Below are 72,089 nucleotides of genomic sequence, written 5' to 3' on the forward strand. Positions count from 1 at the left end.
GAGACATAAATGTTGCAGGCTTTGTGCGTGCGTGTGTGTGTGTGTGTGTCATTCTAAAGCCCCAAATCCCAGCTTTGAGTATTATTACCCTGTACGTTGGATCTTTATTCTACAGTAAAACAGAAAATATTATTCCTCAGTTTTAAAAAAAAACTCTTCTCTCTCTCTCGACTCATTCTTTGTACTCTGGTTTTGATTTCACTGAAGTTCCACGTCCAGCCCACCCCACCCCACCCGACCCCACCGCACCACGCAAAAGTTCCTTTCCGTTGCTCTCTTGAGAACGCTTTCAAGTGCGCAACAGTTTTTGGGTGAAATGTATAAGAAGTTACAAAGATTTACAGAGAGAACCTACGGCAAGGAAATGGGCCACTCGGGCCAACCAGTTTGTGCCGGCATTTACACCCCACACGAGTCTCCACCCATTCCTTTACTCCCTCTGTTGTACCCTACTATTCCGCTCTCCCTCATGTGAAGGTCTATCTGATTCCATCACAGTGGAGCTCTCTCGCTGCTTCCACCAGCTGTAGTATTGCTGAATAACCTTTATCCTGAAGCTTGCCACTCAGTGTTCGCAAAGGCAAACTGCGGTTTTAGGGGGAGTTGTCTGACAATGCCTGGGCCAGAAACTGGGGGAGTTGTCCCCTAAAACCGTGGCTCCAGCCATAGCTATGCCTAACGTCTCTGGGAATTATGGCAAGTGTGTGTGTGCGTGTGTGTGCGCATTGAGGAAAGAGTGTGAAATCCAGAGAACCAGACAAACGGAAACTATACATATGTGGAACTCCCAGTAGTTTTGGTTTGTGGAGACTCTTACGCAGGGTGATTGGTTTTTCTGCATGTGTCAGACACCCGGCTGAGCAAAAAAAAAAACCTTGAAAAACCTTGAAAAAACCTTGAAGCTCTTGAAAATATTAACATTACGCCATTGGCATTGCCACATTCCGCTCCCTGGTTCGACCCCTTCATTTCCGATCAATCACCGTTCGGAAGGCGCTTTTGGGACGTTTATTTTTTGAAGACAGAAGAGCCCGCCGTTCGAACACGAGTCACTGCTGCGATCATTGTGTAACTAACTCGGGGCTGGCTCTCGATTTGTTCACTGAAAAGTGCCCGGGGCCGGAGAGGCAGGAGATGGAAGGAGCATTGCCAAGCAGGAAATGGTAGAGAACATTTGGAAAGAAAAGCGGTCACTCTACGCATTGCCGGATGAGTAAGGGCGAAGGCAAACCTCCTCAGTCATCTGACGGTAGGTGATTTATTGCATATTGTCATGGCAATTGCTGTTTCTAAATATTGACCTCATAATTTATTTGAATGCAGCGCGAATGCCAAAACCACATTACTGAGCATTCCAAAACACTTATGCAATATTCAATGCCCATAAAGTTTTACAAGCAAAAGTAGTTCATTGCTCGCCTTACACTGTAGTTCTTTAAATAGACCTCCTTAGACAGAGCAGAGCCCAAAATCATCTGCTCGCAGACATGACGTGTGTGTTCACCTTTTCAATCCGTGCGTTCGAGGCAGTCCTGGCTCAGTTGGTAGCGCTCTCGTCTGTTGGTCAGAGAGATGTGGGTTTGAGCCCGGCTCTGAGGCTCACAGTCCAGGTTGACATTCCAATGCAGGTGTGTGTTCCTGTGTGGTGTGTGTGGGTGGGGGGGGGGGGGGGTAGAAACGCTGCATTGTCAGGTGCTGTACTGCAGGTGAGGCATCAAACCAAGGCCCCGCCTGCCTGTTCGGGTGCAGGTTAAAGATTTCCTGCCACATTAACTGCACTGGAAAAGAGAAGGGAGTTTTCCCTGCTATCCCTGGCCAACAATCTTCCAGATTAATTGGTCTTTCACTTCGTGGCTGTTTGTGGGGCCTTGCTGTGAGCAAATTGGCTGCCGCACAGCTACTGAAAGTGTCAGTCTGGACTGTGAGCCTGACGTGTGGCTTGAACCCACAGCCTTTTGACCCAGAGGCAAGAGTGCTACTAACCAAGCCAAGGCTGACATAATGCAACGTAAGCAAGTCAGAAAGGGAGGATATTTTTTGTCCGTTTTCCCCAGTATCAGTGGCCAAGGCTGAGGCGACTTCAGCTCCATGTAAAGAGGGACCATTTCGAGCGATAATGATAATGATAATATTAATCCTTGCATTTGATACAGCGCCTTATCATGTCTTCGAGATGTCTCAAAGCGCTTCACAGAATATACTGTAAAGTGAATTGACCGTATATTTTGTGGGCGAAATTCGGCAACTAAATGGCCACAGCCGTATCCGACAAATAGTTGTGGATTAAGTGCCCAAGTTATTATTACTCTTAAAAAAATTGAGGGATTATTACCAGCAGAAAAGCGATCCGTCAATCAACTAACACCCAGGCAGGTTCCTACTTACTGCTAGGTAAACAGAGGAGTATGGAAACTTGCCTAATATTCTGTCCTGCCTGGGAATCAAACCCAGGTAATTTCACTTGCAAGGTGAATGATCTAACCACAATGCTACAGGACTCCAGCGATATACGTCTCAGAAGAGCAAAGCTCTCTATCAATTTCAGACATGATTTTTTTTTAATAGGGAAGTCAGCTTTTCCTTAAACAAATAGGTTAAGGTGCATTTTTGGGAGGTTAAGGCATGTGTAGCTACAGCTGATGCCTCATGCACGCAGTGCTAGGTGACTCTATCTGTACATTCTTCATTCCTCACAGCTCTTGGGAGAACATAAACACTCAAGCAAGCAAATCGAAATCCAGGCATTAAAATAATGCTGTCACCATGAGAGAGAGGATTCCTTTTCCTGACCTTATCTGTTAGACTTGGCAGGTGTTTTTCCTTACCTGTGAGTTGGAGCATTTCACTTTGCTTACTGCTAGGACGGAATATTCTTCTGCTCGTGACAACAGTATTTGATAATGTCACACAAATCAGTGACCTTTGAGAATGGCAACACAGTTAAGCCATCAGCCTTGGGAAGAAAAACGACGATTTGTCACTAAGAGCACTCAACATTGCAGAGTTACACTGTCTCATTTCCCTGCATCCTTTACAATCCTGTGTGTCTAAAGCTGTACTAAATAAACACCATTATCTCCTAATTCAAGGCATTTGAATTAAGAGATAATGTGATGTCCTGCAGAATATTGGTTAGCGCACTCACAAGCTTCACAAGCAAGAGGACCCGGGTTCCATTCCCGGGCAAGGGCAAAATCCTACGCAAATTTCCTTACTCCACACGCCTCTGTTTAACTAGCAGTAAATAGGAACCCGGTTGTTAGTTGATTGGCAGATTGCTTTCTGGGAGTAATAATCCCTTCAAAATAAATAAAATAGTATTTTGGTCACTCAATCCGCGACTGTTTGTGGGACACCGCTGTGCCCAATTAGCTGCCGCATTTCGCCCACATAATGTACATCAATTCACTTGATGGTATTTTCTGTGAAGCGCTTTGAGACATCTCAATACCGTGATAAGTCGCTATATCAAATGCAAGGATTATTATTATTATTATTATTATAAGTTCTCCCCATGCAGTGTTATATCATAGAATGTTTACAGCGCTGGAAGCCCACATGCTGGTACTTGCACCCACACTGGAGCTCTCTCCTCTAATCCCCAATGCCCGGCTCTTTCCCCCTTTTGTATCTGAGCCGGTGCTCGCTCTCCAACCTCTTCTCTAATATCTTGTTTATTCCCCCCGTACGATCTGAAACAACCCGTGATTCCTCGTTCTGATCATTGGTTTGCGAGCTGTGGCGGCCAGGGAGACAGCAGCGAATCATTTGATATTCTGTGACCCTGTCTTGCCAGTCTCCCAGTCTCCATCTTGCCCTCTTCGAAGCGTTGTCCTGGTTTCTCTGTCGAGCTGGGGAGGACCACACAGGGTGCTGCCCGGGTAATGTGTGCGTCTACTGGCTGTGTGCAGCCAAGCCTTGCGAATCCGACCCAGCTTGTGGAGGGAGGATTGAATTGCCAAGTTCCCATCAGGGGCTTCAGATCTGATATTTCCACTGAGCAAGCAGGTCTCTCTCTCTCTCTCTCTCTTTCTCTCATTCCCTCGTTCTCTCTTTACCCTTTTTTTTAAAACCGAAAAAAAAACCACTTGCTGATTGACGGATGCTCAGTCCATCCCAGCAGATCCCACACTGTTAATCTCCCTAGGGTCATGTCCTCTCTCTCTCTGATAATGACCTGGAAGGCTCACGTTCTCTCACTGTCGTTGGCCAGTCTCTGGCTGTGGTAGGTAAAGAAGCGAAAAAAAAGGTTCTCCCCCCCCCACCCCCCCACCTCACAGCCTCTCCAATATCAGATCTTTTCAACATTCCTCAACTGCGGGGATAAGCAGTGGCCCTATGTCCAAGCGAAGACCTGAATGCAGCAGGCAGCAGCTCACTCACAATAGCAGAGAGGATTCTGATTTGTACTGTTCCAAAGGCCTGTGAGTGCACCTGGCTGGCCCGGCTTCCTGACGGTGCTGTGAAGCTTATTGTTCTGCATGTCAGCAGGCCGGTGCTGTTAATGGGATGTACATCATCATTCTGATTATCTGAGATGAATGCGAAGGGGGCTTAATTCAGATCCGAATCCCTCGGCTGAAACCTTAGCACTTAGACCGACCATCGGGCTTTGTGCACGCTCCCCTAATGGACTCCTCTTCCCTCCTCCCCTCTTCTCTCCCCCTTCCCCCCCTCCCCCCCCCCACCTGTGTATGTTTCATGCTGTGTCTATTCTGCGTCCGATTCTGAGTAACGGGGGGGGGGGGAAAGGGAATTGGCCTTTATTTCACAGCCCCCACCCCCAGCAGCCAATGTACGCAACATGACATTGGTTTAACTAAGATGTCATATTTAAATGTAATATTAAAAAAAATCCTTGCATTTGATTTCATGTATTTCCCGTCAGGAGGGTGTCTCACAGCTGTGTACTGTAAAGTTTGGTGACTAAGGTAACTGGACAGGTTAAAAGTTTTTAAGGGCAATGAAAAGACACGAAGATGGCCAAAGATGGCTGGATTTATCAGGAAGAGCGGTGCAGGATAGCTGGACAATGGACTTATTTAATGATTGTACAACAACAACCATTTATATAGTGCCTTCCACGCCTTCTGGAGGCTTAACAACTCAATATTGTAATGAGAGGACGGTAAAGTGGTCAGTAATGAGATCAATAGGGCCAAAGGGCTTTCTTCATCTGAACCTCTCTCGTGATTTTCTGATGAAGGATGGCTGACTAAATGGGTGAGGCACTGGACGGCAAAAGGGAATTGGAACCAAACGTTGGCACGAATGCACACCTTCTGGAGACGAGGGGAGAAACGTGGAACAGATTCAGCACTGGTTAATAGAGCCAAAAGTTTTCCCTAGACAATAAATATGGCCTATCCCACGGATAAAAGCTTCAGAATTGGCTTGTGGCTTTGTATTTTTTTTATTAATGGGTTCTTATTGCTCAGTCAAACTACGTATCCCATTAGCTTCTCTCTCAACCTGTTGTGCATCCCCTGGTATATGGAAATAATCTGGCTGCAAAAAAAGCCTGCTCCATCTGCTTATTAGGAGCCCTGGTTAAAAAAATGATTTAGATTCCACTGGAGTGTTGAGTTGCTGTGTGTTACTGATTTGCTCAATGGGACACAGAACTGTACAGCACTTACCCGAAGGCTAAAAGAATACCCCATTTGTTCAATTTACTATTGGTTGAGTTTGGTCTTTCAACACTTGAAATCCAAGCGCTTTTGCGTGTTGCTTTTTCATGTTCCATATAAACACAAGCCACTGAAATGTACAGGAAAAATGTGGCATAATTTATAGGCAATAAAAAAAGGGACCAGAAATCTGGACCGAATTAGAACCCTGGAGGAGGAAAAGAAAACAGTACAATTAGAGCGACCTCGGCTTGTATTTTCTCTTTATTTAATGGAAGTTACATCTCTGATTTGTACATTCATGGGTTGCTGCCGCCAACGCACCAGCTGAACCTTGCCACCTGATGCCAAGGAGAGAATGAGCGTTTGGTGCATTTTGCGAGGATATGGTCAAAGTGCAGGGGCGTGGGACTGATTGGGTCGCTCTTCTAAAGGGCCAGCACAGGCTAGATGGGCCTCCTTCTGTGCTGTAATGTTTTATGATTCAATGATTTTGATTGGGGTATCTAACAAGTGCTCCGCCATTCTTCACCTACCTTGCCCCTCTCCTCTGATTCCATTCCTCCATTTGAAATGTTTTTCTGACCAGTCTTCCTTATTCCAATTAATCCAATTCATGTCATGGGCATTGGATATAATGCATTCAGCTGGACATGTTTGAATGCACCCAATCCAAGTTGGAGTCATCTAGAGTCTTTGAATTTGTCCAGTTCATGTCGGAAATGTATGAAGTAATGCAAATTGATCTCAGAAGCCATCAGGTTCACCCAGGGACCTCAAGGGAAAGCAGAGACAGCTTCACATTGCAGAGACAGAGAGCAAACAAGTACAAGAGAAAACAAGCCTGAGCGAAAATAACAGAGGATGAGATGTAGAAAGAGTGCAGGGGTTGATTTGTTCTACTTCTTAACAGGTTTCTTAATTGAGAAATCATTAAAATAGACCTAATTTCCTCTGAGTAACCCGTAGAAAATGCCATTGCGGTGAGGTATATTGAAGGCTAGGATTGTTTTGAAGGGACTGCACAGTGCGTTAGCCGTGGTTTGAGGAGGGGATGTGATAACGGAAAGGAAGGATTACTGAGGAAGTGACATTCTCAGCAGTTTTTGATCTAGTGCTCTGATGGTCCACGCCAGCTGGACTGGTGCCAGAAATAGTGCGATCCTTCTGTGACTGTCCGCTCCCAATACAGTCAGTTCTTCTGGACTATTCTAATAGTTTGCTTTCAAAATAAAACTAAATACCAATTGCACATTCCCCAACCCTGGAGGAATCGTATGTGGCATCGGGCAGAGGCATGCAAATTTTGCCTCGCCTTAGCTTTTAGAGCGTATGGGCGCAAAAGTCGATTGTCGGAAATTCTTCAATCCACAGTCTTGGTTCGGATGCCAGTTCTTAAAAAAAAAACATCTTCCATATGAGGAGATATCCCAGTTATAATGTAAAATAAATTCTGGACATGTATCTTTCACCCTGAGTTTTAGGGTGTTAGGGAACCACTTTAAGCAATAGTTCCCAGGGCTTTCCTTCCACTTGAAGAAATTAGAAGGCCTAATTTGTCTCGTTTCTTAACAGGGTTTCTTGATAAGAAGACCAAGATGAACGAATGTCATCTACCTCCTGAGCGGGATGACGAGAATTCTTCAGAAACCAGTTAAGAAATAGCGCAAAGATCACTGCCTTCCCCTAACCACCTACCCCCTCCTCCAAGGGTCTCAGTTTGATGCTCGCCTCCTCTATTTTTGATTCAAACAGACCAGGTAGGGAACTAAAACAAGCCCTGTGCATGTGTGCGAATAAGGCAGAAGCAGATGACTGTTTATATATGAGAAAGCCTGGTTGCAATGCATGTAATTGAACGAGGGCAGGGTGAGGGTTTAACAGTGAGTTGCAGGCCTTCAGAAGAAAGGGTGCTGGTTCCTAGATGACTTGACGCAGATTTTAACAGGACTTTGCAGCAGGCCCTTTGTGACAGATTTGATTTATTACTTTGGATTTAATTGAAAATGCTGTAAATGAGAAAGCTTTGAGTCGGGATAGTCAAGAGAACACAATAATCTCAGTCACGTTTCGAATCAAAGAGGACAAAGGACCCTGGGGAATGAGCTATTCCTACTGAACTGCAAAATAAATGTCGGAACCAAACTTGCGAGCCGAATAAAGACACTTGTATCAGCGTTTCTGAGTGTTTTGGTGCTCAGAGTCCATCCTAGTCCTGACCTGCTGGTCAGCCCATTGTCTCTTACAATCTAGTATGGAAATTGTGGAAAATTCTTGCATCCGGTAATTAATTTGGAATCCAATTCTTCTCAAGAACTGTGGAGAATTGGCTTCCAAATTAAGGCTGATTTTTCACAATTACACACAGCCTTAATTTTCAAGGCAAAAAGGCCCCAAAGGTAAAGACAAGCTGGTGTTTTGAGCCTGAGGAAAGCCTAGTGAAATTTGTTGCTAATAACGTATAAGTTAAATTGTAATTCGACACTCCCATACAGGTAGACGGAACCTCAGTTTAATGTCTTATCAGAAAGACACCACTTCCAACAATGCAGTACCCTCCCCAGCACTAAACTGAGCGTCAGTCTTGGCTGTGAACTCAAAGTCCTGACATGAGACTTGGAACCAGCAATCTTCTATCTCAGAGGCAAGAGTGCTACCGATTGCCAGGCTGATACCTAGCTGCAGTCAGTCTCTCGTTATGTCGAGCGGCAGCCACTGTGTAATGACAGGAAAGGCATAACATTCATTTTGCGATCGTTTTTCACACAGCGTACATTAAGCAATTGGATTTTTTTTGTTTGCTTCCATAGCACAGACTACAGACTACAGTCAATGCACTCCAACCCCAACAGTCCAAACTATCTGGTGAGTATCCTCTGAGCTATAACAGGGAGCTTATTCTAAATTTCTTTTGACGGACCATTCAATTTGGAACTATCATATTTAACAGAACAAAAGATGTGGTTATAACCCAGAACTGTCTGGGGATGCACCTTATACACAAACCCAGCATCACAACTGGAAACAGCTGTATTTGATCTAGAACATATGTAAACCCACCCCTGGGCTAATAAAGCATTTAATTACCTATTGTCCTTCCCGGATAACCTCAATCGCTCCAACCTTTATCGGGTCCCTTGACAAGTTAATGTACAGAACTGAGAAGAAATTACATTAGAGAGCCTGAAATTCTACCTCTTCTTAGGCCGTTTTACCTGAAAGTTTAAGGCATCGTAAAATCTCGGCAATACCTTCAATTCAGTCATAATTTGGAAGCCGATTTCTTTCTAACAAGTGCAGGATTTTCGACATCAAGACAAACAGTTTCACAAGCTAAGACTATGTGAAATTTTGGTCCTTTAAAGATTTGGTCCCTACTGACTAGTTTTATATGAGATCAAATTTACGTCCAAGTCTGCAATGACTGGCTTCTTTCCTAGTCTATATTAAGAATATCACGCTGTTTGAGTTCTGATCTGTTTGAATAACTCTGTGCTGCCAAAGTTTTTGGCTCCCATTAATTATTTCTATATTGTCCAGAAGCCAATGGATGGAAGTATGGCTGAAGTTGCTGATGGCAAAACACAGCAAAGTTTGCCGTTTGTATTTTTTAATTCAATTTCAGAATAAGGGGGCAAAATGGGCCATATAATAATTTCATGAACTATTCCAGCCATAATTAGGGGCTGGAGAGGATTTCGCCGTACTGCAATTTTGACCTATCATTAAAGGTAATTCATGGATAAACCTGGTGCATTTTTTGAACATCCTTTTGTATTCCATTGCACAATCCACCATTCAGTTTGGGACTGAGTCATCTGAATCTGCGAACTTCTGCGTTCAATCTTTGACCTGTGCTGATGTGGTTGATCACAGGATAGCTGCCAAGGTGTCACAATTGGCCTCAGTGTCACTTGGTTAAGAGAGAGAGAGAAATCAATCAGGCATCTACTGTGAAGTCTAAAGGAAAATATGTGGATATTTGTGAGGGAGGAGAACCTGTTCTTGGCTCTGATGTCTCCACAAATAGCTAACTGACGATCATTGATGACATTGCTGTCAGCATTAAATAAATAACTTGCATTTGTTATAGATTCTTTCACGTCAGGAGGACGTCTCGAAGTGCTTCACAAGATTTGCTGCAAAATGTAGTAGTGATTGTACATTTTATAGGTGAGCAAGGCAGCCAATTTGCACCCAGTGATGTCCCACAAACAGCCGTGAATGACCATTGGAGTGTCAGCGCATTCTGTGAGTTCAAAGTCCCGATGTGTAGCTGGAAAACACAAACCTTCTGACTCGAAGGTGCGAGTGCTACCGACTGAGCAAGGCTGACACACATAAAGCTCTTTTAATGAACTGCAGAGAAAACGGCTTCAAAGTTAAGCCTGAAATCAACAGTTTGCCAAAATAACACTTTGAAATTCTAAGAGAAATAGAGTAAAACTTGATCCGGATGGGATGTCTACTCCGAAGATTGGGCGGATTGTATGTCTCCGATATTCCTTATCAATCTCACCATACAAAACAGGGTTCATCTTCATTATTATTGCAACGCCACTTCTCTTCCCTAATACATATTTTCTCCCAGCAGCTGTTTCCCATTTCCAAACACATTGCTGGGATTTCACATTGCACCATAATACATGCACAAGAAAAATAATTCCCTTAATCAGGAAGTCGCATGCTTGGGGTGGGAAGGAGCCTTGTCTTTATTAACATTTAAGCAAGGCTGCCGAGTCTTGGCATGAACACGAGGAAATCCCAGAACCACAAAAACGTGTTCCCTTTGAAGCTGTGATGAAATATAAAAGTCACTGCTTAGTCAGATTGAAGGGTAAAATAAATCACACTGTCACAATGCACTCTACACAGATGTAGAGCATAAAGCCACACCAGTCAATGACAAAGTCCATTCCCTTGTGCATACAAGCAAACTATAACTCAAAGATAATAAACGTATCCAAACTCTTACAGAGGCTCTGGTGATAACATTGCTCCCCACCCCCCCGTTTATGTGTTGGAAGAAGGAAAATTAGCACCGATCTGTTGTTGTCTACGTCAAAGTTGGTATGAATTGTCAATTGTCTTTTCAATAACTGGAATGCACTGCCTAAAAAGGTGGTGGAAGCAGATTCGATAGTAGTTTTCTAGAGGGAATTGGATAGATATGTGAAAAGGAAAAAAAATTGTAGGGCTATGGGGTAAGAGCAGGGGAGGGGGATTAGTTGCATCGCTCTTCCAAAGGTCCGACACAGGCACGATGGGCTGAATGACCTCCTGAGCTGTAAGATTCTATGATTCTATCTATATATGTATATAATTCACACACACATACCCCACCCCCACCCACAGTGCAACCCACTCACACACGCGCACATCTTCACCCTGATTGCTTATTTTGAAAATTCGCCATTCAAATCACAATTAAATCCTTCCAAAATGGACTTTCAGAAGGCCTTTGATAAGGTTCCACACAAGAGGTTATTCATATCTTCAAGACTCAGGTGGATAGATATTTATTAGGTCAGGGTATCAAGGGGTATGGGGCAAGCATGGAGTTGAGGTACAGATCAGCCATGATTTACGGAATGGCAAAACAGACCCGAGGGGCTGAATGGCCTACTCCTGTTTCTGTGTTTCTTAGCAATCACAGCATATGATCAATCCTCATGCAGAACCTTGATTCCCCTAAAGCATAGTCTGTGCAGGTGATTCCCCACACTATAGTCACCGTTTAGCCCACAAAACCCAGTCAATCCACTTTACTGTATATTCTGTGAAGCACTTTGAGATGTCATGATAAGGCGCTATATCAAATGCAAGGATTATTATTAATCTATTCCGAACCTCTCGCTCATTCCCTGCACCCTTTAATAGTCCTCTTCCCGAGCGTCTAGCTAATTCCATTTAAAAGGGAACGAGGGATTCCACCTCTTCTGTGGTTTGTGGCAGATAATTGCACATTGTTAAGACAAGACAGACTGCAACCTGTTTAGTTGCACAGAGTCTCAGTGTCACAATTAATGCATTTGATACCTTCACTGATTCCCCCCCACCTCCTGCATTCTGATGCACGATTTTAACTATCAGTTGCAAATGGTTTTAATCCATACTTTTAGTGGCTACAGATGTTGCCTTTTCAACAAGGTTGAGCACCGGAATAAGGTAAACGCCAGCAAAATATATTATATATTGTACCTTCCCAGACCCATCCCATTCCAATCATTCAGCAAAACATCTGCTTTCTTGCCACAGAACTTTTCATAGAATCCTGCAGCACAGGAGGAGGCCATTCGGCTGTTTGAAAAAGCTATCCAATTAGTCTCATTCCCCCGCTCTTTCCACTTTTAAGTGAGGTTCTCTAATCACCAGTACTCTGAGAGTTGGTACCACAAAGTGTTGGTTATCTTGTGTGTAGACATAGGCTTACTGTGTCTCACCTGTCCTCTCCGCACCAACATTAGTGACCGAGCCTTCAGATTTGACTCTCCTAATTTCCGGATCTCCCTGCCTCTACTCCTCCATCTTTCCCCCACCATTTGTCTTTACGTCCGACATTAAAACCTATCTCTTTGTCTTGGCTTTCCGCTCTCCCTTGTATGGCGTTCAACCCTGTCTTTGTAAAGCACTCCCAAGGCGTAATCCTACATGAAAGGGTGCAAGACAAATCCAAGTTCTTGTTGTAGATTTATGTCGTTCAAGAAAGAAAAATCAAATGAAGAAATTGAAACATGTATTGTACACTTTACCTGCCACTGCACTTATTAATTGTGACTCTCTTGGGGATTAATTGAAACATGTTCTGCGTCTTTCATCTGCTGCTATGCCTTTGAGTGCTCACTCCCCTGGGAATATCATTTCTGATAGAATAGTGAAGTCCCATGGGTTGAAATTAGTTAGAGGCCCATTCACAATAATGTTTTCAGTGTCCAAAACATCCACATCTGCACAACGGCCCCTTGGAATAAATTCACTATTTTGGCACAATAAACAATGATATGGTGTGACTGAATTCAGGTGTAGACTGGTCGAATCTTGTAGATTAGCTGGTGGCCAATCTGGAAAAGAAACATGCACAAATGGAGTACATTCTCTGATACAGTTTTAATGTGTTCACATTCCCCCTCCTTGATTCCATAGGTCTTCGAAATGGACGTGGTGAATTGAAAAATGAACTTGGGTGCAAAGTGTTCAGACAGGTTTCAAGTCCTGACGGTCAACTCAATCCAGACAGTTTTAAGGGTAATGAAATGAGAAGAACACAATTTAAAAATAGCCTTGAAGGGGAGCGGGGGGGTAAACAAAGTCCCCCTGTAACAAAAACAGAAGTTGATTCCTGTAACTATCCCTGTAACTATCGTTCTTAGCTGTGAGAAGCCAGCAATTGGTTGTTTGACTCACCATTAAACCTTGGAGATCCGGACATGTCACGCAGCTTGTAAGCCAAAGTTCCTGGCTGAACAAATATTTGTCGAATTTGCTTTTCAAAAGCTGTTAAAGCTACTAACCATCAACCACAGTGTTTTCTAAAGCATCCCACAACTTCTACCTGCGTGCAATATTCAAACCAATATTCAAAACCTCTTTAACTTTTCTGGTGATCGTCTTCATGGAGTCCTGTAGTGAATTGGATAGAGCGCTTGCCTCGCAAGCGAGAGGACCTCGGGTTCGATTTCCGGGCGGAGAGAAACCTTAAGCAAGTTTTCTTACTCCGCACGCCTGTTTGCTTAGCAGTAAGTAGGAACCCGGTTGTTAGTCGATTAGCGGATCGCTTTCCAGGGATAATAATCCCTCAGAAAAATTGATCACTCAAATCCACGACTGTTTGTGGGACAGACGCTGCTGTGTGCAATTGGCCGCCGTGTTTGACCCACAAAATACAGTCAATCCGCTTCCACAATATATTCCGTGAAGCGCTTTTGTGAGCCAGCTCAGCGCCCCGATGAGGCGCCATATCAAAATGGAAGGAGTATTATTATATTATATTAAGTACATTACATTATTATTATTACTGCAATGCCCTCGTCCGGTTACAAGTTCTCCTTCCTCCCCTTCTCAACAAACAAAAGACCCTCCGTCAACGCCCCCCCGCGCGACATCTTCCCGCTGGGTGGGTACCATCCCCATCAACTCGAATCCCATCAACCTCAATCCCAACAGGTAGGGAGGGACCCTTCCCCATCCCATCGCTATACAACGTTCCTACACACACGTGTGGGTGGTGTGTGTGTGTAGGTGTGTGTGGGTGTGTGTGTGGGGGGGGGGGGGGGGTGTCATTTGCGTATCTGACTGTGTCACCCTGCGTAACAATGGAGAGGGGATGAGTACTAGGGTACGGTTGGGGGTCAAGACCTCTGACACAAGGTCCCCCCCCCCACCCCCCAACCCCCTTATGCGCGCATAGAGGGAGAGGGCATCCCTGGCGCTGTGATCTCGCCGCCAGAGAAGCTTTCGGGATCTTCTCACCTATAGACCTTCTTAAGGACCACCACCACCCGCCCCCCACCCACCCACCCACCCACCCCCCGGGGGCCTCGACGCTAATTATCACTGACGGATGGAGACGTTGGAAAACCCCGCGGTGATCATCGACAACGGCTCCGGTCTCTGCAAAGCGGGGATAGCCGGGGACAACGCCCCGCGATCGGTCATCACGTCCATCGTGGGTCGCCCCAAGGCCAAGGCTACCATGCTGGGGGCCGGGCAGAAGGAGTATTACATCGGGGAGCAAGCTCAGGCCAAGAGGGGCATCCTGACCCTCAAGTACCCCATCAAGCACGGGATCGTGGCTTCCTGGGACGACATGGAGAAGATCTGGAGACACGTCTACGAATGCGAACTGCGCCTGAAGTCCACCGAGAGGCCGGTGTTGCTCACCGAAGCCCCCCTGAACCCCCTGCAGAACCGCGAAACCATGACCGAGATCATGTTCGAGACCTTCAAGGTGCCGGCGATGTACGTGGCGGTGCAAGCCGTCCTGGCTCTGTACTCGTCTGGGCGCACCACCGGTTTGGTTCTGGACAGCGGCGACGGGGTGACCCACACCGTCCCCATCTACGAGGGGTATTGCCTGCCCCACGCCGTCCTCCGCCTGGACCTGGCCGGCAGAGACATCACCCTCTACTTGGTTCGGATCCTGATGGAGAACGGCCATTCCTTCCTGACCACGGCCGAGAGAGAGATCGTGAAGGACATCAAGGAGAAACTCTGCTACGTGGCGATCGATCCCTACCTGGAGATGAGGAGAAGGCTGGAAGATGTCCAGAAGGAGTACAAGCTGCCCGATGGCAATGTCATCAAGATCCACAGTCAGCTCTTCAGAGCGCCTGAGATACTTTTCACTCCTGCCAGCTTGGGATACGAAGGTCCTGGGGTCCATAGGTTGGCCTTTAAAAGTATCTTGAGATGTGATATAGATGTACGTAAGTACCTGTACTCCAATATGTTGCTTTCCGGTGGTTCCACTCTCTTCCAGGGCTTGGATGAACGACTCCTTAAGGAGATACAGTCTTTGGCTCCAGCAGCCATACCTGTCAAAGTTATTTCCCCCCCAGAGAGGAAGTACTCAGTCTGGATTGGTGCTTCCATCCTGACCTGCTTGACTTCCTTCAAAGAAATGTGGATCACCTCTAATGATTATAATGAGGTTGGCTCGACCGTTGTTCACAAAAAGTGCTTCTAAGAACATCCGTGAAGATTACCAGTTATTGCTTTAAGCAGATGTTATTAGCTTCAAAGTGTGATGTCTCTTACTGAAGCATTCAAAAAAATAAAGCAACTCAAATTAACATTTATTGTGAGTAACTTTGGTAGCAGTATCCAGTACACAGCACTTATAAAGAATTTTGCCGCCCCCCCCCACCCCACCCACCCTAATTCATAGAATAATACACTATAGAAGGAGGCCATTTGGCCCACTGTGCTTGTGCCAACTCTTGCGTTAAAAAAAATTCAATCTGAATTTCAAAGCCGATTTTCCACAGATCTTAAAAAAGCGAAAAGCTTCTGAATAAAAAGCGGATTTGAGAATTTGTTGTTATTCTGCACAATCTTACATTTTAACACAAAATGGTCTTACACACTGAGCCAAGATATAATTTCAGACCTCTGCTGTTCCTATAACTGAGGAAATTATAATAACATGATGCACGTGATTATTCCCATCAGAATCTCTCACAATTACTTGCTCTTCAATCACAAAATGGCTGGTCTCGACAACAACCTCTTGCATTTATGTAGCACCCTTCACGTGGGGTGGCATTCCAGAGTGCAAGGGACCTCTGAGGAAAGGCTTGAGCTTGATTGTGGATCTGTCCACGCAATAATATGAAGACAGGAAGAATTTATTCAGCTGTACAGTATTTACGGAGCATTTAACACCATCTAGACTTTGTCACATGTTTAAATACTGCCTTGATTTTGAAATCCTTTTTCTGTAAGTTTCTTTTCAGAAGATCCACCTAAGCAATGACGTCAGAGTTAAGACTGAATTTAACAATCTGCCAAATTTGGAGCCCTCTAAAATAATACGTAAAGCGAGACTCAACTGGAATTTCTCCCCAGTAGTGGTTTTGCCCACAAGAAGTTGATTCAGGGAAACAAACTTACAGAACAAAAATGGGAAAAGGTAAAAGCACAACATTTTCGGAGGTATTATTAGCCATTTATCACGAACTGAAATTGTTTTTTTTAAATGCAACGCAGTTAAATTATTCCTAGATTATTGCAAGAAACCCATTAAACTCTGAATTCAGGGGGTTGAAATAAAATGTGGATCATTTTTCATGATGCACGTGCCAAAAAACAACCTTGTAAAGAAAGGAAGAGGATAAAATGATCAATAAATTAGCAACTGGGTCTAATATTTCCCCACATTTGAGAGCATTCTCCTTTTAACTGTGAACTTGAAGTTGGACGGAACTGCTCTGAGACAGCACAACGGAAGATCTCCTCTCTTTTCATGGTGCTTAACGGATCAAAATAGCCCCTTTTTCTCATTTATTGTACAGTATTTCATATTATTTCCAGTTGTGCCTCCGGAATGCTTGACTGTTTTAACACCGCTCTTTCTCCTGCACAGTTTCGTAGTCACAAAAATGAACCCGCAGTAGAATTAGCCTCCAAGGGATAAGGTCTAGTTACACCCATGGCCACAGATAACTGCTCTGCTGTTGAACGATGTGGAAGAAAGGTTTGGATAATTCTGTTGAAGATGAGGTTTGGGATGAGATTTGGCTGCTTGCACACGCGATCTCCATTTGTAACAACCTCAGGGATTTCCATCGCTAACACCCTAGGAGAGATACAGCGTAAACATTACATTGATTCCATTACACATCGATTGCCATGAATACATTTCCTCAAATCCTACCAGCCTGTGCTATTAATCTCACTGTGTATTAAGCTTCTGCTGCAGGTTAACTCATTTATGATCAAACATATGCAAGTCATGCAGAATATTAGAAAGATTTGTTTTTTGATGGCAAGTCTACGATTTATATGCAGGCTTGCATTCCTCATTCCTCATCCTATGGAAGAAAGATGATGAACTCCCTCCATTTAAGCTAATATCTTTACACTGTCTTCAACTAGAATCAAACCCAGCTTCAATGCTGTATACTGAAGTGTTTTGAGGCATCTCAAAGACATAATAAGGTGCTATATCAAATGCAAGGATTATTATCATTATTATTTCTATATACAGCAGTCACCTTGCAAACGAAAGGACATGGGTTCGATTCCTAGGCAACACGAAACCTTGGGCAAGTTTCCTTACTCCACACACTTCTGTTTACTCAGCAGTAAGTAGGAACTTGGTGGTGGTCGATTGGTGGATCGCTTTCCGTGGGTAATAATCCCTTCAAAAAAAAATTATAATAATTTGGTCATTCAATCCATAACTGTTTGTGGGACACTGTTGTGCGCAATTGGCTGCCGTGTTTCATCCACAAAATATACAATCAATTCACTTACAGTATATTCTGTGAAGGGCTTTGAGATGTCTCAACAATGTGATAAGGTGCTATATCAAATGTAAGGATTATTATTATTATTATTATATTATCGCCAAGTAACTGGTTTATTCTAGGAGATCAGGTTATATCAACATCCACAAAGGAGCCTATTGAGTTAAATGCAGAATAAAGCATCCTCTACTCAGCCCAAGCCTTATCCACACTTTTACTCCTGATTCACTGCTCCTCTTTCATTTGTGCCCAAGAGGGTGTCCCACACCCACTCCCTCCTCAGGCCTTTGCCAATGTTACTTTGAATCCTCCGATCTGAAAGACGGCATCTCCAATATACCCCCTCCCTACCCTAGGACTGTACCAGACCAGACTGTCAGCTTAGACTGTGACCTGACCTGGGGTTTGAACCCATAACCTTCTGATCCAGACGGTCTGGGACAGATTGAGTGTCAACAAGAGAGAACTGCCATATCACCCAATTTGTCAGCCCCATTAATGAGGATATGACTTGAACGGGGCTTTTCAAGGGTGCAACAAAGAGGTTAGGAAGCAGAACTGTGAATGAAAGAGAATTGTGCAAAGAGAGAGACGGCCACAAAGACAAGTGAGAGAGGATGAAAGGGCGAAATCAATAGCTGGAGCTCTTCACAAGCCAAAGCATTCATAGGGCTAATGACAGGATCATTCATACCTAGGCTAGTTACGAGAAAGATTAGACGTGTCTGAAGATTAAATGTAGGTTCGTCCGGGCTTTAAGTTGAGGTGCTTTAACCTGAAAAATGTATCACATTTTGAATAGGCTCTATTATAACATGAGACAGGTTTAATGATATAAACGTGATTCAGGGTTTGGAGAATTGCAATGATAGGATGATATAAACTAGTGTAAGTTGTGTTCACTGTGTTTGATTCACACAGCAAAACATCTGCAGGCCTGAAGGGTGGCTGGCTGATCGGAGATATGACTGGGCCATTGTTTAAGCCCAGAGGCACCATGATTTACCCCTGAGGGCTGTTCCTGTGGGGTTAGAGATATGGTAAATAAAAGGCTGTAAAGAATGCAAAATATTATGTTATGAATGTTTAAATAATAATACTTGCATTTGATATAGCACCTTATCACATTGTTGAGATGACTCAAAGTGCTTCACCGAATATATTGTAAAGTGGATTGACTGTATTTTGTGGACGAAACCTTGAAAAGCAAAGTGTTTCTGTGTGTAATAGCGCTCTAGAATTTCTCAGAATTTCGGATAGTTCTGCTCGAAGTGACCAGTGTAAACATCATTATAGCTGCATCTTAAGATAGCTCTAATCTTACTAGGGATCAAACCTGCAAAACATGCACTTTCACCCTGGTCTGATCTTATCTGGGCTGGTAACATCCTCTCATTTGCTTGCTCAATCAGATTAGCCTGGTCATTAACTCCCTGAGTGTTTGCCTCTTGTTTCTCATACAGATAAGCCACCCTGCTCACATTATCACCTTCATTCAGGGAAGTTTACACTCAACCCGTCATCTCCTCCTCCAGTTCATTTTTTCCTCAGAATCGGAAAACCATAGAAATCCTCACCTACCTCCGTCTTCACTCCTTCATCCATGGGCTTTGGAAACCCACATTTTCCATCAACTAACCACTATCTCTCGATTTATCACATCTTCCCTCCAGGACAGCAGAAGAAACAGCTGATGAACAAGAGAGGAAATGTGGGTTTAATGTCTCTTGCAACATAAAAATAATAATAATTTGGTCACTCAACCCATGACTGTTTGTGAGGCACTGCTGTGCGCAATTGACTGCTGCATTTTGTCCACAAAATATACAGTCAATTCACTTTACAGTATTTCCTGTGAAGCGCTTTGAGATGTCTCGAAGACATGATAAAGCGCTTTATCAATGGCAATGATTATTATTATTACTACAGCACTTCTGACAATGAAGGGTCATCTCAGACTGACCCAAACATGGGGTTTGAACCCACAAACTTCTGATCCAGAGACGGGAGTGCTACCAAATGAGCCAAGCTGACACCTTGGTTGCATCTTTTGACTTCAAGCCATTCCTCAGCCTCACCAGGATGTGCTCTTTATTCCATTTCACAATTTAAGCAACAGTAAAAGGTGTTTTTCCACAAAGGGATTGATTAGACGGTGAAATATCTGGCCATAATGTGACTTTTGAAACTGAGAGTAATAGCTTTTAAAAGGGAATTGGACAAATATCTCAAGAGAAAGCTAATCAGGCATCTAACCAGAGTCAATAACTGGAGAAAAGGGCATCTAACTATTGATGATAACGACTGAAGTAGAAACTCAGATTGAATGGGCAATGGTGTAATTGGTGCATAGGAAACAGGACTGGACTACTCAGCCCCTTGAACCGCTCTATTAGATTACGGCTGATCTGTACCTCAACTCCAATTACCCGCCTACGCCCCATATCCCTTGATACCCTGACCTAACAAAAACCTATCCACCTCAGTCTTGAAAATTTGAACCGATCCAGGATCCACCGCCTTTCGGGGTGGGGGGGGGGGGGGGAGTGGGGGGGAAGAGAGATCCGGATTTCCACTACTCTCTTGAAGTGAAAGTTAGAAGGTTCGAGACATGTTCTTGTGCCATGGTCTTGCCAGCTGTGGGTACCTGACCCACGGAATGTGGGGGAGGTCACTTGAATGAGCAATATCCATTTCAGGAGTGGGATGCCACCAGGCCAATCGATTTTATTTTATTAAAAAAAATTAAGCCCAGAGGTTTCTAGAAGAAACTGGATATTCTGGTATGGAAATGGGGAAATGCGGGAGGAAAGGGGAAAGGAGTGGGATATTTTTTTGGTCACAGTAATGAAAGCAATTACAGGCACTGTTAGCAAATGCACCCACAGCTCAGAGGGTTTGGTAATAAATGGTTTAAAACCCACCAATTCCACACTCGCCATCGCTGACACTTAAAATCAAAGGGGGAAAACAAATTGAGAGATTTTCCAAATGAAACGAGGAAAGTTTTCACACACTGTAAAAAATACACACACACACACACACACACATAAATAAAAATAATAGTTTCTTGCGCTGACATACACAAGATTGTGCTGCACTGAACGGGGACATATGATAGACCGACAAAACGCTGAGCAATGTTTGGGTTCTTAAGCAAAGGCTTAATTCCAGTAGATCGGTTGAAGTTGCATTCGCTAAACTCAGCGCGATATTGCGAATGCTTTCGGTACCATTCGCATTACCTGTTTTTTTTAATATATATATATATATATATAGAGAGAGAGAGAGAATTTGTAGTTGTGTTTAAAATGAATATGAAAGAGTGTAGGTACTTGTTTTATGTTGTTTTTGCCTCTTTGCTAAATAATTGTTGCTGCTATAGCGCCGTTGGGACAGGAATCACAATGTTGGGCTGAAATGGCACATTAAGAACCAAATCTCCCCACAAAAGCGGTAGAGGAGTGTTGACGTGAGATATTTGTGTGTGTTTTTCTAAGGAAAAATAGAGAAACAACAGCCAAGTTTAACGTTAACTCAAACTCCGCCTGAACCTCTTGCTGGTTGAGTTCCAGGCGATTGTGTCGGCTGATAAATAAAACCATCTAGTGGGTACAATTTAGGATTTTAATTTGGGTTTTTTTGAAAAAAAAAGCGAAAACGTGGTGTATTAGCTAGGGTTTTTTTTTGGGGGGGGGTACCCGCAAATATTCAGCCCAGGCAAAAGAAAAAAAGAGAGGCAAATCGTTATTATTTGGGTCGATTGCATTGGCTCTCCTGGAAAACAGTGTCGTAAATCAAAATACAAGCACAACTGATCAAATAACTTTCCCTGAGCTCAGGTTTTGTACGTTAATACAAAGTACAGCCGCACAGTCTCGTCTGTAGCGTACAAAACAGTGTGTGTGTGTGTGTGTGTGTGTGTGTGTGTCTGTGGGTGTGTTATTCACTGCAGTAAATCGATAGGTACTTACAAAGCACTTCGGTGCAAAATATTTTATTTTATACTGGGAAAATAACAGGGGTTGTGATGTTTACCTCGGGGATTATACGGTTTATTGCTAACGTTTGAATGCACATTCAGTTTTCTTTCCTGTGTGTGTGTGTGGGGGGGGGGGTTAAGTTTAACACATAACTATTTGTAGGCGGAATTAAATTTGCCTAAAAAAGGATGTAAAGGGCAGAGATGTGGTTGAATGTTGCAGTGAAAGATTGGGGGAGGTGGGCTCACTGGGTTTTCGTTCGATTTTGGGTGTTTCAACGCTACAAAGACCCCCCTCCCCACATACACACACACTCACACTGTCCTTACCTATTCTGTCAATCCACCCCCCCCCCCCCCCCACTCCAAAAAAAAATGCAGCGAGCAGTTTGCACTCAGTGTAAGAAGCCAAACTGCTAGAAAGATATAAAAAGAATGCCTCCCAGATTTCGTTTGATCTGTATCTCTCTTGTCACGATGCAATTATTATTATTATTATATTATAATTTGTGCTCGCGGTATTTTATTCAGGTGTTATCGCCTGTTTGTCAATTGCAAAGGACGAGGTGGGGGGTGGGGGTGAGATTAAAAGAAAAAAAAATCGAAGTTTAATAACAGCGGGTTAGAGCCGGGCAACGCCGGCAAATACAGTTGATTAGAATCAGAACTAAAACAGGACAAAAAACAAAAATAAAGAGGAGTGAAATAAAGGGGGCAATAAATACAGGGAGAAAATGTGTGTGTGTGTGGGGGGGGGGGGGGGGGTAGATAGAGATGTATGAGTTTGTGTGTAGAAGGAAGATACAAATCTATCTTATTTTATTTTTCTGTCTTATCTTTATCTGTCTTATCCTTCTCCGTTAATTTTCTCTCCCCCCCCACCACCACCACTTGCAATCTGGGTTGGGAGAGGGTGAAGTGGGGGAGGAGGGGGGGGTAGGGGGTACAGTTTGATAACTCCCTTAAAGCAATTTTAGTGAGGGAGGTGGGGGTGATGGAAATTGGAAGAGATTTGTCTTTGTGTATTCCTATCTTCTGAATCAAATACAAATGCAAGAATGGTTTTATTTTATGATCCAGCTCATAATTAGATTACCAACAAGGTACTCGAACACAATTTCATTCTTTTTTTTTGACAATAACTGTAACCCAACACATAAATAGGTTGCTGTTTGCACCTCATCCCCCCCCCCCCCCCCCCCCCCCCTACACACGCAGTTTCTTTGGGGACAGAGAATATTATGTTGTGACTATCAGTATAGACTTTTGCTCTCTGTGTAGATTCTATCCCCCAAAAAGCGTGTGTGTGTGTGTGTGTGTGTGTATGTAGGGGGTGGCGGGGTGGGGGGGAAGTGGGGGCTGGGTGTATATATATATATATACTGTGCATAAAATAAAAATATAGAATAATAAAATAAACCCAAACAAACAATTGAATCTGTCGAGGCGAAGATAATTCATGGAGTGAAATGAATTCTGTTAAAATCACTGGGTTTTTTGCGGGTAAATATTAAAGTGATTCATATCGATTCCCACTATCTGAAATGGACGTCGTGATTGGAGTTATTCCTCTGATAATAATCCGTATTGCCCTCTTGATGGAGCGCCTTATCACGTTGTTCAGTCGCCTCAAAACGCTTTCTTCACACAATATATTCTTCAGCGAATTGACTGTAGCCCCAATGTGGGCTGATTGTGTGATACTGATTGTACTTTCGTGATCTGGGAGGTTTTTTTTAAAAAAATGATTATCTGAAATCCGATTTTAATTACGGTATATATGAAAAAAAATCGCGTTTTCCCGTTAATAAGTTCTGCAGTGCTGAGTATCTCTCTCTCTCCCTCGACTTGTGAGGAATTCAAGGCGACTGGGAAACTATTCTGCCAGACAGCATTCCTGCAAGGGGTTAATAATCTCAACTATATATATATATATATAATTTTGCTAATGAAACAACCCAAACCATCGTATTTAAAGCGATCTTTGCGAAAACAGTGGCGCATTTTAAAGCGGAGGCACCGATTCGTTGTGAACGACTGAGAGAGAGAGAGCAACGCCGGAGTTTAAAACCGTTCAATTGTCCCTTTAAAACTCGTGTTACTCCCACTGTGGCACTCGTATTAATATTATATATAGTAGTATATAAAGAGAAGCGAGTGAGCGACACGGCGAGACCGGCGTGATGGGGGGGGGGTGAGAAGTCCACTCTACGGTATATATTCACACTCATGAAATACAACCGGTTGCAGTTTATCCGACGTGTCCCCCCCCCCCCCCCCTCCCACCCAGTGATAGCTCAGTCTCACCATTCATGTTACTCTGAGAGGAACATTTCACCAGTCCACACTCACCCCCCCCCCCACCCCCCCAAGTGCTTCATTCGGTGCCAAGAAAAACGGGGGGTGAGGGGGTGAGGGGGGGGGGGGGGGGGGGGAGGGAGAGAGGCGCTGAAGAAGAGGTAAATCAGCCCTAACTCCAAAAAAAACACTGGGGTAACAGAAGGCTATGTTCAATGTTAACCATTTAAAGTAAATACCCATCACCAGTCCCCCCACCCCCCACCCCCCCCCCCTCACACCCACCACCCCTCCAAATGCACCCTTTGCCCCTATCCTTCCAACTTCAAGCCGTGCTCCTAACCCCAAAACATCCCTCTCTCTTCAGAACAAGAATAGTAGTAATAACATAACGATAGTAATTATTATTAGCAGTGCATCAATTAAGTAGTAATAATAATTATTATTTTTAATCAAATAGATTTTTATTAGAAGTGTTCCGGGGGTGGGGGGAGGGGGGGGTTGTTTTTGACGTTCATTTAATTATATTTTTGAGTTAAAAACTCCACGAATTAAAGGGGTCCACCCGGAACATAACACAGACAATTAGATTTCCTGTTTTATTCAAATAGATGGATTCACTGCTGGCTGGCCTACCTCGATTTGATACGGTTTAATTCAATCATATTTGGGGATTGTTGTGTTAAACCACAACAGTTTCTTTTTTTTTAAAAAAATGACAACCGAAATCTTACGTTTTGATGGAAGTAAAACTATTTTGATAAACCTCCAACATATTGCCCCACGTTTTTTTTTCCCTACTTAATAAAAGATCAGGCTGCTGAGAAACAGTTACATCGTTTTACGTGCACTTGGTGAGTTGAGAGAAATTAAGATAGAGAGAGGAAGTGTGTGTGTGTGTGTGTGTGTGTGTTAGGAGTTTGTGGAAGAAAGATTTTTTAAAAAATCTTTTCTCACTTGTTCCCCATTCATTTTCTCCCATCTCCTTCTTGCAATCCGGCTGGAAATGCTGTTAATTTAAATTTAACCTATCCACTAAACTGAGCGAGACAATGAGAAACAGTGAAGAGACTCAGCTCTCGGGCTCTGTATTTATCCCCCCCCCCACCCCCTCCCCACCTCCCCACTTCCCCAAAGGATCTCTTTCTCCAAAGAGCAATGCAAGTCGCTTTGACTTCGTAAAGGTGTGAAAAGGGAGTATTGAGTGTTAATAATAATAGTGTGAGTGAGTGAGTGAGTGAGAGAAAGAGAGAGAGAGAGAGAGAGTGTGTGAGGGGAGTGTGTGGGTGGGTGGTTGTGTGGGGGGGGGGGGGGCGAGAGGGCAGATGCGAAGAAAAACATGGTCTAAATATAAGTTTGCAGCACGAATCATCCCCCAAGGCTGCTTTTGTAAATGAAATTGTGTATGTACATGTATAGTAATGGCAACCCCGTGGGCTGGGGGTTGGGAGGGAGAGGGTGGGGGTTGGTGGTGGGGGGGGGGGGGGGTTGGGGGGGGGGTGCATAACGGAGCTCTCGGTTAAACAATTCCTGCGCCTCTTTAATCTGACCGGGATAACTGTGCCTAATATTGCATTGGTGTTGGTCCACGAGTTCTGACTGCACTCAGACCTGGTGTCGCGGTTTAACCTCTCCACAGACCACAAGGGCTCGTGTTATAACGCACTGCGTGTGTGCAATGGGTGACAGAGAGGGGGGGAGTGGGGTGGGATGGGGGGGGAAGAGAAATCAGCACATTATTAAATCACTGAGTGAAATTGCCACTTTAGCTTAATATCTGGACTTTTCAGCCTCTCTGCCCCCACTCTTTGGAACTCCACCCCACATTATTATGAATTAATTCGTTTGAAAACAATATGTTTTATACACGGGAATGCAACTTTGGAGGAAACATCTGGGGGCGACAGTCACAGAATTTTACTCCCAAGTGAAAAGAGAGAGAGAGAAAATCATTGCCCCTACCCCCACCACACACACAAACATACAATCAACTTATCAGAAAGTGGGAGATAGACCAGAGATACGTTGTATTATAGATTGAAATATAATACACTCTGAGATAACATACTATATATATATATCGTGTATTTGTATTTGTCATGCTATAAAACGATAGCTTTATATACGTAATGCATATTTATATATCGTGTTATTTGTTGCATACTCTATATAATGATATATAATATATATTGTGTTTGTTTCGGCGGAATAATCAGAGACGCCCTGGTCAAAGTGTAACGCTCTCCTGCCCCCTGGAAATGGGATTATTTGTGCGCTATCGACTGTATGTCTTCTTTTTTTTAAAAAAAAATATCTCTGCCTCCTCGAAAGCACATGCAACAGGGAGGGGAACTGACCGCCCTCGTAAATGGGATGTATTAATGCATTCAGGCACACAGTTAAACGCATCACCAAACCTGCCCTGATGCAACGTGAAATGATTCCTGTATGTACATTAAAAAAAAGTCGTTATGTCGGGATTGTCCATTCATTTCCTTCTCGGTGTTTCGGGGTGGTGGTGTGGTGGGGGGGGGGAGATAAGGAAATTACCTGCCTCCCACCCTTTGAAAAAGCTTATTTCAGAACTCAGGTCTATCCCCTTTCCGAGGCAAGGCACTTCCAATCCCCAGCCAATGTGCCTGTCAGCTCCATGAGGCGCTATATTGATAGCAATAGTTGCCCCTGGGTATCAGGCGGCCCCATATTTCGTTTGCTCTAATATAACATTACCTCGGCCCCCCGAATCCTCTGCTTACAATATTCAACGGCGTTATGGCGAGGTCAGGAGTCGGCAGTTATATCCTCTCCGACTGTTATTGTTTCACCGACGAGTATTACCTCTCCTTTGCCTCCAAAGGAAGCAAATTGGTTTGTGGCTTCAGCGCTGTGCGATGGGGATGGTGGGGAGTGCGTTCTTATGTCCAAAGGTTTAGGGTCTTCACACATACCCTCTTCCTCCCTTCCTCCCTTCCTGCCTCACTGTCTCTCCTCCCTGCGCCCACTCCTGGGTAAAGCCCCCCCCCCCCCCACCCCACAACCCCCCATTTCTCAATTCAAAATATTGCCTTAGGACCAGGGAATACAGTGCACATTTGACCTGGTCTTTACCGTCCCTGTGTTTGTGAGACCGGATTTGGAACGGAGCCGAATTTCTTTCGGGCATTGCTGGACGAGGAGCGAAAGGAGGCGCAAACTACCAAAATAAATCTCTCCGGGGGCCGTTATGGTATGTTGTGTACACCTTCTGGTGCAATGAAACACGTTTCATTTTCCGATCGCTGCGGAGAATGCAGTGCGGCGCCTGGTTTGAAGTCACCCACACAGACACTCTGAGCGCCCCAGTTTCCACCCCCCAGTTATGTTGCACTTATCAACGTGATACTGACACCTGCAACACTCACACACAAAAGCTGAATTGTTTGCATCTAACCACGTGGAAAGAACTCACTTCACCAAATCCTGTGTAATATTCAGTATTACTGTATTTTATATATATAATAATAATAATAATAATAATCCTTGCATTTGATATAGCGCTTTTCACGTCGGGAGGACGTCCCAAAGCGCTTCACAGAATATACTGTAAAGTGAATTGACTGTATATTTGTGGGCGAACGCGGCAGCCAATTGCGCACAGCAATGTCCCACAAACAGTCGTGGATTGAAAATGACCAATTTATTATTGTTTTGTTTTGGAGGGAGATATAGGTAGAGAGAGAGAGAGAGAGGATAAACGTTTTGCCGACAATTAAAAATAACTAATGAAAGGGCAATTCAATGTAGGACAGCTAGGTATCTTTTTCTAAAAAAAAACCTTGGAAAGAAACTTTGAGAAGTTGCCTTGGCACTGGTTACTGCAACGTTGAGTTGACCTCAGAGTGAAATGATCTGCTTGAGGTGCTCTTGTATTGCTTCTTAATAATTGGGTTATATTGTGAACTTGTGGATACATCAGCACAGAAATCTGTAGCGTATATTGTACCTGTGAAGTGGCAACCAATCTGTTTTTGAACTAAATCCCAGGTGGGTCGGATGAACCCCTCCCTCCTTTCCCAATTTCTTTACATATCTTGGTGACTAAATTCCACCCAGTCTCAGCCGGTTTTTGTCTTAAAATTTAAGATTCAAGAGAGGATTAAATATTTCAAAGAAAAAAGGGCCTTCGAAAACCTTCGGTCAGTCTTGGACCGGAATCCAGTTTGCCCAGTGCTTAACACAAAATGAAACCGACTTCGGAATCAAGACTCGATTTAGGAATCTTCCACAAGTAAATCTTAGAATTGAAAACAAAATGGCCTCACAGGCTAAGATGAGGCAGAATTTTAGGCCTCATGAGATGGATCTTTGCAATGAGGGCAGCAGGTCACTTGGGCTGGTTTGATAAGCCTTCATCTCCAAATGGAAGCAAAGGATATCTACTTTCAGCTGGTACTGGTCTCAAACTGGGACCTGGAGTACAAGTGGTCCTGTCCGCCTGATCAGGTGGATGTTGAAGGTCCCAGGACACTATCTGACTTTATTTTGGTGTTTCAGTCCAGAGAGAGAGAGAATAAATTGATCATTCACGTCATAGCTGTTCGTGGACGTCGCTGTTGCATTGGCTGGATTCAGGTTTAAACTGAGTGTAGTGATTGTGTGTTTGGAGGCAAATTGTACCACTGTAAAGAACACATCCCAAACCCATCCTGTGTGGCTTTGCTGTCAGCATTTGTAAGTTTCCCCTTCATTATCAATCCCATTCGTGTGCTGAACAGTTCCCTCAACTGGGTGTTGTGCTGGTTTATGAGAAGCTGATGGGAATTATTTAAGTGTTCAGACTCCAGCAGTTATCCCAACACACACTCTGGGTCCCCCCCCAAGGCTTGCCTCTTGCCAACCTGTGCCTAATACTCTCCCGAATTAGGTAAGTAGGATGCATCCCTCCAGGGAGAGAGTGCGCAGTCCATTCTGACAATCTATCTCTGGGATTTCCATGTGTAGGTGGGACGCAAGGAATTCTCAGGTTGGTTTGGAGACTCTTAAGCCCGATGGAGGGTTTCTGCATTTGAAAAAAATGATTTGAGGTAAAAAAAATAGGTGTCTGGGAAATCTGGCTTGAGCGTTTAAGGCTTACAGTGGCCACCAAACAGTCACTACACTTGCTAGCACTTGGGTGTGAGAGTTTCCACATTACAGACACTGAGAATTAAATACAAGTTACTATCATTATTCTAACCAAGTCTTTCCCAAACCACTTCACTTCACGGTGAAAGATCCGGTTGATCTCTTCACCCAATCCCTTACGTTAATTATATAGAGCGACATAACAATACTTTCATTTGACATAGCGCCCGAGACCTCGTCGAGACGTCTCACAGCGCTTCGCAGGATATACTCTAAAGTGTAGTGACTGCGTATATTGTATGCGCGAAACGCGGGGACGCCAATTGCGCGCAGCAGCGTCGCCGCAAACAGTGATGGATTGAGTGACCAGATTTGGTTTTAATTAGCAATATTTACGCCTTATATCCCGCTTTCCCGTCACAAGTCCCCGCACACCGCTTGGCATTTCCGCACACAGGAGAGTAAATGGTTGAGAGCTGCGCCTCTCTCCACCCTCAGAGCGCACACATTTTAAATAACGCCTTTCCCCGGACCATGTACTGGCGGAAAATTAAATATTTGTCATCTCGTTTACAGCAACACCCCCCCGCACCCCCCCCCCCCCCCAACCCACCACCACCACCATCCCCATCCCTCTCCTCGATACACACACGACCCTTCCTTGTGTCCCTCTGACATTTTTCTTTCATAAAAGATTTATGAACTGGTTCTGGGCTATTCTCTCCCTCTCCTGCCCGAGGTAACAACCTTTCCGCTTTAAAAGGGGGCAAAAGGGTTGGGTGATTTTCTCTCTCTCTCTCTCTCTCTCTCTCTCTCTCTCTCTCTCTCTCTGTTAAATCACACGATTCTCTCTCTCTCTCATGTACTCTCCCCTGAAAGATTAAGAACGTGAGACGAGTCCCTGCGGGTCGTTTGATTGATTACATCATCTTAAGGTCGCTTCCACTGCCCGGGTAATTTTCTCTCGCCCTCGGGCTCTCTATTCCTGCATTCTTTATTGAACACTTTGGAGACGTGTTGTTCCGTTGTTTTTAGTCCTATGGATTAATGACTTCAACGCAATGAAGTGAAGCTGGATTCGCAATGGCTGGACACGATCTTAAAGAGTGAAAGAGTGAAAGCTTGTTCACCAAACCCCCCTCCCTCACCCCCACCCCATACACACACACACACACACGCCCTCTCTCTTCCTCTCCCCCCCACCCCATCCCCCTTCCCATTGCCCCTAATTCTGATCTATTTCACACGCGCCTGCCCCCAAACCCCAATACCCGGTGTGTGTGTGTGTGGGGGGGGGGGGGGGGGCGGGGGGAGAGGGGATATTATATCTATTAAATAGTGCAATGGTTTAGCTCACGAAATATACAGGCAATTCATTTTGCGGTATATTCTGTGAAGCGCTTTGAGACGTCTCGAAGACGCGATGCGGCGCTATATCCGATGCTAAGGATTGTTATTATTATTATTCACTGAACGGAAGAGGTTTAACCCGTCTGCTAAAATGCACCTTTCGATATTAGGCGGATGGGCGCAATCTTTACCCACGTTACAGTAACATCGTTGTCTTGGTTGCAATGAGAGCATTCATTTTTTTTAAAAAAAAGCATAAGGGCAAATGATGCACCTGGGTCAAGGTGTAGACCCCGAGCTGGGAAATAAATATGTCCCTCTTAAACAAGCAGCGTTACTTTCTATTCCCCCCCCCCCCCCAACTTGGGAAGAGATGGGCCCTCAAATAAAATGCTTTTTTTTCATCTCAGTTGCAACGTAAGACGTTCCAAACAGAAATCTGGATTGAGTTCAATTCAAAACGGAAGAAGCAACAAACGCCTCCCCCGCCCCCCCCCCCCCCCCCCCCACCTCCCCCAGAAAACACACACACACATAGTGGTATAACAGACAAGTCTGATTAACTTGCCAACCCGATTTGTGAGCATCTTTGCAAGGGGTTCGCTCAACACACCCGTTGGGTTCAACGCGCCATCAGTTTGTTTTCAGTCCATGGGTTTAAGGGGTGGGGGGGGGGGGGGGAGAGAGAGAGGGGGGGGGGGGCGCATCTCAATCTGTGTGGGTGACAACGATTTTAAATTAACTCAATCCTCTTGAAACAGTTACACAGGTTTAAATGGATGCTGGGGTTGCTTGGGGAGGGGGGAAATCGCTTGAAATACCGCATTAACAATAATAATCTTATTTTACGACCCCACCACCCACCCCCTTCCCGTCCCCTTCACTTCTTTTCGAAGCAAGTTTAAATGTGATCTTTGTCAAGAATAGTGATTTGGGGGGGGAGGGGGCATTAAAACGGACTACTCTGGTGTTTTTTTTCACAGAGGAGAGAGGAAGAGAGAGAGAGAGGTGATTGGCAACGGACACAGAGTTTTTGTATAGGCGAACAACCACATCCCTCTTGGATAATTATTTTATTTCTGTTGAGGGAACTAACGACTGACTTGCAGGTCTGCGGGGTGGGGGGGGTGGGGGATGGGGGGGTGGGTGGGGGTAGGGGGGGTGGTGGAGTGGCGAGGAGATAGGGCGAGCAACGGAGGTGTTGAATGCCTTAAGATCTTAGCCATGGGGCTGGGATGTTGGCAGTAAAACAACAAGACTTCCTTTGAGACGCTTTGAGCACATGAACGTAAAAACACAAAATCGTGATAAATTGGCCCAAGGTGATAGATACACCGAGTCCCGAGCTTGACATGAAAGAAACGGGGCGAGTCTTATGGTTTGTGTTTTCATTCCGATTCGGTGTTTACAGCCATAGGGGGCGATACCTTTTCACGAGTGACTTCGGACACTCAGCAGTCGGTGTCCCAATGGTGACACACGAGTTGTCAAGTTCCCAAGAATCGGTAAAGCGGTACTAGTACCGCACCAGTTGGGGAGACATTGACTAACATCACCAGCGATTGCCCGCAACTCACAACTGCAAAGACAGGTTTGTAAATAAATACACAGAATTCGGCCCCCACACTGCAGCCAATCTGACATTAATTTAAAAAAAATACTATAGATTATAGATAGATATATAGGTGATCGCATGGGACAGCACTCTCACAGCACTAATCTCATACTTACCCAGAGCTGTGCTGTTTTGCAGCAAATCTGATTTATTCTCTAACTCGGATGTAATTCGCTCTAAAATCCCTGGCGAGGAAAAAAAAAAGGACATTGAAAGCGATGCAACTCATGGTCAGACGCTCACTTCTGTATCACACCACAAGAAGTAACGTTGCATTTTTTTTTGAAACAACGACCTATAAGATCGAAATAATTCTTAGGGTTCCACGTCTGTCATTGTAAGCAATTGGGCTGCACTGGACCTGGTATTTTGCGAGCAAGAAAATACAGTTCTAGAAGCCAGACTGGTATAAGTTTATCGACGAAACGTGAAAACATGTGCTTTTCTTGCCCTGAAATGTGTTCCCCAACTAAATTTACTCGCCCTTCCTTCGGTGGAAAGTAAGGAGATGTATGTTGTGTGTGTGTATGTGTGGGTGGGTGGGTATGAAGGGGGATGGGGGCCGAGGTGAGGAAATAAAACTGTATTGTTTGAGCTAAATTAGTCCAGGTCGTTGATGCACAAAGACGTTTAATAATGTATTATTAATAATTGAATGGGATTTTTAAATTGGTATGGCTGGATTACCGTTCTGTCACTGGATCCTTTTAGTGTGTGTGTATATTATATATATATATATATTTATTTAAACTACTTGCAGGATAGACTCTGTGCAGAAATGCAGTCCTTGCAAAAACAGTGTTTAAACCACACAATACAAGCTTACGTTTCCTCATCCCGGTGCCCTCCAGCACACACCAAAAAAAAAATGAATTCCTACTCATTATAATTCCACACGCATTATATATATATATATAGTATATAGATTCAATAAAACCATGAAATTATAAACGATGCAAAAATACAACATAAAATTCCCAAGCACCAGTCTCGTCTTCGAGCACAGTGCAGGAAAATCTCACAATGTTAGATTTTGATCAAGAAAATCCAACTGCGTCTTATAGCGTGAAACTGGGTTAGTGAATAAGGGTAGTTTATGGGGAATCGATATACTTGTGTGTGTGTGTGTGTGTGTGTGTGTGTGTGTGTGGAGGGTGGGGGGGTGTTACATAAATTGATGGGTTAATATCGTTTTGCTTCTATAACCATAAAGTCATTAGCTTCCAGGGACCAAAACATAACAGGTCTGAGGCGAGCAGTGGGAAAGGCTGCGGTCACACCGGGCAGAACCGGCCGTAACATTGACACGAACAGTGGCCACCTGCTGGGTCCCCATCGCCCCCTATTCGATCCGCCTGATCCCAAGTCATCCCGAACACGGGATCTGTACCTCGGAGTCTCGGCGACAGAGAGCGCGCATCTCTGGGTTTGCTTTCCTGCACCATCACAGCCTCCCTGCAACCGGCTCAGGGGCTTTGACTGGGGCTTTGCTGTTTATGTTTTGCCCCCGGGTGTGTTAGACACCAGATTCAGCTCGTTTTCTCTCGCCCCCACTCTCTCCCACCCCCCTCTCTCTCTCCCCCCCCCCCCCCCCCCCCCCTCTCTCTCTCTCTAGCCCCAAGCTGTGTATCCTGATTGGGACTAGCGGTCAGAATTCTCATTTACCGCAACCATAAAGGTCCTGAACCCAATTAATAACTAATAATTACACTCGAAAGCTCCCCCACCTTCCCCTCCCACATCATTAGCCAAAGAACCGGATATAGGAAAGATACTGTGGGATACTCACAACCCTACAAGAGTCTGCCCACGGTCGTTATGGGTTGCTGTTTCTCTCCCCCCCACACACCCCCAAAGAAAAAAATCCTGTAACTCCTTAACCTTTTTACTGAAGTAGTTTAGACTTATTTCCCAATACGAGTTAGAAAGCTCACAAGTGTGTGGTGTGTGTAATAAAAATAAGTTATTTCGCATTTGGGTTCTTTGAATGTTGGTGCTTTAGGTATTAATTCGGAGGGTATAGTGACCAACAACAGCAACTATCGTCTGTATAGCGCCCCCCACGCAGACTAGCGTCCCAGACCACCAGACCATTAACGACCACTTAAAATCTCCCCACTGTACCCCATCTGAGTTTCTGTTACAGGACTCGGCCTAATTCCGACCCTGTGGATGTCCCTCCACGATTAACTTTAGATGAATCAACAAGCACTGGGACGTTTACCCCTGTGTTAAATTCCCTGCAAAGTCTTGCAGAGATGGACTGGACCCTCATAGGATTGCGCAACCCCACAGTACAGAAGGAGGCCATTCGACCTATCGTGCCTGTGCCGGCTCTTCGAGAGAGCTGTCCAATTAACCCCTCTTCCCCCATGGTTCGAGCACAACTGGCTCGAACCTGTACCAGAACCTCACGGCCGAGGGTCGCTGACCTTTGAGCAGTGGCGTGGGGAAAGCTCGGGGACGATTTATAAAACACGCCCGGAATCCCACTCAACCACTCCTTTGAGAGAGGATCCAAACCCAACTGAAGTTTCCCCGCATCTCTCCCAGTTTGGGCACATGAGGTTTGGAATCACATCGATGTACCTTACAGTTCATGGTGATGTCTGGAATGTATTATGTGTGTGTGTGTGTGTGTGTGTGTATATATGTATACACACACAGTACATATGAGTTTCATAGCAATGATGATGCTGAGGGTCTAACCTGAGACACCTTAGGGAGTGACTGAGGGGTGGGCAGTGGGTGAGAAAGAGATAGAGAGAGAGGTGTGTGTGTGAGAGAGAGATTGAGAGGGATGTGTGACAGCGAGTGGTGTGTGTATGTGTGAGAGAGAGAGAGAGAGAGAGAGAGAAAAGTGTGTATGAGAGAGAGAGAGAGAAAAAGAACGAGAGATGTCTGGAGAACAGATCTGGGACGATTCCTGGGTGAACGTTACCTGCAGTCACTTGTTTTGGAAAGTATTAACTTGAGACCCTGTTTGCAAAGCTTACTTTTCAAATATTTTAAGCGTAACGTTTATGTTAAAGCGGATTTTTTTTCACAACACCGGAAAAAAAATCAGAATTGTGCGTGGATTTGCGTTTGCCTCTGGATGCACTGTAGATGTACTGTTTCACACCCGACCGAAAAAAAATACCGATTTTTATTTATATCTGCCGATATAGTTACATCAGAAATAAACTGGACGATGCAAATATCGGTCTGTGAATGAATGTCGGGGGGAGGGCGTTTAATTTTGAATTTATTTCCGGAAAACCTGCAAATTGTGTAAAATCCCGTGTATAAAAAAATATGTGTGCACCTCTGAAACGGATCGACAGCATTCATCCCACAATCACATTCATGAATAGCTGGTTAAACGGATTAATTGCATGTAATTAACCTGTGGGAGTTTAATAAGGATTCCTGGAATGTCAGACTCGCTTTCTAATTAATAATCCTATTCCCTATTAGTAACTGCAACACTAACTCTGGTTTAAGAGCTGTAATCTGCCTTACACCGTGGCTCTCTCTATACCCATCATCAGCCCGGGCAGGTCTTGGCTGTTTGAGTCGTATAAATGGGAGGTTTGATTTGAGACCCAACAGGCTAGTGATGAAGTCTAGTTCTGGTGACATATCCTTACTAGAGAGAGTGACTGGAATCCAGTTGGATTTGCATTGGGGTCAGCAAACTGGAGGTGAGTGTTTGTCACACACAAACTCCCCCTTCCACACCCCCACACCCCCCTACACCCCCCCACCCCCCCCCAAGAAAAAGGTTTACCTGCGTGCACACTCTGTCTCACTCTGTGTGTCTCTCTCGCTCCTCTCTGTCTCCGATCTGTAACGTGCAACCGCACGCACAACAGTATGGATAAAAGAGAAGGGGAGAGAGAGAGAGAGAGAAAAAAAAACACAATAAATGTTTACATCAATATTACGGGCAGTGACCACGAAGGTCATATGACACGCAGACTTTTTTTTTTGGTGTGTGTATAATTACAGTCCCGGGTTATGCACAGACTGCCCATTATGCAATGCTTTATACGAGGCATTAGGAGATTCGTAGAAGTCAAAAAGCGGGGTTTAGCTGATAGAAATTTCGTGCAGTTGGCAAATCAGTTTCGTACAGATTTCTGGAGGGATTTCGGATCACAGCACAGACCGAAAATATGGAAGATTTAAATCCAAGTGTGTTTATTTGTGAAACGGATGGCGATTTATTTATTTTGTATTATCTGCATTGATGATCGAGTGTATGTGTGTGTGTGTAGATATATTTAGTAATTCCTTTATCTCAGGGCACAGGAGTTATTTTTCTCATACGATTACGAGTTAGCAGAGACACAAGCTGAGTGAGGGCAAGGTGATGGGCCTGACCTGTTTCACTTAAAATTTGTTTGGGAAACTTATAGGAATTAAGCTATGTTTGGTGGTTGTTTCGTTTTAAGCAACCTCCCACCCCCCCCCCCCCCACAAAAAAAACTGTACCTATAGGAAAGGTGTAGCGTGGAATGGGAGTTGAGGTGGGAGATAGATTGGGGGGAAAAAATGCTGTGGGCAATATTTGTTAGTGTACAAGTCTGATGTGGAGTGCAGCAATCATACACACTGAGAGAGAAAGAGAGAGAAAAGGAGGGGGGGGGGGGAGAGAGAGAAGGGGGAAAGGTAACGAAATAATCCCTCAGAATATTTCCTTCCTTACAGAATTCTGACACATATTTTCATTAATCCTTACTTAGACTTTCTGCTCAGGTCTGTGTTCATCCAAGCAATCGTTACGACCCACACATTCGCCCCCTCTAACAATCACTGCAGTCGAGTAGCCCATTTATTTGGACTTGACCTTAGTTAAAGCAAATACACTTGTGGTTAGTAATAAGTATAAGTTAACTACACACCCCCCCCCCCCCGCACCACCACCCCGCCCCCGACAAATACACATAAAAACGCGATGGTGTTTCACAGTGGCCAAGTGATTACAATAATAATTACAATATCGTTGATAATAGAAAATTGTAGTTTTTGCTGCAGTTTTTGCAGGCGAATTAAATTTAAAAAACAAGCATTTTTGAAGGGCCGGGGTGGGGGGGGGGTGTGGTTGATTTATTCAGCGATTGACCCCCCCCCCCAAAAAAAAAATGATTTGAATTAAATAATATCAACACAGGTAGAGGTGTTTTTTGGATCTGTTCTAAGAGGTAAATGTCACCAAACAAGAGTTTTTTTTTTGATGGGGAGGGCGATGTTTGCGCATTGAGTTGAATGGTTCTATCGAGTCCTGTACTGCAATCGCGCGAGTGTACTGTGTATTTTAAAAATAAATCTTATTAATTAATTGACAACCTTTTGAATTAAACTTGCTCTCCCAGTTATGGTGGGGAGGGGCATTTTATTGGCGGTGTGTGAGTTTGGACAGAGCAGGGGTGAGATTATTTGGAGGGTCTGTTTGGTTTCAACAAATAAAAGGAGAGTTAAATCAATATTTGTCTTGAAATAAAATGGCTTGGTTTCCAGGTATGGGTTTTTTTTTAAAAAAAATTTGACCATCACTTAGGAAATTCCGTAGAGTTTCCAGAGAATGAGATTTCGCGTTTCAGTGAGATTTAGAATCACTGTTTTGCTTCTTATTTTTATGTGTCTGACAGTCTCTGTTCGTTCTCCCCTCCAGGTTTTAGTGAAACTGTGGCTTATGCCTTTAGAAGTGTGCGTTAAACGCGTCCCCGCAGACTCAAGACTGTATATACAATAAATTTACGCCATGCATTACAAATATAACAACCCCCCCCCCCCCACACACACACACACACACACACCACCACCTCACCCGGTATTTAAACCACTGGCAAAAGCATAACTCACTCAAAAGAGGCGAGAACCGAAGACAGACAGACTATCAGCCACTGCCATTACCCCCTTCACAACAATCACTTTAACAGTATACATACAGCCCCGATATAGCGCCCCCCCCCCCCCCAACACACACACACACATACACACACATTTACGCACAACAACCCAAATAACGCCCTGTATTCCTCGCAATTTGCTGGGGTGCAATTTTTTTGGGGAAAAAAAAAACCCCAAAACAAAGCGATCCCGGATCGAGGAACTCTGAGCCGAGAGAGTTAGTTGGAAGTGGGAAGTGAAACGAAACGATTTTGCTCTCAGAACCGGGGGGAGGGGGGGGGGGGGGGCTTCTCGCTCTGCGTGGGACAGCAGTTTTGCGTGACGGACAGCGGAATCCAGCTCATGTCCAGAATCTATACGGTCCCTGCACTTTCCACGGGTTTTGTTTCAGTTATGGACGTGGCTCGTTCGCTATCGATCTCTCTCCTCTCCCTCTCCTTCTCCTCTCTTTCTCTCTCTGTCCACCCCACCGTCCCGAAATTCAATCGCATTCAACCTGACAATTTAATAGCAACGAGGATAGGAGGACCAGGAGGTTTAAACTCACTGAAGTCGGGATATATACACACACACACACACCGAGAACAAGACACACGGGGTAGTGAGTGCAGATAGAGAGAGGAGATACACATATAGGTTTAAGGGTTCCAATGACCACACACACACACATATATATATATATATATATAGTATCTAACGCTGTGTCAAGAATTCAGTTCGACCAACCTGCTGTTTTGGGGGTTCTCTTTCTCCCTCCACCCTCTCTTTCTCCCTCCACCCCCTCTCTCTCTCTCTCTCTCGCAAGAAAAAAATACTTGTATCTCTCTTTTTTGTGTAACCTGCAAACTGACTCCATAACACAGTTCAACCGCAAACTCGGTCTGGGTTTAAAATAAACAACAATAACGACATCAATGGGAATATGGTACACTTACTGTTCTTTAAACCCAGCTGCTTGTGCTCTCTGGTCTCTCTCCTTCCTTCCTTCCTTCCCCCCCTCTCTCTCTCTCTCTCGCTCTCGCTCTCTCTGCCTCGCTCTCTCTCTCTCTCTCTCTCCCAGAACACAAGACCCACTCATTATTTTTTAAAAAGCAGAAGTTTTTTTTTTGAGAGGTGTCGGTGTATGGAAAAAAAAACAGCTTAGAATATTTTCACAAGAATTAATATCTTCATTAGAATAACTTATAACATATTATAATGCAAAACACTGTGTGTGTGTGTGTGTGTGCGCGCGTGTTTTTTGGGGGGAGGGGGGGTGTGTAGTTGAGTTTTCTATTGAAGAACGGGGAGGTAGGGGATAAAAATACCTGTTTAAATGTCCAATTTCTGAACGTCTGTACTGATAGCACAGAGCAGCCCCCCCCCACACTCCTACAGAAACCAAACCACATTCATTAAATTCCGCAACGCAGACACCTCGGACTGTTAAATCAACCTCATCACCATCCGCCCAAATGTATCGATAGCTTTAATTAATACTGTCACAATTGATGAGGGCTGATTAGCATATATCATTGGATTGCAACCACCTTTTATTGTCAATCAGCTTCTGCACCCATTAGCAGCTGTGACTGAAACAAAAGTATTCACGAGGGGGGGAATTGGGTTGCGTGAGGGAGGGGGGTTTGGGGGTGGCAAAAAAACAGACAAGGTGGCTAATTATCTATTAGGATAATAATTAATTCAACTTTTTGTTTTCACTCACCCCCAAACCCCCCCCCCCACCCCACACACTCCCCTCCCCCCGAGAAACAATTTATTCAATCACAGCACGATTTCTATGTCTGAATATAAAACTACATAAATCTGTCTCCCCTTTATTTTTTTTCGGGTTAAACTGTATTTTTTGTTGTTGTGTGTGTGTGTGTGTGTGTGTGTGTGGGTGATATCTGTAAAACTACACAATTACACAGTATACATAGACACACAAACACGCACACGGAGAGATCTGTCTCGATCCATCCCTTCTCATTTCTGTGCAGATGTCACTTAAATCTTCAAAAAGGAAAGCGTTCGGGGGCTGTAAGCGATTCACTGAGCTGAGCTGGGACTGAGCTGCTCTGAGCTGAGCTGAGCTGGGGCTGAACTGAGCCTGGGCTGAGCCTGGGGCTGAGCTGAGCCTGGGGCTGAGCTGAGCCTGGGGCTGAGCTGGAGCTGGGGCTGAGCCTGGGACTGAGCTGGGCTGGGGCTGAGCTGAGCCTGGGGCTGGGGCTGAGCTGAACTGAGCTGGGGCTGAGCTGGGGCTGAGGCGGCCAAAGCGGTGGGGTTGGGGGGGGGGGGGTTAAGCGAGGAAAGCGTGTTCGCCCAGACTCGACAACAACAACAACAACAGCAACAACAACAACAAGGTCTGGAAGCGGCGTTTGGGGAGGGGTGGGGGGGGGGGTGGTGTGGGTGTGTGGGGTGGTGGTGAGGGGGGGGGGGGTGAGTGGGGGGGGGGGGTGAGTGGTGGGGGGGGAAGGAAGGAAAGCAGAAGGAGAAGGAGAGGCAGAGATAATTGGTCTGATGGAGCTGAGGACAGATCGCAGCCCAAGTGATGAATTTGCCCAAACTTTTCGTTGCGCGATGGTGTCAGATTGAGCGGCGGCGGTGCGCATGTGCGAAGGTGTCCGGACTGACAATGCCGAGGAGATAGCGCGCTCTGGGCTTCCGCGGGTCATCACCGGGAACACCGAGAGGATGAGGTCCAAGGCGAGAGCGAGGAAACTGGCCAAAAGTAGGTCGCACTTTTTTTTTTTTTTTCTGTGTGTGTGTCTCTGTGTCTGTGTGTCTGTGTGTGTGTTTTGTGCTTCTTGGGGTATTTTTTTTAAAAAAACTCCGCGTTACTTTCAGAGCTTCTGCGCCGGGGGTTTAAAGGGGGGGAGAGAGGGGGGAGAGAGGGAGAGAGAGAGGGGGAGAGGGAGAGAGAGGGGGAAGTGTGTGTTGGAGTGAGAGTGAGTGAGTGTGTGTGTGTGTGTTGTGTGTGTGTGGGGAGAGAGAGAGAGGGAGAGAGGGGGAAGGGGGGTGGGGGGGGCTGTTGGTGGGGTGGTAGGGGGTGGGGGGTGGTGGTGGTGGGGGGGGGGGGGGGAGAGAAAACACATCGCAAATTCCAAGGCAAGTTGCTGCTCCCTAACCCCGAGTTCTCTTTGTGAAGAAGCGCTCGGGTTTGCGGGATGAGTCGAGGCTGTTTGTTTGTTTTTTTTTGCGGGAGAAAACGCACACTTCCAACGTACGCGGGGACCCGGGGGGAGAGAGAGAGAGAGAGAGAGAGAGAGGAGAGAGAGAGGGGTGGGGGGGGGGGGGGGGGAGAGAGAGAGAGAGAGAGCAAGAAAGATACCACCTCGGCCATAGATAGAGCAGCGCGTTCAGTTTTTTTCTCTTAAAAGAAAGCGTTTATTTTCCCCCATTCTCTTCCCCCACTTTTCTTAAGCGAAAGACTTTTCTCGTGTGTCGTCTCTCTTTCTCTTTTACCCCCTTTCCCCCCTTTTCCCCCCCTCCCCATCCCCTCCCTCCCCTCTCTCTCTCTCTCTCTCTCTCCCCTCTCCCAAATTCGGCCCAAGAGGTTGTGATTTTTTTGGGGGGGTGGAAGAGAGAGGGAAAGAGAGAGAGAGAGAGAGAGAGAGACAGAGAGAGACAGACAGAGAGAGAGAGAGAGAGAGAAAGTGGGAAGAGATTAGAAAATGAAAGTTCCAGAAGTTGGCGAAAAAAAAAGGCGAACTTTTTTTTTTTGCATTGAAGCCGTTGCAAAAACTATCAACAATATCCCGTCACTTCTTAATAGTGGGCGCTAGAGTCCATCACAGAAACTGCCGATCTTATGGCCAAAGAATTCGGCTCTTTTCTGGGGCGCAAAATACCTTAAGTGTAGCGAGTAGCGAATTCTCACTCACTCTCTCTTTCTCACTCACTCATTCACTCACTCTGTCTCTCTCTCTCTCTCTCTCTCTCTCTCTCTTTCTCCCCCCAAACCCCCCACACCAATTTGGGATGTGTCTCAATAGGTTGGCTCGGGGCTAAATCGGAGCCCCTTTAACTTAACCCGACCCTAACCCCCCCCCACACCCCCACACCCCCCCACACCCCCTGCTCTACCCCCGGGTCTCCGTGTTGTGTTGTGTTGGGTTCGGTGTCGCGGAGAATGGTCAACTTGAGGCAGAACCCGCACACGCCGCCGTCTCGCCGCTAAACACACACACTTTTACTGTGTTGTTTTATTACCCCCCCCCCCCCACCCCCCACCACCACCACCACCACCAGCCGAGTCGAGCTGTGCCGAGCTCTGGCTGCTCCGGGACAGTTTAGAGAGAAAACCGCGCAGTCCGCAGTAGCAAAAAAAAAGGCATAATTTTTATATTATATATTATATTTTAGAGAGAGACAGAGACAGAGAGAGAAACAATTTGTGCTTTGGGTCTGTCCATATATTGGCGTTACATTGCGTTGAATATTATTCCAATACAGTTCAAAAGAGGGACAGTGTGTGTGTGTGAGTGTGTGTGTTAGTGTGTGTGTGTGTTAGAGTGTGTGTGTGTGTGTTAGTGTGTGTGTTAGAGTGTGTGTATGTGTGTTAGAGTGTGTGTATGTGTGTTAGAGTGTGTGTGTTAGTGTGTGTGTTAGAGTGTGTGTATGTGCGTTAGAGTGTGTGTGTGTTGTTCAACCATGTTTTCACACGATCGTGATGTAGAAATCTTTGGCGAGGCTGAGAGTCAGGTTAAATTGTTCGGGTATTTGGTGCAGTGTGTGTGTATATCTGTGTGCTTTCGGTTTGGTGTGAATGCTTCCCCCCCCCCCCCCCCCCTCTCTCTCCCTCTCCCCCTCTCTCTCTCCCTCTCTCTCCCTTCTGTTTCAGCCTCCGTGCACCACCGTGTCTCCAAGTCTGTGTCTCTCTCTCACTCTTATTTCTCTCCCCCCCCCCCCCCCCCCCTTCCCTCTCAAGCATTCTGCAATGTGAAGGTTCTCCCCCAAATAACTTCTCGTTTGCCCGGACAAACGCCTTAAGAATCCGGGCGAAGCAGACAGTCTGCCCTCGACTTGAAATGAATCGCAAAACAATTAACTTGTTCGTCGGAGAAGCGACGACTACTGTTAGTTTCAATTTATACGTTCACACACAACGCGAGGGTACAATATGTGTACAAAACATCACGTCTTCTGTGTGTCGCACACAACCCGTGCAAGAGCATTAATATACATTTCTTCTTAAGTCGTTAAGCAATCGCATTGTCCTTTTAAAAAAAATTGACCCAGTGAAAAATAAGATTGAAGTTAAATTCTAACCCACAGGGTTGTCGCTTTACGGTGGACTCTAACACGTTAACATGCAAAACACATTTTCCTCTAAGCAACCGTCAGAAATTCTTTCCCCTTCGGTCCGTGATTTTTTTTAAAAAATATATAATTCCCTCGAGAAACCCGTGTTTTATTTTATTATTTCTGTTAACTTTCCGCCAAGGTTAGGGTGAGTTAACCCAGCAACGCGTGTTAATGATATCCTTGTCCAATATACCATAATTGATATACAAATACCGTGTGTGCTTATGCATCCCTGTGTGTGTGTTGCAAATCCAGCCGAGTATCACTGTATATTAGTTAATTATATTTATACACATTTAACAGACTCAATTAAGCACAATTAATTAACAAATTGTTGGGTGTAGCATGTGTCTCTCCCCCCACCCTCTGTATCCCCTCCCCAGAGGAGGGAATCCTAGAAATTGGATTTATATTTCAGTTATTTCTGTTTATTGCCGAGGAAGTTATTTGAGCAGTGATAGTATCTCGCTCTGTTGATAAATAAGGGAGTGTTTATTCTGTGTTGACGGCTGTGCCACAACCACCCCTCCCCTCACATTCCCCGCTGGGTTGAAATAATTGACGTTTACCATGTAAAATAACTACTGGGACAGAGAAACTGGCCGACTTGAGACTGAATGGAAAGTGAGAAAGAGAGAGAAAGAGAAAGAGAGAAAGAGGGCGAGAGAAAGCCAGCGTTACAATAATATTCATTGGGTTTTGCGGGTGGGGTGGTGGGTGGGTGGACAGTGTGGTGTGTGTATGTGTGTGTGTGTGTGTGTTTGTGTTTTGTGTTCCACACAGATGAGTTAAATTAGGAGCAAGTCTCGTGGTCTTTTTTTTAATTCAAGTTTTTGCCCCACCACACGAGAGATCAGACGCGAAGACATTATATATTGGCCGGAGCTCAGAAACAATAGCACACGCACAAGCTCCTATAGGGACTTGTCTGTATGTGTGTGTGGGAGGGGGGGGAGAGAGAGGACCTAAAATGCTGTTAAAATATAATGTACATTAATATATATAATAATCCACTGCACCCGCTGACTGTAAGACTCAGCATTTGATAGGAACGCGAGTGCAGTGCAGTGTAGTGTGTGTGTGTTTTCAGATTCCATTCACAGTCTCTTTCCTTTTGGCATTTAGTGTAAAATGAGCTGTTTCCAGTTCCAACGCAATTTTGCACAACGAACCTCGAAGCGGGTAGTGGTGTTTCGAACCCCCACCCCCCAACCCCCCCATTGTTTGAACTGATGTGTACATTTTATATATATATATACACATATTTTAAAAAAAACTATTTTTATACAAACCCATAAACTTTGTGAGATATTTGGACATGATATAGGAACAGGGCCAAAGCCTGTTGATGGAAACAAAAAATAGAGAGGTGTGTCTATCAATATTCAAAAGTTCATCGTTTTTTTTTGTTGCTTTTGTGTCTCTTTTTTTTATTTTGTAAAAGACAGCTCTATGTTAGTTTCAAACGCTCTCGCGAAACCGAGAACTGCAAGTAAGCATTTTCTTTCCCACTCCGTCGGCTTTTTCACTCGTGTTCGTGTTCGTGTGTGTGTGTGTGTGTGTGTGTTGGAAGCCGCTCGGATTACACACCTGAAAGCTTAGAATCAGGAAAACCTTCAATATTTATATAAAAAAACACCCGTTTCTTCAAGACACGCTACATGTTTTTTTTTTCCTACCTTGTGCCGTGTCCATTTCACGGCACAATTACAGTACAATATGCAACGAAATGGACAATATGCAACGCCGGGCCAAGTGGATTTGACGTGTTAATTGTTTTAAACCCAGAATCAGGCAGTGTCTGTGTCTGTGTCTGTGTGTGTGTGTGTGTGTAAGTTAGTTGCACTTTCCTTTAATTTTAGGCTTCCACCAAATGTGCTGATAGATTGAAGGCAACTTGGAAAAGGGATCGGTAGAAAAGGCTTTGGGTTTGGCGACACACGCACTGCACCGCACCGCACCGCACATTTGCTCCGATTCCTTGGGAGAGAATGTCTTCAACACTGACCGACCCAACCGACCGCCAGTGTTTATGATTCGGTGTTTTTTTTTTCCCCAAACCCCCCCCCCCCCCCCCAATGGTTGGGTTTATTAAGACGTGTAATTGATACGGTAAACAAAGAAGTTGTGAAAGATTTTGTGTTAAAGTGAGGAGACTGCACTTGTAATGAGTTTCCAATAAGCAATTAACACGTCCCGGGGCAGAGGCGTGAAAGATCAATGTATAGAGAAGGCATTGCATAGAGGAGTGAGGGAGAGAGAGAGGGAAGGGGAGAGAGAGAGAGAGAGAGAGAGAGTATCTGTGATTAAGAAATCGAGTAGTTTGTCACAACTGACAAAACAAGAGGGAGAAATATAACACTCGACAATGAAATTAAATTGGAAAGAGAGAAGGAGGGAGAGTTGTTTTGGATGGACGCGAAAAAGTTAAACGTTTCGCGTGAAAGTCACTGCAACTTCACAAGATTGCAAAAAAAAAAAAAAAAAATTTTTTTACAGCTCTTTCGAGTGATGCTTTCGAGAGGGAGAGAGAAAAAGACGAGCGCTTCTATATCGGCGCAGCAACATCCAGAGTGTATGTGTGTGAGTGTGTGTGAGTGTAAGTGTGAGTGTGAGTGTGAGTGTGTGAGTGTGTGAGTGTGAGTGTGTGTGTGTGAGTGTGTGTTTGTGTGTGTGACTAAACCCAATACTTCGCTGCTTTATGTTTTGCAAACGGCTGGATTTGGATTAATACTTGGAAAGCTGTCCTATGTGTATGTGTGTATTCGTATGTGTGTGCGCGTGTATGTCTGTATGTGTATTCGTGTATGTGTGTGTGTGTGTTCGTGTGTGTGTGTACATTCGTGTGTGTGTATTCGTGTATGTGCGTATGTGTGTGTGTGCGCGTGTATGTGTTTGTGTGTGTATTCGTGTGTGTGTGTGTGTGTATATGTATGTGTGTGTGTGTGTGTATGTGTACACAAACAATAAATTGCGATAGTCGTTGCTCTCACACCTCTCAGATCCGTTAGCGATGCCCCGAAAAGTGCAGTTAAAAATGCCATCTTTTAACCCGGTCCACGCGCGTTATTCCAGGGTTTTTGCTTTAAATAACACCCCACGTCACGCCACAAACTTACTTTTTTTTACATTATCGTTCTCAACTGCCGGCGACTTTTCAGTTAATTACGCCAGAAAACGTACTCGTGTTTTCTGAATGACTTTTTTTTTTTTCGCGCTGCGAAATCCGTCGCTGCCTTTCAATGCCGTCTCTTTTTTTTTCCCCCCAAAAAAATTATTTTTAAGCAAAGTGGGACTTTAGCGTTTTTATTGCGGCGTAAAAGTTTGCAATAAATCTAAATGCTTAGTCAACATTTTTCTAAGTATGGGAATGTCTGTTTATGAGGGGTGGTGAGGGGTTGGAGGAAAGAGGGGGTTGCGGAGTGGGGGGTGGGGGGGGGGGAGAGTATGAGAGGCTTTGAGTGAATTGATTGAAAGAATGTTTTGCGGTGTGTGCCTGCCTTTGCAACTCCTCCCCTAACCCATCGCAAGCCCCCCCCCCCCCCCCCCCCCCTCCCTCCCTCCCTCCCTTCGTGATTTCCTCGCAATAATCTAACTCCCCAATCAGACATTTTTCCGAGTTACAAGTAAGGAAATATGCTGCTATGGTAATCAGGTCAGAGTGCAGAGGAGAGGAGCTTTCAGTCTGGGTCCCAAGCTTGCAGTCTCTCCTCTGGCTCACTCTCTGTATCTCCCCCCCCCCCACCCCCCCTTACATTGCATTTTCTCCCCTCACACTGTATCTCTCCCCTTACAGTGTACCTCTCTCACTCAAACGTACTGTGTCTCTCCCCTTACAGTGTACCTCTCTCACTCAAACGTACTGTATCTCTCCCCTTACAGTGTACCTCTCTCGCTCGAACACTGTATCTCTCCCCCCACTTCTCCTCCTCGCTGCCTCTCTCCTACAGTTCCCTCTATCTGTCAGACTCACTGTCTTTCTCTTTCTCTCTCTGCATCTCTCCTCTTACACGCGCTCTGGGACGCCCCTGCGCGAGGGGCCCTATATAAATGCAAGTTGTTGTTGTTGTTACAGTGCAGCTCACTCACTCAAACGCACCGTATCCCTCTCGCTCCTCTTTCTATTCCTCTCACACCATGTCTCTCTCCTCTACATCTTAATGAGAATGATATCCCCTTCACTCAAACCCACTGTATCGCATTTCCCTCTCTCCCTCTCTGTCTCGCTCCTCTTACATGATGTCTCTCTCACTCACATACGTTGTTTCTCCCTCTTCCTCACTCTCTCTCTCTCTCGGCATCTCTCCACTTACACTGTCTCTCACTCACATACACTGTATCAACCTCTCACTCTCTCGGTACCCCTCCTCTGTTACCATATCTCACCGGAACACTCACACATATGTCTCCCTCAAACACTGACACAGGCATTGGTCCAGTCCCACTCTCTATATCTCACTGCCTCTTTTTTTCTCTCTCCCACTCTCTTTTCTCTCTCCTCCATCGCAAACCCCGTCTCTCCCGGTTAGTTAGGTACAGTAGTTCCTCGCTGATGCACAGCCAGTCTCTCTCTTCTCTCTCTCTGTGTCTCTCTGTGTAACACAAGCTGATTCAGACACACACACGGGAGCAGGGCCTGAACATCTGAAAACAGTCACCACCAGAAAATACCCCTCACGTAACCAGCACAAAAACAACTTACAGCGACCCTGCTCAATCCTCACATTAAACCTCGCACCTTTCGCCCTCTGATATAAATCACACTCACAGCCCTCTCGAGTTAGTTAGTTTCCCTACAGTTTGAGACGCCGAGAGAACAGCTACGATTCTCCCAACAATGTGAGCCTCGTTATACCTGTTGGACATGTGTGTGAGTGTGCGTGTGTGTGTGTGAGTGAGTGTGAGCCTGTTGGGTTGTGTGATGAGTCTTTTAACTAGAATACATCGGACGGGCGGGTTTGAGAACTTAGCCCCTCTCCCCCCCCACCCCAACGCACTGTCACAATCGATTACACACTCAGTCACACATACACACACACACACACGACCTCTCACACTCACCATCAAACTCGTGCTCGCCTCTCGCCGACTCACACACAACTCGTACACACTCACAAGCGCTCTGACTTGCCACACTTCTTCCCCCCCCCCCCCCCCCCTCACACACACACACACACACACGCACATACAGGAGCTTGGAATTGTGCACAGTATCACACACAGTGACAATCACACATACACACTCACACACGTGTACATCTCTCGCACACAACCACACACACCTGTATATCTCTTGCACACGCATACGCATGTGTATATCTCTCGCATACGCACACACACACGTTACATCCTTTCACACACACACACACACATGTACATCTCTCTCTCTCACACACACGTCCATATAATGTGCCTGAAACCATGGCTTATTCACTACTGTAGTACTCATTCGGAGAATACCTCAGGGGGTGGGGGAAAAAATGCTCTTTATTTGCACATAGCGCGTATTTATTCCATTAAAAAGTTGTTGCAGTATCGATGCGTGAAAATAGGAGAAATACCGACTTTTGATATCATAACGAGACAATACCGAAAACCTTATTTTGCACAACTTAGAAAACAAAATAATAGCTAAAATGTATATTGCGTTATCACTGATGTCCAGATTTTATAGAAAAGTGTAAAATGTATTGAACGCGTTTTTAATTAAAAAAAAGTCGTTTTATCAATATTTCTGGGGTAACTTCCTGCAAATGTTTTAATTTAGACCGCAATACATTACAGGTTATCCTTCTCCTTCACCCCATCCACAAAATATTAATAATAATAATAATTCCGAAGAAGCCATGAGTATTTTTTTGACAATGAAACAGAGTGATTTTTGTTTGCAAAGAAAGAGAAACGAGTCGCTATGTCTTCACCGAAATTGGGAAAACATTTTGGAATAGTCGCTTACAAACCACATCGACACCGTTACCAATATTTTAGCGATTGTGGGACGATTGATGCCTTTATCTCTCTGCCGAGAAAGTAAAGTAAAACTTAGTGTATCGAGGTAGTTGTCAGCGACGTAAATAGGAATGGGGGGGGGGGGGGGGGGTGTGTGTGGGTGGGAGTGAAAATAGCTCAGGTGTTTTTTTTTCCGGGGTTGATGGAGGTGGTGGTGGATGGTGGGTGGGGGGGAGAGGGAGAACGATCACAGTAAAACGTGAATGAAACCCCTTCCCATTTAAAAAAAAATACTCCTCTGCTCAGAAATATTCCAGTTAAAGCGAGAAGTGCCAACGTCTGGATTTGGACACCAGTTTAGTCCCGTCTCTCAGCGGGTGTGGGTGCCTGTGAGTGTGTGTTGTGTGTGTGGGTGGTGGGGGGGGGGGGGGGGTGTTGAGGAGGGAGAGGAGGGGGGGGGGGGGGGTGTCTCCCGAGGTGGACGGCCCCTGCATTCCTGACAGCAGTGTTTCTGGAGCTGAGTTCGCTGGTCGTAAAATGCACCTGTTATATCTTTACGTTCCTTGTATCTTGTAACAGCTATAATCACTTATCAAACGGCAGCACATAATGTGCACCTCACGCCTGGAACTGCATCCACACAATTCCAGTTGCTGTGGCTTTTTAAGCAGAGAAAACGCCTCTTGGAGTGGGGTGGGTGGGGGGGGGTGGTGTGGTGGGGGGTTGATTTCCTTAAATTGCTGTACACTAAATCCCATGTACTTTTGCCTGAGCCAGCCAGCCAGCCTGTAAATACATTATGTCTCTGTAGCCACTGTTTAAACGCAGTTGTGTGTGTGTGTGTGTGGGGGGGGGGTGGGAGGTGGGGGGGGGGTGGGCTTGATGTGAGGGTCTGTATCAGTCTCCTCGTCTCTCTCTGGGATGCTCTTGAAAGACGCATCCCATGCGATGGCGCTACCTGTTTCCCCTTACCTCTGTTTCCCACGTTGCAGTACTTTCTTCTCCCCTTTTTTTTTTGCAAAGCGAGCTGCATGATTTTTTTTATTATTTTCTATCTGTACATATTGGCTCCGTCTCTCAGACCAGGAACGTGCAAAGCACACGTCGGGGTGTGGGTTCGGTTGAAACGTTGGCGCACTCGAGTCTTTTTTGCATCGCCTGGGTGGCAAATAAAAAAAAAACCCCAGTCACTACACTCGACAATAATCGCTTGGAAGAGATTGGATCACGATAAACGATATAACAAAAGCAAGTTCTTTTTCCCCCCTCTCTCTCCCTCTCTCTCTCTCTCTCTCCGTTTACTTATGTCTGTCTGGCTTTTCTGTCTCTGTTTCCATTCCCTCTTTTTTTTTCTCTCTCTCACTGCTCTGTTTTCCATCTGACTCCCTCCCTCTGCAGTCAGCACCCACTTGATCGAAAATACTGTCATTTTACGAAAGTTGCTCACCAGAAAAACACAGACACAGACACACATACAATACGCATTGCATTGCATTGCCCGGAATCTGGAACAATGTAATTCGTAACAGCCACTGCGACTCAACGCTCTCCAAACTCGCTCTGTTTCAACTGCAATTCAATGTTTAATTAAGAATCGTTTCTTTGTGAAGTGTCGTTACTAAATTGGTTCTTGTCCAACACACTCTCTCTCTCTCTCTCTCTGTGTGTATGTGTCTCCTTCACTAGTGGTCAACTCTATCGCGCATATGGAATACCCTAATAGACCCGAGGAAAAAAAAAATCTTGAAATCATTTGCAAAGGAATTTATTCTTTAACGTGTATATATATATATATATATATAAACCGTCTGGACGTGGATTTGCAGAATCTAATGGGAGTTATTGTACATTGAACGGATGCTACAGTTTACGACGAGCCCCGCAGGTTGGAAAGAGGCGTTTGAGCTCTGTGGGTTCGTGTTATCTGTAAAGGAGTGTTTTCTCTCTCTCTCTCTCTCTCTCTCTCTTTTGCACGCGTTAATTTTATTTCACGCCGTGGCTTAATACCTATCCATACCCTCCCTCTCAGGTCCCCTTTATTACTGCTGCCCTTTCAGAAACTCGTGAAGTCGTGCAACCCATTCGGATTAAAATTCGGCTGCTCACAGTTTCCCCGAGTGTAACTGGAGGGGGAAAAAAAAAACACCTCTGCATCGATGTCTGGAAATAATAATAATTATTATTATTCCATTTATATTATTGTTAAATCGCTAAGTGAACGCAGCAAGACCTGCGATTGAACGACAGGGCGAGGAAGATGAGCGACACAAAAATACTTAACAGCATATAATATTTTTTTTGATCGAGATCAGAAAATAGTCCCAATAAATAAATTCATATTTTTTTTTAATGGGGCGAAAAAAAATTAACAGTTGTCGCTTTCAGTGTACACTTAAATAATGCGTCTGTTTTTTTTAACATAACATTTTTTTGGGGTGGGGGGGGGGGGGGGGTTTAAATCGTTTAAAACGTGATAAACTTTCTGTTTGGGAGCAAAGATTTGCCAGGAGCTGTTTCGGTACCAATTTCAGTTCATTTTATTTTTGGTGTCAATTTCATTTCTTTGTCAATTTCTTTTTTTTTTTGCCAATTTCAAACCCTCCTCTTTTTTTAAAAAAACACAGAAAGAGAAATCTTTCGCCAAAGTCCTGGAACTTTTGGATACTTATAGAAAGGCTTATTTGACACTCAGTGAGTGGATTGGGGGGGCGGGTTGGGGGGGGGTGCGGGTGTGTGTGTGTGTGTGTGTGTGTGTGTAGAGAGAGAGAGAGAGAGAGAGGAGATTGAGCGATTTTTCAAACTATATTTCTATACAAAAAAAAGAATCGATTTAATCTATTGCTTTGCGAGTTCGACTCCAAACGAATCTCAATGAAACGAGGACATTTGGAAGTCAGGACCGCGGTTGAGTCGGTAACACTGGCCTTGGACACCCTATAAATGGGTGATTATTTTTTTTTTACCCAGGGGAATATTTTTCCGGTGAATGTCTTTCCCACATCCCACATCCAGGCAGTGACCCACTGTGAAGCTTCCAGACCAGTCTTCGCTGTGTAACGGTGTAAAATGCGCTTTTTTTTGCGGCGGTGCTTTTACCAGGTTCAGGTCTGCACTTTCCACTGCAAATGTCCATTCTCTTTAACGTTCCCCCTCCCACCCCACCCCCACCCCCACCCCTCCCCTCCCTCCCAAAACTGAGGTATTTTCGCCCACAAAACACTCAGCCAATTCACTTTACAGCATATTCTGTGAACTGCTTTGAAACGTCTCGAAGACGCGATAAGATACTACATCAAATGCAAGGATTATTATCATTATTACTGTGCTGCATGTTCGTATCCTAATAGATCTGTGATCCTGTTTATGAAGGCAAAACTGTATTTAATAAAATCCAAATTGTCAATTTATTCCAGTCATATTATAAAATCAGATCCAGTCTATGGGAGGGGAGAGAGGAGAGAGGAGGAGGGTGAATGCTTTGATGGCCACAAACATTCATCCAAACCCAAGCCTGAACTTGCAATGTCTCCAAACCAAGTCTCCTCAGAATGAGAAATATTAGAGTCACTTCTCATCTTACCTACAATCTCTTGTTGGGACAGGGTTTGGGGAGGGGCTAAGAGGGAATATTTTATTTAGAAAGTAATTATTCCTTAGGCGTCCTGAGAATTTATGGAGTCAAGGACAGATCATTGATTGGGAGGTAAGTCACCCCACAGTGCCATTGACTCGTCTCCCTGTTGTATTGATTTGCTACCTTTTCTAACAGAAGGGCTTAGAGGAGGGAAGGCTTCGTAGTTGCCCTTGGCTGGGTGGCAAAGAAAGACACCCCCTCCTCCCCACCCCAAGGCTAGTGTTTTATGGGTGTCAAATTTGCGGCGTTTCCTCGACGAGTGATGCAAATGGGAACCCCAATGGAACTTCACTCGGACGGGATACACTCACAGAGTTTTGGGAATTCTCCGAATTCTAACCGGATTCCTTATCGAGCGATCCCGCAAATTCGATCTCCTATTATTTGGAGGGGTATTCCAGTGAGTGTTGGGGGCACTTTGCTTCTCGGTTGCTCAGAGGAAACATCGAATTTACTCTAGTTACAGTGAATCACCGAACCAATGCATTTGGTCTACCAACTCAACAATTTGCATTTCTATACTGTCCCTCGTTTAACGGTCCTATACTTTCGTCCACAAAATATACAGTCAATTCGCTTTACAGTATATTCTGTGAAGCGCAGTAAGACATCTCAAAGACGTGATAAGGCGCGATATCAAATGCAAGGATTATTACTATTATGCGGAGTGCTTAAGTGAGGGACACCTGTTGGTTTGTGTTATTGTTCTCTGGGGTTTCTTCGCCCAGTGGATGTTGTTGGTTTTCCGAACCTCAGAATAGGTGAATTATCACAGAGACAGGTTGGGGGGTGGTGGCGGGGAGTGGGATTGGTGGGGGGGGGGGTTGGTGGGAGAGTGAATTTCAAGTACAAGAAGGCACAGTCAACTATGTACCGGACTCACTGGGATTCCAGAGCTCTGACCCCACCTTGAGGTACAGCGGGGAAAATTCAAGCTTTGAATCTGACTCAAAATTATCATAACTAGATTGGCAGGAACCAGTGAATTCTGGGGTAACTGGGAACAGAAACCAATTTATCCACCACAGTTTGATCTCGGATTTGAACGCATCAGGGCATTGTGGAAAGCTTCCCGCGCATTTGCTCACCTATAAATACCCGGTCACTACACCACAGTAAGAATACTGCGAGGCACTTTGGGGCGACGTTTCGATGACGTGACAAGGCGCTGTATCAAATGTAAGGATTAGGTGAAGGTGCCGTCCTTTGGATGAGACGTTAAACCAGGTCCTGTCCCGTCTGCCTGTTCACATAGGTGTTTTGTGGCGTCCTGTAGCTCAGTGGTGAGAGCACTTGCTCTGCAAGTGAGAGATCTGAGTTCAATTCCAGGCAGGGTGAAACCTTGGGCAAGTTTCCTTACTCCACACAGAGCCTAATAATAATCCCTCCCAAAAAAAAAAACAATAATAAATTGGTCATTTTCAATCCACGACTGTTTTGTGACATTGCTGTGCGCAATTGGCTGCCGCGTTCGCCCACAAATATACAGTCAATTCACTCAGCAGTGTGTTCTGTGAAGCGCCTTAGGATGTCCTCCCGACGTGAAAAGCGCTATATCAAATGCAAGGATTATTATTATTATTATTATTAAAGATCAAAAAGTGGCACTCTTTCTACAAGAGAAGGGAGTTACTCCCAATATCTTGGCCGTCGACCCTCCAGAAAAAATTGATCGTGGCCGTGTGTGGGATGTTGCTCTGCACAAATCGGCTGCTGGTTTGCCTATAAATACGCAGTCACTCCACTTGCCAGTATCCCGCGAAGCACTTCGAGATGTTTTGACGATGTGAGAAGGCGCTAACTCAAATGCAAGGTTCCTTACATTATCCTGATGTGAGGGTTTTTTAAGATGTGGACTCGAGAATCTGCACATATTAGCGTTGGTTTTAGCAACTCATACACTTTTGTTATTAACGGTGTGATTTAACATTTACAGCACCTAATGGCCTAGTAATAGCACAGAGATTTAAAGAGTGCTTCAGAGAGCTACTAATGCTAAACTGCAGTACATTTAACAGAGACGAATATAAGAAATTGGCCAATTTACGTGGTGAATAATCTCTTTGAAAAGTCCCAAATGCTACAGAAAGAGAGGCATTATTTAATCTTCTAGCAGCATTAAGGGAATTGTATCAAAGTACTCGCTCAGCTGCCATCACGTGCAGAAGAGTCAGTAGGGCTGGTGAGTTGTCCAAATATTTGCTTGAAAACTATAATCTGTAATAAAATACAATTCTGCTGGCAGTGTCTCCTCTCCTGCATTTTTGGACACTCGCCCGCAATACTTAGGGGAACGTGGCTTTGCACAATAGTTTGTGGCTGGGATCACTATTGATGCTCCACATTCACTTCCAGTCCAGCCCAACGATTCTAACTCGCAGTGATTATTTCTGTAGCGCACAGAGTTCAGAATTCACCTTGGAGACCTCAGGTGACAAGTGTGAAATAGGAATAAAGCGTGTGTGGTAACTCAGTTATATACAGTGATCACCTTTTAATAGGAAAGTAAGGGTCGATATACCACGATAGAAGGGAGGCATTGAGCTTTCTATACCCTGTTATGGGGAACAGTGACATGAAGCCACCCTGAGGCACTGATGTGTGTCTTCTTCCAAGGTCTAATCAGCGTGTTACTGAGGCTTGAAACGCCCTCTTAAGTCTTAGTCTGTAAGATTACATAGAATGATTCCTAGAATAATAGGTCATGGAAACAGGCCATTTGGCCCAACTAGCCTTTGCTGGCAGTCTGCAGATCACAATTATTAATAGTAATAACACTAGTACTAATAATAATCCTTGCATTTGATATAGCGCTTTTCACGTCTTCTAGACGTCTCAAAGCGCTTCAAAGAATACACTCTGAAGTGTATTGGCTGTATATTTGCGGATGAAACTCGGCAGCTAACTGCGCACAGCAGTGTCCCACAAGCAGTTGTGGATTGAGTGACCAAATTATTATTGTTTTTCTTTCTTGAGGGATTATTATCTCCGGAAAAGCGATCCGCCAATTGACTAACAACCAGGTTCCTTGCTTACTGCTTTGTAAACAGAGGCGTGTGGAGTAAGGAAACTTGCCCAACATTTCACCCTGTCGGGAAACAAACCCAGGTCTCTGGCTTGCAAGCCGAGAGCTCTAACCATTGAGCTCCAGGACTCCATAATGCTTATATTTGATACATATTGAGAGGATGGCTCAAGGCACTTCATCTGATTTTACTATAAAACGACGTGTCTGTGTTATTTGTAGGCAGCCAATTTGCACACAGCAAAGTCCCACAAATAGTCTGGAAGTGAAGGGCTAGTTCAGAGCAGAAAAGTTTTAAATTTGCTCTTAATTTGGAAGCTTTTGAAGAAGTAGGTAAAAGCAGCCTCCAAGCAATGACCCCGTGAAGTTGGTTCAAGGTTACAGGCGCTGTATCAAATGCAAGCACTATTCTTATAATTTTTATTATGCGGGTGAGATGTTAAACCGATGCTCCGTCTGCCTGGTCAGGTGGTTGTATTTGGAAAAGAAAAGGGAATTTCTCTCCCCCAGTGTTCTGGCGAAAATGTTTTTAAGAATTTTTTCACATCTCCTGCAGAATCTTAAATGTTAAATTTTAAGGCGAAATGGACTTCCACGCTAAGTAAGACTCGATGAAATTTCACGCACTGTATTGCTCAGTGCGGGGCTCTTGACATGGAGTGTGACTCCCCAGCCAGTACTTAAATCCAATCATCTGTCCTAACCAGTGCTTGATAATTTTATACTCTACAGATTCAGAATATAAGGGGAGGGAGACTTGTGCAATCTATCTCGTTTAAAATCGCTTTTGTTTCCCCTTCCCCCCCCCACCACCACACCCCCCCCACCCGGTGGTTTAAATGCACAGATGTGCAAGTACAAAAATATATTGCCCGGTTTTGCTAGAAAACTCCAACCGCAGTGCGGGTAACCCTTTCAGTGCTGGAAGTTGGTGCAGATTTCAAATCATGTTCGCAGTTTTTCGTCTGCAACGTTTTCGCGAGGGCTGATGTTTTTTTCCTCTCCAGGATACTGTACTACAACTCAAAGCAACGGTTCCAATTTCCTGGAAACATTCCACTTCTGTGAATGAATGACTGAATGTGTTACAAGCAAGGAAAGGGGGAGTGCTGGTGGAGGTGGGGGGGGGGGAGGTTAAGGTGGGGATTGTTCCAAAAATTGGCATAAGCCTGAGATCACTTCAAAAATTGTTACTCCGAGCGATTTCTAAACTCCTTGTCTCCTTGTTTTAGTCCCAAAATTTAAAAATCATATTGAATGACTGCAGTTGGCAATGCTCACTGCATCGTTGCTGGTCTGATCCTAAAAGGGAATTACAGGGAGGACTGATAAAACTGCGGTGGCTTGTGTGTGCTTGCAAATGTCTAATACTCCGATTGGTGACAACTGTAGTCATAATAATAAATAATAACGGTAGTAAAATCAATTCAAAAAGTTTGATGCAGCGCCTTTCCCATCAGGAGCATCAAAACGCTTCACAGGATTCTCTCTAAAGTCCAGTGATTGCATTTTGTAGGCAGATACGACAACCAATTGTCCCACAAAAAGATAAACGGCATTTTGCCAATAAAACATATAGTTGATTTACTTTACAGTATATTCTGAGAAGCGCTTTGATAAGGCCCTATAAGATGCGATAAGGCCCTATATCAAATGCAAGGATTATTATTATAAAGTGAATCATCAATTTTATCTGGGGTACAGTTGGCCAGGAGCCTGGGAGAGAGAAATATCCTTTTCTCCGAGCGTATCACAGGATCTTTAACAAATACAATCACCTGACCAGTCACCCGAATAATAAAAGTAATAAAAATAATGCTTGCATTTGCTACAGCGGCTGTAACATTGAACCATCTTAAAGTGCGTCACAGGTAATCGTGACCAAGTGTAGTGATTGGATATCTAACCCATTGAGCTTCGCCTTGCAGCTTAATCTTAGAAACACTCACAGTGGGTACAAGTGCTGGCCTCAATCCAACAAAGGATAAGCATAGAGTTTATAATGCACTCTGGGATCAAAATCTAGCCTTAGCCAATGAGACATAACGGCAGAGGAGAAGAAGAAGAGGAGGAGGCCATTCAGCCCGCGAAGCCTGTTCCACCCGTTCATCAGACAGTTTCGCATATCTTTTAATCCCGACGCCTCACTCTATCACCGCATTCCTTTACACCTCTGCTCCCCAAGTATCCATCTATCTCTCTTTTAAACGCCTCTACGGATTTCAAAATTCCACCTGGTCTTAGCCTGGTGAGCCATTTTTTTCTCTTGAAGAACTGCGGAAAACCGGCTTCCAAATTCCGACCAGATGGGTGGAATTTTCCACAGTTCTTAATTTAGATCATAAATCGAAAGGCGAAAGCGCATCACTGGGCTCTGGCTCAGTCGTTATTCTGCAAGTCGTAGCTTGGAAGCATTGCCCTGTCAGTCTGCGAAGCCTTTGTCAACCCACGTTCTCCTCTCTCTCTCCCATGGGATGTGAGAGACCCTGGCAGGGCCTGTATTTATTTCCGCTGAGAAGGTGTCTTTCTCTTTAAACCACTGCAGTCTTTGTATGAACTGCACGGTACATTCTGTAGCTCACAAATGGACAATGACACCCACTCCGCTGCTGGTGGGGAGGGGAGGGAGCAAGAGGAGGTGAGTGTGGGGTGCCTCTACACGATAGTTATCCGAACCAATGCAAAGCAATGTGTGTGGGAGTGATTACAATGGGAGTAAGTCGTCTCGGCCATCGCATGACAAGCAAGGTAGATCGAGTGTTGAGTTTCTGAGACACCCGATGAGATTGTTTTAGCGATGCCTGCACCAGAATCAGAGAACATTCCTGTTTTGTGCGGGCCGAAAGGCAGCCCGATAATACTGCTTATCCTGTCACGTGATCCATTATACCCCCAGGCCCTCGGTCATATAATAGCCTGTATTTATTCCACCAAGTGGAGGTCAACAGTTTCTGCTGAAACTCAATTTATCAGAGGTGCGTGAGAGTAAAAGAAGAGTGAAACCTGGCTCTCGGTGTCTTGTGGATGTTATTGATCAAAGTGCTGCAGTCAGACTAAGGCTGCGTTCGACTTACAATGAAGCCTTTCTGTTAGTGAACATCAACTCCAGATCTTTTTCCCTTTCTCTTTCTCTCTCTCTCTCTTTGCTTTCCCTGACTGGGACGCTATCTCAAGTGGCTTACTTGACTTTCGTCCTCAAGGGCTCAGGCTCGCCTCTGACAGTGTCAGCTCGTGGCTCTGTCGGTCGTGCTCTCGACACCCCCATCTCTCCCTTTCTGGGCCAGAAGTTTGTGGGTTCAAACTTCCCACCCAGCACAGTGCTGGGGGGGAATACTGCATTGTCAAAGGCCCTGTCCTTCAGATGGGACCTTAAACCATATTTAAACAGTGTTAAATCCATAGCGTTTTATGTCCTGGGAAGGTATTGGGTGCAGATGGCAATGCTTTATTTAAATGCAGAACAAATTGAGTTACTTGAATAAATAGGGGATTTCTCTTCACAAGAGGAATACCGTATACAGTCAAAGCACATTTCACCATCTCAAAACTGTGAAAGGCAAAATGCCACACAGTCACTACACTTTACAGTAAATCCTGTGAAGTACCTTGAGATGTTTCAAAGATGCGATAAGGGGTTGTATCAAATGGAAGGATCATAATTATTATTTTTATTATAATTATAATTTGTGCAACATCGGGACACATGTTTTTATGCATTAGAAGTCACGCAGTCGTAGCCTTTAAGACTATTTTGTCTTAAAATTTAAGATGGACCAGAATTGCGGAAATTCGTTAAAGTGGTAATATGGAAGCCGGTTTCTTTTGAAGAAGTGCAAATAAACAAAACCGCTTCTAACTTAATACCGAAGAATTGAAGAATCTTCCACAATCCTGTGCAAACTGTAAATGTCAAGGCAAAACGGACTAAATCGAGGTGGGAATTCCAAATCTGTCAAGTCCTGTCGGGCTCGTTCCTCTCCCGGGGGAACAAATGTCTTGTTGAAAAGCAGCCAGCGCCGTCAAATTTAGGATTGTTTTAACTTCTTAAATATTTTTAATTGATGTAAATTGCACGAGCTTTCACAGTTCCTACAGTTAAGTGGCCTAACTCGGGTAATTTATCTTAGTATGCACCACAAAACAAACTGACACCTAAGGCAGTCCCCTGTGATCAGTCAGTGTTTGTGACGTTTCATTTAATTTGTACAATCCAAGGTGTTTCTCTACAATTTTAAGACACCGCAAAGCTCTCTTACACATTTCAGCCCATTCCTTCCACCTGCACTTGGTTCTACTCAGTAAATGTCCTTTAAATGGTTCATTGAAAGTATTGGGAGGCGAGAAACAAAATTTCTCTAGTTTTTGTTGAAACTTTACGTTTTATTTAAGATTTCAATGCAAGCATTTTTTCCACCTTAAATAGTTCCACCTGCAGACTGACTTTAATTCTCGCCTGAGACTGAAAACAGTTCCACCTGCAGAATGAAGGGTGAAATAGTTTGCACTCTGACTCAAGACAGTTCCACCCTGAGCCTGGAAACAGTTCCACATGATGAGATGAGGCAGTTCCACATGGTGGCAGTCTGGGGAAGTTCCGACCGGCTCCACAAACCCAGAATTGCTGCGTGTTTCGTATCTAAGATGAGAAAATGAGGCCATGATTCAGGTTTGAACGATACTTTGAATTATATGAAACCTAAATTTGTTGGCAAACAACACTGTATCAATCAGAGGGGCTGGAATGCAATGCTGACGCCAGAAGAGGTGTCCAGTTGTCGAAACCATATGGAGTTAAAGCAATATATTACTTCAGAGCGGCCAGGTATAATTTTATTCATCCATCGCCTAGTCTGGGTCGGTTTAGACACCCCTTCCCCCCTTCTCCCTACCCCTCCTCCAACCCCACCAATAGTGGCCGAGCTTTCAGCCATTTCAACCACACTCTCTGGATCTCTCCCCAAATCGCTTTGCCTCAATCCCCGAAAACCTCTCTTTGATTCCTCCAAGACCAACCAATATCATGAACAGTACAATTGTCCAACACAGTCTTAATTTGGAAGCCAGTTGTCCTTGCAGCATGCAAAAATCACAGTCACTACACCGCACGGTATATCCTGTGAAGCGCTTTGAGGCATCCTCCCAATGTGAGAGGCGCCATGACAAATGTAAAGATGATGATTATTATAAGCTCAAATTTTAAGACGAAAAGGTCTTGTGACCGAAAGCAATCAGGAAACCCTGGGGCTCCCAAATAATCACCTTCTCTGTGTTATTATAGTCCCTTCTCTAGCCCAGTGGCAACGAGGCCAATGATTAGGTAGTCCTACAAACATTGTCAAAGTCAGCACAGAGTGGACGAAAGTAACCTAGGTATGGATCTGGTTTTGAAAGGACACTCAATAGCTTCCAGAAAGCCCCCCCCCACCCCACCACTTCCTCCCACCCACCCCCTCCACACCCCCGCCGGTGCACAGTGATCAGCAGTAAGAAAACATCTGACACACTCAGGCTCACTTATCATCCAGCAAATTACCCAGAATAAACCCCTTGCTCAGCTTCCTGTGTGTACAAAGTCTCCGTTGAGTGACGTTTGCCAAATGTGGTCTAGACACTTAAAAAATGTCAAAACGTTGTTCAGAGCTGGAGACTTTGTAGGGGGAGGGGTGGGGCGGGATTGGGGGCGGGGAAGAGGTGGGGACAGGGGAAAACATTCCCAAAATAAAGTTTGTAACTGTTCCGCGTCAGGCCTTTGACCTCACGGTCTCGGCTGACGCTCCAGTGCAGTACTGGGGGATGGGGGCAAAATTGTCAGGGTGTCATCCTTCGAATGAAATGTTAAACTGGGCTCCCCGTCTGTGTGAGTTCAGGTGGACGTTAAAGATACTCTTGGAAAGGGGAAGGCAGTTTCTCTCTCCTGTTGTCCAGGTCAACAGTCCCCCAGATAAAATCAATCATTCACCACACAGCTGTGTATGTGGAGTTGGCATTGCTGCAATACACAGTCACTGCACTTGGCAGTAATTGCTGTGAAACACTTTGAGACGTGGTAAGGCACTGTATCAAATCCAGAGGTTACGTTAGAATAATCATCGTATAAACCTTCATTTTCAAGCAATAAATTACTGGGCACGTTTACTGTGAAATTGACCGACAGGACCAGAACAAACCCATGTTAAATGCCAGTGAGTTTCTTGTCGGGGGGGTGGGGGTAAACATAGGGGGAGCGATTTTCTGTTCAACACCCTTTAACAATGGTACGGGCCTTATTTGTGGGGAGAGGGGCGGGATGAAGTGCAGCCTGCCGGCTCAGCAAAGAGCACTTCATACAAACCAATAATGAAAGTAATCATTTATTCTCTGATATAAGGTCCTTTCTCTTGGCTGACGCTTGCAATTTATGGACGTCAAGCTTGGGTTTTTTTTCTTCCCTCAATATGGTTCCAATTTAGTTGGTGACCGCAGTGTGTGTGGAGAGTACCTCCGTGCGGAAATTTGGCAAACGTGAGCACCCTCATTTGTATCGAGTCTGTGACGTCTCCCCCCCCGCCCCCCCCCACCCCCCATCCCCCACACCACCCCCTCCTCTACCCCCTCACCCGAGCAGACAGACCTCACTTGCTCTTTTTAAACTGACGCAAAGCTGATCCTAAGATTCCGTTACAAAAAAGCATTCAAGCCCAAGTTTTTCTTTCTTTCATATAAGCGCCGGTTCAAAAGTCAGAGGCCCAGAACTCCGCCTCACCTCAGCTTTAAGACTGTAAATTGTATTTTTTTCGAAAACTTTAAGGCGGTCCAGAATTGTGGAGGATTCTTCGATTCAAAATTCTTAATTCAAAAGCCGCTTTTCTGAAAATCTTTAAAAGGAGTCAAGTTAGGAATTGAATTGAAGGTTGTTTTAAACCCACGAGACAGAATTCAAAAGTGAGGGCTAAGACAAGGCTCCTAATATCTATTGTAGAATCAGACATAATAATCCTAATAATAATAATAATCCTTGCATTTGATATAGCGCTTTTCACGTCGGGAGGACGTCCCAAAGCGCTTCACAGAACACACTGTAAAGTGAATTGACTGTATATTTGTGGGCGAACGCGGCAGCCAATTGCGCACAGCAATGTCCCACAAACAGTCGTAGATTGAAAATGACCAATTTAATTATTGTTTTAGTTTTGGAGGGATTATTATTAGGCTCTGTGTGGAGTAAGGAAACTTGCCCAAGGTTTCACCCTCTGCCTGGAATTGAACTCAGGTCTCTCACTTGCAAAGCGAGTGCTCTAACCACTGAGCTACAGGTCTCCACATAAGTTTACAGCACAAAAAGAAGCCATTCAACTCAATGTTGGGCTGTGCCAGATTCCCCCCCGACACTGAAGTTGTCTGCTCTAAACCGATTTGTCTGCTCTTCGCTCCGTCCACTTCAGAACTAACCAGAGACCCCTCTTCAACAGAGTGAGAGGTTGGCACAGGAATACACTCAACAGAATCTTACAGCTAATTAGGATCCACGAAGAGTGAGTTGGTGAGGAGCAAGAGTGAAGAGCGAGCGGAAGGAGTGAGGACAAGAAAGAGTAAGGGCACCCTGCTCTAAAGCAAAGCCTTCTCTGCCTCCTCCCTCTATCTCACTCACAAAAGAAGCCTTGCAAGTCCCAACGGAACAACAGAACCTTGTGGTTTTGTCGTGGCTTAGGAGGATGGTGGAGGGCTGGTCGGGGATGTGTGTAGCTGTCGTCAGCATTGAATCTTCTTTGCTAATTGACTGCTGAGGGTCAGGCTCTGCACAGCACCTGGGTCTGCTCTGTTAGGAGTCATTGATAAGTCAACGCTCACTTGCCTTTCCTCGCCACCAGCGCTTCCCTGACAGAAACCTGCTCACCTACAGAACGACGTTCTACATTAATCGCTCAAGTGTTATTAATTACCAGATTGTCGCACCCCCCACCCCCTACCCCCCCGATTTGTGACTACTATTAATTCAGGTGGACACAAAGCATGCCATCGCTATTCCAAAGAAACATGGCCTTTGTCTCCCGGTTTGTGTTCCCCCTTCCGCTCGAAGTTTTACTCTGTGTCTAAGCTGTGTTGTACCAGGGAGGTCTATTGGGCTTCTCACCCATGCTGTAGGTGACCTGTTGGAGCTTTATTCCCAACATAACCCGTGTTGTACCTAATAATAACAATCCGTGCATTTGGCACAACTCCCATGTTGTCGAGACTTCTCAAAGCGCTTCGCAGGATAAATGTAAAGTGGTGTGACTGTGCGTATTTTGTGAGCGAGCATGTCAGCTGCGCACAGTGGCATCCCACAAACAGCCATGGAGTGAGCGACTGAGTTAATTTGGGGGACTGCGGGATACCTGACCTGGGAATGTTGGACAGTGCTGCTCACAGTATAATACATGAAAGCGTCTGAGTTCCACACATGCACCTTCCAGCAGGGGTCAGTTTGTTGGTGCCCTATCATAGGGTTTCCTGAATTTTTAATGGCAATAAATGCTGCATTTTCTTTATAAGGGAACTCATTTCAAAGAGAATTGGACAAATAATCGAGGGTAAATGATCTTAAATGTTTGGGGAAAGAGCTAGGGAATGGGATTAGAGAGCTCCAATGGGATAGCGAACACCGGCACCGACACGATTGGGGAAAGAGCAGGGGGATGAGGATTAGAGAAGAGAGCTCCAGTGAGGGATAGAGCTCCAGCACAGATACAATGGGCCAAATGGCCATCTGTGCTGTAAACTCCCTGTGATTCTGTGACTGTAACTTTGCATTGTTCCGGATGGCAGCTGATCAAAGCAGGGGTCTGAGTTTACAACGCATTCATACATTTTAGGTGCCAAAATATATTTAAAGATCTCCAAGTGTGTACAACTAAAGCAGACTTCCTCTTACTGAGAGCTGCAGTTAGTACTCAAGAGTGTTTGCCGTGGAGACAAGTTGTCAGCTTGGCTCAGTGAGTCGAACTCTTGCCTCTGGGTCAGAAGGCTGTGGGTTCGAGACCCCACATCCTAATACTGACACTTGAATGTGATATTGGGGAAAGCGCTGCATTGTTTGAGGTACTGGAGATAATCATAATAATAATAATCCTTCAAAAAGGCACTATATCAAATGCACGGATTATTATTATTATCATTATATTACTGTCCGCTATGTGAGACAATGTTAAAAGATCCCTTGACACTATTGGAAAAGGGATAGTGGTTCTTCCCCCATGTCCTGACCAACATTTCACCAGATAAATTGGCCATTCGCTGTATGGCTGATTGTGGAACTTTGTCTTGTGCAAAATCAATGCCAAGTTTGCTGGAAACACGAGCACCAGGCCTGCGATTCAGGTTTAAGAGGCTCTGATGTTTACAGACACTTTAACAAGCTTGAGGGATCTTTAACAACCACCTGAATGGACGGACACAACCTCAAGTTAATGTCTCATCCAAAGAACATCACCGCTGGCGATACAGCACTCCTTCCCTCACCCCCAATACTTTGATGGAGTCTTGTTACTGGAGCAACGAATCTACAACCTTCTGACCCAGAGATGAGAGCCCTACCATCTCTAAGATAAGCTGTAAAGTTTTCTTCACAGTCAAGATGAACAGAAGATTTAAGTGCCTGAGAAAATTCTGATATTGACCAACCTCCACCGAGCTTGGCAGTTACCTGTGGTTAAGGTGAGGAACTATGTTGACAGAAGTGGTAGTTTGAGAATAACCTGGAAGGGGCCAGGCTGGTTAGTGGGCGCAGTTAGTGTTTCTCTAAACTAGGCCTGGTTGCAGACACTGGTGTGAGTGCCACTCAGCTCTGAAGGTGGACAACTTTTGTACAAGGGAAACATTACCAGTTTTACTGTCCAACGTAGATCCCATTGGGGATCCCCCACAAAATAAACTGTCAATTTACTTTACCATATATTCTGTGAAGCGCTTTGAGACGTCTCGAAGACGTGACAAGGTGTTACATCAAATGCAAGGATTATTATTATTGTAGGAGCAGAGGCTCCTGTTTGCATACTTTGGGATCTTCCCAAGGTGTTAGAATCATTCAGCTGGTAACCCGTTTGCCTCTGAGCTAGAAGGTTGTGGGTTCAATCCCCTGTTTTGGGACTTTGTAATCTTGTTGTTGTTGTTGTTTGAGGTCACAGTGCAGGCGGACGTTCCACCTTAAAGCAGTCACTACACTTGCTGCGACACCGCAAAGTGCTTTGAGATGTTCTGGGTTTACTAAAAATGCAATTTCTTTCTTCTTCGCCTTCTTCGTATTATCCCTTTACGCCCTAGAACCTCCATATCTCTCTGATCTCCTGCCCCACTCCTCCGCTTGTCTAACTCGGATCTGCTATGCATCCCGCCCACCCCTCCTCCCCAATCACCACTGACTCCACACCATCATCTGTGGCTCAGCCCACCTCCCCTCTGGAACTCCATGCCTATCCCTCTCCATGCCCACCCCTCCCCCCCCAACCCATCACTCTTCAAAACTCACTTTAAAACCTACCTCTTCGACCACGGGTTTGGTTAACTCTCCCCTTCTCCATCACTCCGTGTCTGACCCGTCAACTCACTGCGAAGCTCTCCGGGATGTTATCCTATGTGAAGGGAGGAGGTGGGGGTGGGTGTGTGAATGCAAAAGGGTTTTGGCAAGTTAAGAAAAAGTGCAAATGAGTTCTCGTAGTTTCTCAAGTCGCCAGCACGGCCTGCGCAGGATAGCATTGCCACAGTGCACGTCCACAGCGACAGACCTGGTGAACAGGACATGAAACAGCAAGACAATTAACCCCAGAGTTGAGAGGCCAGGATCTCAACAATGTAAGGCTGGCTCTCTCGCCCCCTTCTCCTCTCCTCACTCCTTCCCATTACCCTGCGCCCACCTCATGAATTCTTTATAGAATTAATCAGCGGCAGGTGTAGAGGTCCATTATCAAACCCGCTCCTGAAATGCAAGATCTGTCAATTTCTAGGTCAGGGAGCGTGCCGGGGCTTTTTTTCTTTTGCGCAAATTAAAAATAATTTTATTTTAATAACTTTTATTTTCTTTCCCGAAGAGAAGAAAAGGGCCGGCCTATGAACTCTGCTTTTGCGGTCATTACAAAATTCCAGATCCTTCCCTACGCAAAGTGAAGCCAAGGGCAAAAACAGGAAATAAAAAGCAGAAACACAAGGTGTCTTGGTATTGTCTGAGAATAGATATTCTCACTAGTTCCACAGCCAGGGAGGAAGTTTGTCTCTGCTACCTTTATCCTGTAGAAGTGTTTTTTTTACACTAATCTAACTTTCTGTCATTCCCACTCTTAATAGTACCAATATCGTAAATAATAATTTCATCCACAACATACACAGCCTTTGCAATATATTTTGTGAAGCGCTTTGAGATGACCTTTATGAGGCGCTGTATCAAATGCAAGGATTATTATTATTATTATTATTATCATAATTGCATTTAGCACCGCGCCTGTTAAAGTCAAAAATGTCCCGTGGATAGGGTTCTACGGATAACTGCCGCGTGGTGCAGTAACTGGGAATTTGTAGCTCATTTTAGCACATGGTAGCAAGATCCACAACCAACTTAGGGATATCCAGAGGATTGTCAGCCAGGACCACAGGCAGAAACTCCCCACTCTTTTCCAATGGTGTCCAATGGAATCTCCAACGTCCGCCTCAACGTGCTGGTAGGACATTGGGTTTTAGTGGCCTGTTCGGAGTTTAGCACTTCCGACAATGCAACACCCTCCCCGCGCCCCAGCTCTGCACTGGAACATCAGCCGAGACGGTCAAGGTCATGGGTGACCCTTGCGTACGCACAATGCCAAGCAAAGAGGTCCGCATGGCCAATCAGGTGAGCCCCAGCCACCCTGAGGGAAGGCCACAGGAGGCAGGCTTTGATCGTCAAGCTGAAGCAGCGATGGTGCAGCAATGGGAGTGAGTGACGCTCTCTTTATAAATGCTTTCTCCTGACTGTTTTATGATACCTCGGCTTTTTGAGGGCTCACGCTCATGAGGTTCTGCAACAGTACTCGTGGCAGACACCGATACTTCCTTCGCGGCGACTCTTTAGGGGCTCAGCTCAGCACCTGCAGGAGCTCAGAGTGGAAATGCCCTCAAACAGTGCAGCTTTATTGAGAAACAATAATCTAGTTTAACATGGAAACAGACCGTTTGTCCCAACCAGTCCTTGCTGGTATTTATACTCTACACAGGCCTCCACGTTTCCTAATATAGGCTTTATATTTTATACATGTGTACCTGGATTCCATTTACAAAATATGGTCACCCTGCATGATGCCCTAATAGTTGCTGGCTTGTGCCTGGGAAGGAGGTCACACAGGTGTTGGACATCTCGTTCAGGGCCATTCCTCCTGCGTGAGACTGAATGTTAGAGATAGAGAAACTTAATATTAGAGAGGGAGAGAGAGAGGGAGAGAGAGGGGCGGTGGGGGTGGAGGTGGGAGAGAAAGAAAATATGCGCAGAAAGAGTCAGAGAGATGCAAGGGGAGAAAGAGTGACGCAGAGAGTAAAGGATACATATCGATGGAGAGAGAGTTACACACATACACATAACACCCCTGCAGTGGGGGTCAGTGGACAGCGACTGGGAGTGGGGGGGGTGCCTGGACAGATCTCCCCCAACGCCCCACACCCCCCGCCCCCACCCGCCCGCCAACACAGAGGTCGCTCGCTGAGGCCAATTGCAGAGAGCCAGTGGCTAAGAGCAGCGAAGTCAGCAGAGTCCAGAAAGTGGGGGAAACAAACCTTCCCTTGAATCCCTATTGTAATGTCTTCATTTCCCGGATGGATGGGATTAAAGTGAAGGAGCAAACATTTTCGCACGAGCAGCGCTCTTAATCAGTGAGAAATGGCAGCCAAAGTACATTTGACGTTATGCAGCTCATTCATCAGTGCTTAGAGAAAAGCACAGGGAGCTCGGCAGGACCCCGGGACCAGTGGTTGTTGATGTGGACTTTATTTTTTTGCCTCGGTTGTTGGAGAAAATATGAACTGCATCTTAATGGCTCAGTTACACCCCATCAGCAAATCCAAATGGGCAGTGATTGATGAGCAACTCAAGCGGGAAAAGGGCTGTGTATAAAACCTGTTTTTTCAATCTCGTTGTAAGTCTGCACTAATTAAGCTGTTAGCGCGGATCGAAGCTCTCATTCCCAGTCTTCTTCCCACTGTGGGTTTTATTTTTCTCTCTCTCTCTTTCCGGAAAACCGGAAATTTACAGTACTGATAATTCCTCTATTGCATTTGACGTCATAATGTCTCAAGTATTCTTTTAATGGCCAAATATTATTATAACAATATTAATCCTTTGCATTTGGTGCAGCATTCTTATCACCTTGTCGAGACGTCTCAAAGCGCTTCACAGATTTACTGCGAAGTGCAGTAACCGTGTATTTGTGGGTGAGTGTGGCAGGCAATTTGCATGCAGCAATCTCCCACAAACAGCCATGAAGTGAGTGACCAATTTTATTTGTTGTTGGCCAAGACACCCGATGTGAAAGGCTCTATACCAAATGCAAGACTTATTATTATTAATATTAAAATTATTATTAATATAAGAGCTGAAGTGGGAAGCAGGGAGGGTGGACGTTCGGAGGGGGAATGAAGGTCCTCCGTTACCAAAAATAAATGCTTCTGATTGTTTCAAGAAAAATAAATACTGAGAAAAACAAAATAAGGGAAGCGTTTGGAGGTGATCTGTGGTTAGGCTGCTTCTCTGATTGTTCCTCTTCGAAGAAGGTCTCTGCCCGAGAGGGGACAGAACCCGCAGCAATCAGGGAACTTCTCCTCCTTTGCCACCCTCCTTCCTCTTTCTCTCCCCCACCCACCAGGTTCTCTTTATTCCATCTCTCTGATCTCAAACCTGGAGAGGGGCTTTTTCCCCAGGTCTGAGCTGAGATCTTCAGGCGGTGCGAGACTGTGTTGGAGGAGTCTCCACTGTTCGCCATCAGTTCACTCTGGACTAGCGTTGGAGTTTGACCCTGGAAAGGTAAGCTTCAGATACTGTCTGCTGTAGAAGTAAAGCTTTACTCTTTGACTGTCACAGAGGCTGAAATTCAAATTCAACCTCGTCTTAGCCGGGTAAGCTATTTTGTCTCAAAGCGCCACAAGGCACAGAATTCTTTAACTTTCTTCAACCCAGTCTTCATTCACAAGTCGGTTTCTATTCAAGACCCGCAATAAACCGGCTTCCAAGTTAAGATTGGATTCAAGAATTTTCCAAAGTTCTGAAATTTATAATAAAAAATAAGAAACTTCGCGTTTGATATTGTACCTTATCACAGGATTTTCACCAGGAAGCGTAGTGACTGTGTTTTGTTGGCGAATTTCAAGAGGGAATGGTTCGAAAGACGAGAATAGGTTGAATTTCAGGTCTCGGAAACCTTCTGGGCTTCTTACAACTGTGAATGATTTGAGATGTATGTGTGTTTGTTTGTGTGGGTGGGTGGGTGAGTGGGGTGCTGTGGGTGGTGGGGGGGAGTTGGAGGAGAGTTGGGAGGTGTGGATGGGAAATGATTTGAAATTAATTCTGCATTTGTGTGTTGTTTAGTACAATAGTAAGTGTTCCTGGAGTTAAAGTTACACAGTTGGGTTAGAATGATGCAGTTCGATAGCACAGTTACATTGGGTGTCCAAGGTTTGCCTGTACCATCTATAAGAAGTCCTTTGTAGTATGAACAGGGCACGCCATGTGTCCCAGTCCCAGTCGCCTGGGAACGTGGGTGGTTATAGACTGTGGAATTGCCTACACCCTCCCTTCCCCCAACTAAAATTCAGCCGCCCACCACCACACATTCCCCTTGGGAAATTCAAGATACTACTTCCAAGGACATGTGTTGATTTTTCTTCTCTCTCTCTTACCCCCGTTTCCATCCTCGTGATTAATGGAGGGGCTGTGCGGGTCGGCGGGTGGGCAGCTAAGTGGAAGTGTCCCCCCAACTGTGGGGCAGTGCGGTGCCCTCTGGTGTCTCGGACAATATAGTGCTCTTTCCAGGACTGTGTAGGGAACGTCAGTCCGGACTGTGAGCTCAAAGTCCCAGTGTGGGGCTTGAATTCCCCCCCAGCATTGGAGTACACAGGAGACTAGGACTAACAGAGCGGCAGAAGACATGTTCAAGTTTTCACTATTTACTCTACTGCCTTAGAAATAAAAACTTTACAGTATATCCAGTGAAGTGCTTTGAGACGTCTCGAAGACGTGATAAGGCGCGACGTCAAATGCAAGGATTTTATGGCAATATTTTTTAAAAGCCAGTCATTCACTTCACGGACATTTGTGGGGAACTTCGCTGTGCACAAAACAGCTGCGGCGACCGCCTACAAAGCACACAGTCACTACGCTTTACAGAGAAACTCTGCGAAGGGCCTTGCGATGTTCCGACTTGATAAGGCGTTGTCCCAAAGGTAAAGATTGTTCTTATCAAGTCAAATACCATCTTAACCCTGGATGTTGCAGCCTAAACTCTGGTACGGTCAGAATCATTGATACTTTGATGACTGGCGAAAGGAATTTGAATACTAAGCGTAGAACGTTCCACAGCAGAACCAAGTGCAGACCAGAGACTGGAGTCATTTCTCCGTTCGCCCACACACCCCCACCCCCCCACTCCCACCCCCACACCCCTGACCGGCACCATCAATAACCTATTAACCTCGCACACAAGTTTGAATCAGCTCGATGAGAGAATGAGAGAGACCTTCTCACAGAGGAACGTTTTCAGAAACATGACAGTTAATAAATGTTTCGCAAAGCTCCCCCCCCAAAAAAAAAAAATACACACAACCAGAGGTTTTATTTCCGAGTTCCCTGGCCTTTTCAAACCTGTGCGGCTGACAGTACAGCAGCTCTTAATAAAAATTCAGCTGCAGCTGTCTGCGTTGTCACATGAAATAATGTGCAATTTATCATTGCCTCAGCCCTCTGTGCCTCGCAACTGGCTTTGATTCCTGCCTTACGGCCAGGACCACAACACAGCAAACCCATTACACTTTTGCTCCCTTCTTTCAGACCTTGAGCACACTTTGCTTGCCCCCTGCACCTCCCAACCCCCCACCCCCACTCACCCACGCCACACCTCCATTTAATGATGGCAATATGAACTTCAAATGACAACACAACCCGACTTTTGCGAAACTGCTCTTTAATTGTCCCCCATCCTCCCAGTTTTGCCAGATTGTCTCCTTCGTGATTCACGTTCTTCCCCCACCCCCGTTTATTCAGCCTTATAATAGTAATAATCCTTGCATTTGATATAGCGCTTTTCTCGTCTTCTAGACATCCCAAAGCGCTTCACAGAACACACTGTAAAGTGAATTGACTGTATATTTGTGGACGAACGCGGC

At 45.0% G+C, this 72,089-nt stretch overlaps 1 protein-coding gene and 1 long non-coding RNA gene across 2 annotated transcripts; one reads left to right on the forward strand and one right to left on the reverse strand.

Annotated features, from left to right (window-relative positions):
• The first annotated feature begins 14,190 nt into the window (after window positions 1–14,190).
• On the forward strand, window positions 14,191–15,321 carry LOC103184202 (actin-85C). Its single transcript, XM_007902087.2, has one exon. It carries the CDS (start codon window positions 14,191–14,193, stop codon window positions 15,313–15,315), a length of 1,125 nt encoding a protein of 374 aa, XP_007900278.2. The 3' UTR covers window positions 15,316–15,321.
• An 82-nt stretch (window positions 15,322–15,403) lies between these two features.
• On the reverse strand, window positions 15,404–38,852 carry LOC103184203. The gene is made up of 7 exons (XR_006085724.1): window positions 38,781–38,852; window positions 36,674–36,781; window positions 35,720–35,776; window positions 32,064–32,132; window positions 19,181–19,289; window positions 17,345–17,491; window positions 15,404–16,926 (listed from the first exon to the last, which is right to left on the reverse strand). It is a non-coding gene; the product is annotated as an uncharacterized LOC103184203 (long non-coding RNA).
• Window positions 38,853–72,089: the final 33,237 nt, after the last annotated feature.

Source organism: Callorhinchus milii, unplaced genomic scaffold (assembly GCF_018977255.1).
Source record: "Callorhinchus milii isolate IMCB2004 unplaced genomic scaffold, IMCB_Cmil_1.0 Scaffold24, whole genome shotgun sequence".
Lineage (NCBI taxonomy): Eukaryota > Metazoa > Chordata > Chondrichthyes > Chimaeriformes > Callorhinchidae > Callorhinchus > Callorhinchus milii.

Excerpts from the sequence above, each read along its gene's own strand:
- LOC103184202 (XM_007902087.2), top strand. The coding sequence starts at position 14,191 with ATGGAGACGTTGGAAAACCCCGCGGTGATCATCGACAACGGCTCCGGT.